The sequence below is a fragment of the Ruditapes philippinarum genome, unplaced genomic scaffold (assembly GCF_026571515.1).
Source record: "Ruditapes philippinarum isolate M1 unplaced genomic scaffold, ASM2657151v2 ctg8551_1_1_1_1, whole genome shotgun sequence".
Taxonomy (NCBI): domain Eukaryota; kingdom Metazoa; phylum Mollusca; class Bivalvia; order Venerida; family Veneridae; genus Ruditapes; species Ruditapes philippinarum.
In genome coordinates, this window is record NW_026860473.1 from 2559 (window position 1) to 74647 (window position 72089).

Here is a 72089-nt window from a genome sequence, read left to right on the forward strand (position 1 = left end):
CGCATGGACAAAAGCTATAAAAAGATTGAAACAAGAAAATTAAAGCCGTGGCAACGACACAAATAATTCTTTGTATTCATTTTACGTTTTACAATGTGACCAATTATTATGCTTCATGATTTTTTAATGCTTCATAACATAAATGATTATTAAGTAACTGATGGACCTAATAATTTCTTGATTTCACACAGTAAATTAATTATTAGCAAAAATTGAAGTTTAGCCTTTATTTTTTAACAGGCTTTTCTGCAGAAATCGAACTATTTTAAATGACTAGGTTATGCATTTCCTGTATAATTTTGATAGATGTTACACAAATATATGTATTTAAGCCAGTCTGTTGTTTTCATTTTTTCTGTATTCTGATATTTTTAATTTAATATTGATAGTTTTTAATTATAGTTTTGAAACTGAGTTTATGCCTGAGGTTAAAAATAAATTAAAGATGATTTAAAATAAATCAGTGACAATTAAGGTTGCATTGATTTGATCATATTTTTTCTTTATCAGGTAAGCATTGTATGGTATGTTCTTTGTACACTGTCTCTTGCTTGCCAACACTTGTACGTTTCTCATTATAGAACTGGCTGCACATGTCCAAACACTAGTACATAAGTATAATAATGATGATGATGATGACTTTATTTAAAGAGGCAACATGATTTGGCACATTCAGGATTCCTTTAGAGTTTCTATCAAAATGTACATATAGTATACAGTTTCAATCAAATGATTTATGTAAAGATACATATTGTTTATCTGGTACATACATGTATTAAAATAATTTTTCATATATTCAGGGAGAAGAGTGTTTAGGGTCAGTTAAATACTTAAATGGCCTTTTTATAACTTACTCTCAGAGAATTTTATAAATACAGTTTAATTCGGAAAATAACTTATCAGTGGGCCCATTGAATGCCAGTATCTGTAGCTTACTAGCCAAGATTTTTATTGTCCAATAATAATGGATCAGAGGTGTTTTGTCTGCAGAAAAGGATAGTTTATCAAAGTAAAAAACTAAATTTACAGACATAAAATATTAAGAGTAAAACCCAAAGGCATGGTCATTTTTGAGCATGTTTAGTCTCTTTTCCATGAATTTAGGTTATTAGCAGACAGCTTTCTGCCTCCAGAGATAACCTGTGGTCAGTAATGATATGCAGCGTTCTATTTTTAGTAATTTTGAAAGGGGTCTTATATACATACCGAGTAAATAAAACTTTTGACACAGGGCAAATTCTACTGGTATAATAAATAATTTCCCACTGAGAAAACGTAACTTGGACAAGATTAAACAGCTGACAAATGAAATGGGCCATATCTATGTAAAGCTATTCGTTCATATATATCGTATAGATAAAACCTAACTTTAAGATTTAATAGATTTTCACTCACAGGCACAAGTATTTTCTTATTGATCGTCATGCAGTGAATTGCAAGTAAACTTCTTCATTAAAACTGTCCTCAAAAGAAATATTCATATGTTTGCGTTTGAAAAAGTCACTGACTTCCAAACAAATGTTTTTAGTATACTTAATCTTTTATTTAATCTAGATGTAGATTTAGATTTACTAAATCTCTAATATTTTAATGGTCTTAAGCTCGACTTGGGACAATGTGTCTATATCGAATATTAGTTTTTATTACAGAATGATACACAAAATAATAAAACATTTATTGTTTTAGAGAAGTGATCCGTTATTTTGTTGATGATTAATTTACTATATCATGCACCTATATATGGATCTCTTCAGCACATATTTATTCGTTTATTTCAGTCTCTTTCTCACATTTACAAATACAGTACATAAAAAAAACATTTAAAATACATGTAAGACCAATCAACTGAGATTTATAAGAGACATAATTATGTACCTATTATCACATATAATTTATTTACATATAAAACAGATAAGAACTAGTATACTCTTGTTAATCTTATTTATTTTTAAAATCCTATCAAAGAGAAGTGAAAGAAAAGAGAATATACTCCACACTACAAAATAGTTGTAAAATAATGATAATATGTTTGATTTAATGAAACATATTTAGAAGTTAGATTAACAAGTGTATTCTAGCAGTTGAGTAAAAAACAGTGTAACCCAGGATAAAACCAAAATGACTTATAGGATTAAAAAACAAACAAAAAACCTAACTATTTTTACATCTCTTTTACTTAAAAACAACTGTCTACGTTGCAATATCAGAAAGCAGGCTCTTGCACAACATCTGATCACATCATCATTCGTAAAGAGGAAAATAAATTTATGTTCCTCTGTCAAATTATGAAAATCATTATTTAACCTAGTTGCATGTATAAATAACTCATTTCTTATATCATCAAATAATGAACACTTGAAAAGGGTATGAAACTCATCTTCAACTAAAATGACACAAAACGGACAAAGGGTAGACCCTCATACCGGCCAGTCTCGACTCTTAAAGGTGCCACTCCAGCTCTAAACTTAGCAAATGCTGCTCTATGCGACTTAGACATTATAATTTTACAATATGTTTCTGTACAATAAACTTGTTTTAGTAACTTATATTTTCTCAGCTTATTACCACCTCTTCCATTATTACTAACATCCTTATTAATATTTTCTAACCATGTTAACTTAAAATTATTCATCAGGTAAGTATGAACTTTATCATTTAAAGCTTTCTTGTTAATACCTGTATCTATATGATTCATCACAATTCATCTTCTTGAGCTGTGTAATTCTAAAATTCCAATTTCTACATCTGTAATTACTGATTGTATCCAAATATTTATACACTCTTTTGTTCAATCTATCATTATCCATATTACTAATTCTTACAATAAAATTATTAACACATTTCCACTGTCTAGCAATTGGAGGTACCCATGCCATATCACCGGTTACTGCATTATTTGGCGTGAATCGCCCTACTCCCAAGAAAATCCTCATAGCCCTGTACTGAACAGCATCAATACATGAATATGACTTGTCTCCCCAAATGGCTGGGCCATATGCAATAACCGGCCATACCACATTATCATATAATTTTGTAAATACATTATGTGGCATGCCACCCAATTTTTTAAATCTGGCAATAAGTAAACCTAGTGCCCTTCTAGCAGACTGTGCAACAACCTTTGCAGTTACTCCATAGTCTAAGTGTTCGGTTAAGGTAAGACCCAAATAAACATATCTATCTACAATATTGAGAACATTTCAACCACAATGAAAATTGAATTTACTACAAGATATACTTTTTGCCCTGAATTGAACAACTTTACTTTTACTTTCATTAACAGGCATGTTATTAGTGTCGGACCAACTACCAAGGACGCAAGGACATCAAGCAATAACTGCAAATCTGTTTCACTTTCTGCAATTAAGACAATATCGTCTGCATATAACATAATACATAATTTATCATCTCCACCTATATCTATACCAACATCTAGCAATTTAACTTTCTCAACTAAGTCATTAATAAACAAATTAAACAAAATTGGAGATAGACTACAGCCTTGACGTAGGCCTATGGAGCTCAGATGGAATTTTGACCGGCAATTTCTTTATTTTGAAACCAATCTCAATAAATGTTTCAATAAGGGTTTGTTCGCATGTGAAGCATCGTTTGGTGGTAAGATTTTGTGAAAACTCGTTCAGCGACATTTTCTTCATACGCATTGCATATTTTGGGCACACCAGAACCAACGACGGAAAAAAAATCTCGATAAAGACTTCATAAAATCCGAAAAAAATGGGGAAATATAGAGGAAAGCATCACATTTCGGTTTTCTTAAAAAAAAACTTTGAATTTTATATAAATGTGTAAAATGTTGAAAAGTTACCCTTTGATTGACCTATTTTCTCCTTCACATATCGAGTTAAAGCGCACATCTGGAGCAGCGGAAATTCAAATATATTTTTACCGATGCTAAATTTTGAGTTCAATATGCGGTTCCACTCCCGTGATATGCAAGTTAACCAGCTTTACTTCGGCCGAGTATCTTTTTTTAAAAGATATTTCTTGTTGATAATTCTTATTGGTTCGCTACATTGATATATCGTTTGTTGGCATGCCATCGGTAATTGATTTTATCTTTAAATGTTAATGACCCGTTAACAATGAATGACTTGTCTGGTTTTCCACAAATTAACGACTGACTCATGGTCAATGGCTTTCTTTCTTGTGATAATACATGTATTGGTTTGTTTAAAATGTATGCGTGTACACAATCAGTCATGGATTTTGAAAGCATGCAAGATAACATTCTTTGGGTAAATCAACGGAAAAATAATCTTGTCGTTTTTAGCTGAACACCGAATAATCAAAGATTTAACCTTATCGTGTTTTAAGGATAAAACTTTTAAACTTAAGAAACAAGAAGTTTTTCTTACTTAATAGAGTCATACAGTACGCGATGTGCAATACCCACAATGTCATATAAAACGTTCTTTTAACCAAATGGTAGTTGTTTACCACTTCATATAAATATTAGATAGCCCTCTACAAAAGTTAAATGAATAGTTCCAGTCTGATACAGATGAACTTCACAGGAACTAAAACAAGTTTGCTTCTTTAAATAGAAACATTCGAGCGGTCTTTTTTGCAGCAGCGGAAACGATTTTTTTAATTGTTCAAATGATTTCTTATTGGTTGAATTGCAACTGCGAACAATAGCATATCGGCCATTTCCGTAAAAAATCTGGAGAAAAGTTATCCCTCGGATTCGTTAATCACAACAAAATAACATGTTAATTGCCGGCTCGGTTTGATTGAGTCTGTACATGAGAAATAATGAATAAGAGCAACATACCTCACGCGCCCTAGCAACGGCTTGAGCGGTACTCAATACTCAACACTTAATAGTGCTGGCATCAATGATCCCGAAGAACATGAAAAATATAACAACACTGATGTGAAGTACGGGCAACTTTTTACAGCTGCCAACACAGCACTTGACACCTGCTGTTGTGATGTATAAAAATCTGGAAACAAAGTGATCCATCGGAAGCATTAATTACAACAAAATTACATGAAAATTGCAGACTCGGTTTGATTGGGTCTGTACATGAGGGATAATAAATAAGTGCAACATCCCTCACGCCCCTAGCACCGGCTTGAGCGGTACTCAATTCTGGCGTAAGTTTTCGAATAAGCTCCAATTATGAAATATCGGCGAGGTGTTCCGAAGGTAAAGCTGCGGCAAAAGTTCGATACACGGTTTATGATATTGTAGCTATAGTGTTTACTGTTACTATTTTTCGAAACAAAAAGTTGCAAAACGCTATCCAGAAAACAATTATCAAATTTATTATACAATTTAAAGGATTAAAAACGGAATGAACCACTGTTGTAACTTAAATGATATTTTCCGATTTTTCCTTTTACCGACTTGTTTATCTAGATGTTAATTTTTAGTTTTTGAAGCGGACCATGTGCAAAACACTTTTTGAAGACTGGTTCTAATGATTTAAGACTTTAAAGAAACTCCACTGAGGTCCAAGAACCTAAAATAAAAAAAATGAATTCATTTTGTAGATCAACTGGGACACTTAAACAAAAAGATATACAAAATAGATAAAAAAAAATACTTTAAAATAGATCAGAAATCGTATTTTTGTGCAATTCTTAGCCCAGTTTTAGTGAAAAGCGTTGCAACGCTTTTCAATTTTGGTGCATTTTTTTCAAAATTAGAATATTATTAAGGTGAAACGGAGTGAGCGAATAATCTGATAATTTTCACACAAGTTACTGGTTTAAACCTTTATCTAGTCTCGTCCAAAAAAGTGGAATCCCTTTAAATGAGATTCATTTACTTCATTTTAACACTCAAAAAATGGATGCCGCCACCTCAAAATTCTCAACACTGTGACCTCTAGACTCCAATAGACTTTAAACAATTATTCCCAATAAATTAAATGTCCAGAAGTAGGATATTAATGACTCACCACTTTTTAAGTTCTTTAAGAGAATAAATTATGTATCTGTAATGAAAACGTGATGAAAGTGAAAACTACTCGTATCGTATATTTAGAGGAAAGTAAATCTTAAAGTTTGTTTGAATTCCAACTGACAATCATAAAGATCATAAATAAATATCGTTTTATAAATAATATACTTTACGGAAATGTCAGAAGAGGCTAAGTATTACCCTGAACACTAAGTTGGTGGTAGTAAATCTAAAACAAGCCAATGGATATTTCCCTTCCGCTTTAAACGTTATAAATATGTTCAATAACACTTCAATAAATTAAGGTATTTATACTTTAGCACTAATGTTATATCAGATAGATTTTGACTGGTACTAGGGCTTTTTGCATTGTTAGTCAATTTCGTTTTTGTAACGTTCATTTTTGTATTTTCTGGTCGCAGATCAGTAAATACATAGCTAACATCCACGGTCTAACACACAATTTCCTTACAGACCTAACAACGCAAAGTAGTTCTCACTCAAAACTGTTTAAAAACCAGCAATTTAAAAGAAAGAACAATTTTTTGTTACAAGTGTCCAACAAATTACTACACATTCAAATTTTAAAAGTAGCGTTGGCTTATAGAATTGTCAATAAATGCACACTCACAAATTACGCGGATGAATATGATTTTAATCAATGAAAATGCTATTTTTAGCGATGTCGATTACCGAATACTACACAAATAAATCTGACTGCCGAGTAGTTGAATATATAGTTTCTACATGTTGGACTGTTTGGGCGAGAAGGTTTTTGCTAAATTATTTACTACAATTTTAAACAACAGGTTTACCCTGACATTACCCTAACCCGAAATGCAAGGGGAATTTTAATTTAGAATGACTTGATTTTATTCAGCCTGTGCGGCTTTAAAAACCCGAAATGCAATTTAGAATGACTTGATTTTATTCAGCCTTTGTTTTTAAAACTTCTCCGTGGCGCAGGGGTAATGCGCTCGTTTAGTGTGTGAGAGGTCTGGAGTTCAAATCCCAGTCGAGTCAACATTTTTTTAAATTCTTTTTTTTAGTGTCTTCGTTAAGGAAATAGCCACGATATGCAAGGATAAAGTGTGGCTATCATAAAAAATGAACATAAATGATTTTTTGATGCAACTCTAGTTATGCAAAATTCCGTATGTATCAAACTCTGGTGACCTGCAAGATGAATTAAAGTACATAAAAATAAACTTATACAGGAAAACACATACAGATATACAGTACAAAGATTGCAAAGATCAGAAAATATCACAGAGCTTGCAGCCCTTTGATTATTTGTTTGGGTCGTCAGACCAAACAAATAATGGTAGCGAAATTTCAGACTCTAATGCTGTTAATTGCAAGTGCCGAAAATAGTCCGCTTTTTTGAAGCGGTTACTTCCCTTTATATGTAACACTTAGGCCGAAAAATTTAGGGGAGGTCACTGCGTAAATATGGTCACATGACAGGCGGATTAAGTTTCAAGCAAAAAAAATCCCGAATGGTCGAAGATTCCTAATATTGTTTTATTATTTATAGATATACATGCTTATAGTAAGCGCCATGATTATTTACACAAATGTTAAACAACAGTTAACGTCGTTACAAACACTAACTAGAATACTATGGTTTTCTTCAGGCCGTTAACATGTAAATCCACCGTGGCCGAGGGGTTTGCGCGCTCGCTTTGGAAGCGAGAGGTCTGGACTTCAAATCCCAGTTAAGGCAAAACATTTTTTTTTCAAATAAACATTGGATCGAATATCAGTGTTGCAATTAGTCTTATAGCCAATCTACTACAATTAAAACGCTGGAAAGCATTGGTGGCAATATACAAAAACAAATTGTTTTATAATCTCACAACCTTCACTTTTCTGACATTCTGAGACCCTAACAAATTCAGCGCCTTCTGTGCTTTGATTTTTATTTTCAACAAGTAACAGAATAATAACATTTGGGATATCTTTATCGAAACTATATTTATACAAAGTTGGAGCTGTCGGATGAAATGTGAATGTATCAATCGGTGAAATTGCTCAAGTGTCAGTCGGAAGTGTAATATCTGCTATATGTCCCTGAGGGCCGAGAACCCAGTAAATAACACAGTGTATGTTTTATACGTTTATTCACTACGAGCGACTATTGTACACTACTTGGTATTTAAGAGGCTGATACAGAGTGGCTATGTAACATGATACATATATCTACGTCATCATATATTTGTATGGATACTACAGAAAGTAGCGAAATTTCTTTAAAGCTTAAAGGTTATTTTCAGAAATATTCTCTTTCTATCATCTTTATTAGTAAACATAATCATAACGTATCGAATAAAGCAAACTGTGCTGAATGGATGTATTGCATTGTTAGAGCATTATGATTGGACAAGTGTGTAGTTACCTTGTTATTGTATGTACACTTTGATACCAGTCTAACGATGTAAGTTAAGTGATGTAGTGAACAATATGTTGATCACGTTAAATATCATAAAGCGTGTAAAAAAAATAAATGACCTGGCAAACAATTTTAAATCAGTTCTAAATAAAAAAAGGAATACCGAATGTAGACATTTAAAAGGGGTGAAAAACGACCCAAAAAACGAATTTAATGAAGACCATGTAGTTGTAGCTGTTCTGTTAATATTGTTTATAGTGATTATAAATGTGGTATCAATTCTAGGATATATCGTTTATCAGGAATGGATATTTTTTGAAACAAAATTGATTGAGGATTTTTCTGTACCATGTTCATCAATGTCTTTAAGCCCAGATGAAGATTATGTAACATTTGACTTGAACAAAAGTGGTTTGAAAACTTATATTGATGATAAGGGAAACTACATTTGTAGTAAAAGGAACTTTACAGAAATTCTCCAAACGGTAAATGTTATTAAATTGAAACTTAAATCAGTCAAAATATGACATTGACATTTTTCTAATTTAGAAAAGGCACATTTAAAGTTTATTTCATAAGTCATAATAAAAATTGAGTAGGAGTTTTGGGACAATAGCACATTATATATGTTTTATAATTATGTAAATCATTAAAATATCAAGAAAATAAGTAGACAATCATTGTACAAAGGAAAGCTATGAATATTTTCTGGTTTTCTTTGTCAATAATTTAGTATCCTTTCCTTTTAAGTTCCATCTTTTTGATAATTAACATCAAATTTCCAATTTTCCTGCATTTATATACATTGTCATTGATAAATTTTGTCATAGGTTGTGGAAAGAGTATGTAGAACACAGATAGCTTTAGGTAAATATCTTTTTCTATTTCAAGTTGAATAACTACCTATATGTTAACGCATAGCCGTAATTAAAAATTATCTTTACACAAAGTATGTATTCTCTTTCCGATAATACTACATGGACAGATAACAGATAAACGGTTAAGTGTAGATTTTTCTAAGTACAAATTTACAAGCTGAAACCTTTTAGGTGTTTTAATAGTTTAAAGGCACATAAACCCTCAGATTTCCCTCTCAAGAAAAGGCGTTTTACAAGTATTAGCATTTCCAAAATGCTTGGAATCGCCGTTCAGCCATGAATATAGAAATAATATTTCCTTTCTTGCCTAATACTTAATTGTATGTGGTCAACACACACAGACACTTTGGGTTATGTGCGTGACTCCCCTTCTTGATCCGCACGTGTATACACCATGTCTATTTTTATCGTGCAAACCATTCGTCAAAATAGTTTTGCATATTATTACGACCTAGTCACATGTCTTGAACATAAAACTTTTTTCCACTATTTTAACAACGTTTAAAATAGTCCCTAAAAGATCATAGTTTCATATTTTCACGTGTTAGACACGCAACCGTCTCTCATACTAATATAAGCAAAAACTTAAAACTAATTCTTGTAATAAATAATACTTTTTCATATTCAGGGTGGAGAAGGGCGGGGTGAACACATAAAGCCAACAAAAATACTTGATTTACTCTACCATTCCGTTCTTGTCAAAGTACAGGTGATACTCAGTATTGCCCATGAGAAAAATATCACAATACCTTAATTTAATTGACTCGTAGTACAATAAGTTAGACTACATGCGCTACTTAATAAGTACGTGCATCCATCGGCAAAAAGAATTAGCTTCTTGCGTAATTAACAATAGATTAAAATTGATGTCTGTGAACATGCTATAAATTGAATTTACGTTATATACTCGGAAGTTTTTTTTTTCTGAAACGAACTATAACTGCGATAATGAATGCAATAACAACACTCATGTTATTAAACTCGCCCAGAAGAAAGCAATATAAAGTTTTTTCCTTAACATGTTAAGTGCAAGTTTTGGAAAGAAAACAAAATATTTTCTACATTCTCTAATCAGAAATGACATGTAACAAAAATATTGCAATTTGCTGTGTTTATCCTGCAAGAGACTATAAAGACTGGTACTGAGTTCGTACATTGATAATGGTATTTTTCAGTTGTGCGAATAAGTAACCCGACAAAACATGGCGGTTGGGCGAGTCTATTTAAACACCCCTCTTAATTCTATGAAATCATGAAATCCAGAAAATATGTAAAACAATAGAAAATGCCTCATTGGATGTGAAGTTCTTACATCATCTATACTAAAAAAATACAAGAAGTACTTTTTATCAAATAAAATGCGTATGAGCCATTTCTCAATAATTTTTCGGTCACTTTTTGCCATGACTTTAAATGTCTACCCAAAATTTGTATAAACTTCAAACTTTAAATTGATATAGCATGTACAATTCAGTAATGTAACACTTCTTAGACAAACAAAATACGCGATTTAACTTGAGAAGAATTATTGTATGGCTAAACAATGGTAAAATATTTATAATCTTGAACTAATCCATTATTAATATAGAGAATACACCAGCCTACACATGTACTTATACACTGCTTTTACTTGTTTTGTTTTTTTAATTCCCTGTAAGTTACGGAATACAATAAAGATATAAGTCTTCCGCATATGTTTTCTTTTTAGTTTTTAGTCACCAATGCTCTTCATGAATCCTTTATTTCTGGCCATTATACAATTAATTCAACTATTTTAGTAAAGAACTTTTCGTGAAACATACCTTTGTAAACTACGCTATTGTTATTCTCATCTAGGAATTCGAAAATGTATTTCATTTATATCGTACACATTTGCAGATTATTCATTTCCAATTCAAATTACTTCTTTTCTGTATATTTAGATATTCTAAACTCGTTTGTCATAACGGATTTATTGTCTTATCATACTGTACCTTTAGGGAAAGAAAAGCGATATCTAGCCTGTGGGAATGAAAGTCTTAGAGAACCATCCGGATATCAGACGGTATACTTCCGAGAAATATTGAAGCAACAAAATATTTCGGGTATACATATCGGTTTAAAATCATTTTTTTTTGTGTACTTAAAAAGAACTGTACATTCATCATATTCACCATTTATCTTCTCTTTGCTCTTGAGTCTATATGTAATATATTGTCCTGGAAATTTATTTCAATACATTTAATTGTTATATAGAAGCTTTTGTGTTTCGAAAGACAATGATGACATTATATTTCCTTTTTATTTTGTTTTCCTTGATAGTGATATATGAAACCTTACCTCAGTCTTTCATTCTTTTTGTTTTAAAATAATTAAAAATTACCATATTATTTTTTATTTTTTATCGTTATTATCATTGAAATCATTTTGCTTTTTATAACAGAAGATATGTTAAATAGTTTAAGAAGTATTTTCTTAAAAAGCGTAAGCATAGGTGTTCGGCGCGTTGATTGGTCACTACCCCCCCCCACCCCCTCATGCACTCTACAACCCTCATACCGCTGAAAACCCTGTATAAACAGCAGTATTTTTCATTTGGAACATGTTTTAATATTTGGTATATGCTTTTAATTCAATTTCCATCATTTCCCACAAAAAAATTTAAAAAAAATGATACATATATATTTAGTAAAGGTATGCAACTCGCCGCTCATTTTTCAGCACTCATCTTAATATGAACTCCATAACTTCAACATTTTTTTCACCAATTTTCAATATCTTGGTACCAAATAGTAGGGAATTGATTACTCTTAAAGGAAATAAAGCTGTCATTACAATCATTTCAAGTTATAAGAAGATATGCACATTGTAATCTCGAAATCACCGCAAGTGTAACTCGACAGAGACCTGACCGCTGGGTTTTTGTCAAAATTACACGACTAAACGGCAGTTTATTCGAAATGAATGAATATTTTTTGTATTGCGCAGATAAATATGATAAAATTATATTATTATATGAAAAAACTATTCAATCAAAACACCATATAAAACTATAACGAGGGTTGTAGAGTGGATGAGGGGGCCCGGGGTAGTGACCAATCAACGCGCCGAACACCTATGGACGTAAGTATCTGGTCGGTCACGTGGTTATCGCTCTAAATCCTACGTAACATTACAAGCGGCGACCGTTCGAGATAGTGGGATCGATGGTACACCGTTGATAATTTGAGATCGGAGATAAACATTTCAATTATATCTGGGAAGAATGGGATGGTCATTCACCCTCTGTGGTCCGGCAGGTATTTAGACGGTTTCCGAAGGGTATTTGCCCGATCACCTTGTGAAAACCTTTGGCATCGTCCTTCTGGACACCATTAGATATTCGTAAGGTATAATCAGCCGACTACGGCACGATAAATGTGCAATTCTCGTCAGATATCCGGCCAGTTTGAAACCATCGTGAGGTGACTGTAAGGTCTACGGACAAAAGCCGTGCGATATCTTTTTTCTTAATTTCTGGGTGAAGTTCTTGCCTTCTTCCCCTTTGAATTTTTCCCTTCCTATCTTTGCTAGCTGTTTTGGGAGGTATGTTAGATTTTAAAATCAATATTTTCTATAAAATATTGTTAATGAAACTTGAAAAGTTTAAGAAACCTCTGCAGACTGGCTAATGATAGAATGGGGGAAATGGTGGGGGGCAGTACGGTAGCAGTTGGCGGAAATTTTAAATCCTGATACCGGGGAGGGAAGCCCCCCTTGAAATTTTTTTTCAAATATCACATCGTTCCTAAGCAGGTATGACAAACAACTAAAAAGTACTAATTGCCCTTTTTTTCTTTCGCAAGAATGATGAAAAACTAAACAAGGAAATTTTCCTTCACCGTCCCAGACTTGAACACCCGGACGCCCCAATTTTACAACCCAAAGCTGGGGGGTCTCAGGGCTGTTAAAAAACCCCCACCGGGTATCCTTTTGATGTCAATCCAGGCACCCAAAAACCCTTTTGTGGGAACAAACCGGGGGGTGCCCATAACCTGCCCAGTCGCCTTTCCCGGGGAAAGCTTTTAGATACCGTTTGAAAAAACCGTTTTGATTATTTACCGCCAAGGTTGGGGGGAAAAATTTTCAACCAATTCATAAAAGCGTCCTTCTGGGTATCTTGCCACCGGAGGGCTCCCCGGTGGTATGCCTTTTAAAATTCGGCAATAGACAACGGTACCTCATCGTAAACCTAATCGGAGCGTTATGTGACGCAGACATTAGGAACGCAGGCCCCTTGGGTTCAAACATAGTACGGGGGAAGCCGTTGTTTCCCTTCAGTCAAAGAATAAGTACAGTCATAGTACATGATCGATCTCTGTCTTCTAAGACACTTTGTATTTTGAAATATTAAAAGTAGTCTCTCTTCCAACATTGTCGTTTTTTTATTGTTTTACCTGTTATGAAACACATACATGGGCGGAAGTAAAGTAGTGTTCTTTTGATTCTTTTCCCCACAGACGAGAAACTGTACTGGGATAAACACCCGAGTAAATGTTTACATGGATAAGTCGATTGAATACGATGATGGTGAGGGGTGACAATACCGGAAGGACGAGACTACTATCTGTATGCGTCGATACACTTCAATATAAGCCGGCAATAACAGTAACGACCAGAAAAGGTTTCAAAGACCACAAAGAATAACAATCAGATATGCAAATCCGTATACGGATATGAACAGACGTTGCTCAGGGAGATCAGAAGCTTTTTGATATGACAAATACTTGGTGATGTATTGGTAGCCTCAAAATAGAAACACATGTACATCTGACAAAAAAATGATAAAATATATGTCCGTGTAAACGATGTAAGTAGAATATACATAATTCAAAAGGTAATACCTTGGACTGTTCCCTTTATAAGAATGGAATATGCATGCATGTGTATTTTTTTATATTTTCAAAAACATGCTCTTAAGCTTACACCCTGATATTCTGAGCTAATACAACCATAGACAGTTGATAATGCAGTAGCTACATTATGTTGAGGCTCGATTTGGCAATTTAAGTTAAATATCGGACGATATACATGTTATGTAACCATACTATATTAAGACAAATATTTGCCCATGTCCGTCGAGCGTCCTTTTTTTAAATGTTGTGTTAGTGTAGCTCTTCAAAGTGCTTTAGCTTGGGTCAAAACAAACTTTAAAAATGTTTGAATCAGAATGTGAAGTTGTTCAACCTGGGCTTTCGCGTGTAGGTTAATTCAGTTTTTGGTCCTTGACTAAGTAAAAATTTGCAATTTTCAATTTTGTGTTGCACAAACGCTGTTAAACCTAGAGTCATGAAACTTTACAGGAAGTTAGTCAGCATCTTGAGTATGCAACCTGGAGGTTTGTGTGGTATGTTTCAAGTATTTGTAGGGTTAACAAACATATCTTTGCAGATCAAATAAATATTTCTTCAAACCTATGTCTTATGGTAAATTTAAACCCCTTCCCCCAGGAAAGGGGGCGGGGAGGGAAGTCCGTTTGTTGTCCGTCTGTCCGTGGGGGGGGGGCCCTTTTTAACTTTTCCCTTTTTTTTGGGTCTGTTTTCTTTTAAACCCCAGAAAAACTTTTGATATAAATGGGGCCCAAGGGGGATTACCATTATGAGACGAATCCAGACGCATTAATTGGGGGGTTTTACCCCACGGCAAAGGGGCCAAAAACCAAAAGGTTTTGATTTTCAAATTAATTTATTTTTCGTGTCCGCTCCAAAAAAATTTAAACGGTTTCAAAGTTTTTTTAAAATAAATTTTGGGGATAAATGGGTCACAAAAAAAATTAAAGTCCCCTACCCTCTAGGGCAGGGTCCCCATCAAAGGGGGCAAAAGTTTAAAAACATGTTTTTTTCATGTCCCCTTTTTAACATGTTTTAAAAATTTTAAAAGGGTTTTTTAAATTTCTTTTGGACAACTGATCCCTGTTTTGACACACTTCAGAGCCCCAACATCCAGGTTGGGTCCCCAAATTACATCCAGGTTTTCCCCCAAAGGGCAAGGTTTAAATTTTTCCCTAATTTTAAAGGAAAAATTTTTGTAACTTTAGGGACAAATAATCACCATCTGAGAATTTTTGCTTTTTTGATTGCACAACAATAAATTTTATGGTTTGGGTTTAAAGGTTAAAGTTCATGTCCACTGCGGAAGGGGATTTAGATGTCTCTCAGGTTCTTTGTTATACACCCTAAGTATGTTAATTTATTAATTATATGTAAAAGAAAATTGTATGAGTGTTATTTTAATATCGAAAAGAAGCGTTTGCCATAACAATCAAATAATGTTTGTTATAGGACAAATGGAATACATGTAGTTGTTATTGTTTGATGATGTTGGTTTGAGTATGTATTTTTTATATTATTTGTTTTTATGTTATTTGTTTTTATGTTATTTGTGTTTTACGATGTAGTATCTTCATGTGCTACTTTCTTTGAAGAAAGATATTATTATTATTGCCCTTGACTTATTAAAAATTTTCAGTTTGTGTCGCAGGTAGCTCAAAAAAGATTTGACCTAGAGTAATGAAACATTTCAGAAATGTTGCTCAGCATATGTAGCTCTGCATCTGGGGTTTTGCTTGTATATCTATTTGGTATTTGTAGAGGTATTGCCCTCGAGTTATTAAAAAAAAAAACCTTCCAAAATGTTGTGGCTTGTGGATGGGGTATTCATTATTTTAGAGTTATTGCTCTCTACTTAGTAAATAAATATCAATGATTAACTAGAATCGTGCGTAACTTAAAAAAATATTTCACCTAGAGTCAATGGAACCTTTTACAGGAATGTTGGTAAGAGCATGTGTAGTTGTGCTTTTGAGCTTTTGCCTGTCGAATTTGTGACAATTATTAATACGATTATATAGTTTGTTTATACTGCAATCAATGACAATATTGAATCAATTTACAGGCAATTGGGAAAAGGTGAGTTCTTAGTGCTTTTGAAGGTTTCTGTTATATCATTTCGTCATAGAACCTTCAAAACTATTTCTAAAGAGAACATATAATTAGTCTTTTCATTGTCATTCAGTTTTTAAAGTACTTTCATATTGTATTTTTCGAATATTTAGCACTGATCTTATTTCCAGTATTTGCGCTCTGATCAATTTGTGCTCGACATTGATAAATTGTCATATGAACTTTCGTCAAGAAACTTTCCATCTGCAAGCCAAAGTCACAGGAATGTACCAATTATGCATGCAGAAATGAGGAGAATAATGTTCCACAGTGTTAGAGCTGACATCTACAAACAGTATTTAAGCCCCGAGCTTTACCTAGTGCTGAATCATCGGCTGGGTCTCATGAAAATATTTTTCATAGTTGTCAACCTTATTAAATGATTTTACTTTCAATGTATATGACAGTATTAAGTGACCATATATCCAGCTGTGTCCCTATGACACATTTCAAAAATATTTTTGATTACGTTTTGTTTTTACTTTTTTATTTTTACTTTTTTTTACCAATAAAATTACCTTTTAATTATTATTGCTGTCTATGATTTCTTGACTTTCACTTGTTTTATTTTATCACATGAATATATAATATGTGTATTTTCATCACTTTTTAAGTTTTTTTTTAATAGAAAGTTGTACCCAACAATATTTAAATGGTATAGCTATACCATAAAAAACTAAAGGGGATTTTAATACACATTACAATTGTATAAAGTGTTAAAGAATGGGAGGTTTTACATGTAAAAACAAACCATGACTCAATTATCAGACATATCATCATGATTCTGCAACTTTCTTAAACGATTTAATCATCTAGCGTTATCACATATGTCATCTGTTCATTAATTATAAAGTTCTTTGAATGGGTTTGTTGTCAAACAAAACGTCATTGTTTTTTATTTCATTGTGATGCATACACCCAGGTGGTTAATGGCAATCCATTTTCATTTAAAACTTTAATCTCATAAAACGTTTTAAAAGTATGCCTTATAGAGGATATCGATCTAGGTAATAGTTTTTTTGTGAAATAAGTTATGCCGGACAGTTTTTTCGAATGTCAATTTTTTTCATTTAGGGTTAAAGAACAAATGAATGAATAAGGAATCATTTTTTAATAATGGCAGGTAGCGTTTCGCTATTTAGACCCAACATGTTTTAATTAAAAGGATACGCATATTATAAATTAAGGAATGAATTAAGACATGCCAAGTAACAGTTAAATAAAAACAAGTTATACAACTGGGACGAAACTAGTTGTTAATTTGAGTTTTATTTCATTTTTCATAAGGCTAATTCGCCCATGATGGAATAAACATACATATATACTTTGTACAATTCAAAGTGACATGATTTAATGTGCATAATACAGCGAACAAATTTAATATTAGAATATACATAAGACTTTTTCATTGGAAGAAGGTCAAGCATGACAATTAAGAAAGCTTAATATTCTTAATTAATTTCATTTCATATCATTTTTAAAGTTTACTTTACGCATAAATTTGTTAAGAACTAGTAATCTGAAAAACATTATTTTCTCCTTAAATTTCAATCAGAATTTGTATATATATATACATTGAGATACATGTAGTAATATGTTATCTTTCTCGTAAAAGAAAGATAACCCTTGCATGAATTTAGTACAAAATAACAATATTTATAATATATAGTATAAACAAGAACATACAAATTACATACCATTTTAAACTACCAGCCTTACCGGAAAAAAAAATGCAAGACGGGAATCATGGATTAAATTTAAGCATGTAACATGAAAATTGCATAAATATCAAATTTCTACATGTCCTTTTTTTTTTTTATCTAGAACGATGTTTTTAAAATTCCACATTTTACAACTATGAAATATAAGTAGCTTTACAACAAAAAATAAGTCATTATTCAACTGAACCGTATAGGCATTTCATTTCTCTTTTAAAAGATTTATATACAAAATTCCTAGTTTCTTTCTATTTGTATCATTTTCATTGTTTAACAATTCAATAAAATTTTACCATATTTGATGTTTCCAGTATTTCTTATGAATAAATTGTTTCCTTAATTCAGTATACATTGAACATTCTAATATAAAATTTTGATATTCATCTCTAAAACATTACAAATTAAAACATTTTCGTTCATTAACTGGAGGTTCTTGTAGGTCTGGACCAACGTCCTGCCTCTATTTGTAGCCTATGAGAGGAAACTCGTAATCTTACCCCATAGCCTGGCACAATTTGTTTTGCATTAAAAATATCTAGATATGATTGAAACTCAAAAATTTGCTATTGTCCTATAAAATAAAGCTCTACTAGAGTTATGTAATCTTCATGCCAGTTTTGAACAAAAATTGTCCTTTAAACGTTGTTTTTAAAAATTGCTAGAAACATAATCAATATCTTCCTACACTCTGCTGTAACCAGACATCATAAAATCCTAAAGAACATAAAAGGTTGTTTTTAATTTCGAACACCAGTTTACTATATTTGGGTTATTTTCAAAATCACTTTTCAACAATTTATAAACTCTACTAACATATTTGTTTTTCATTACTACACAATATTTTCATCCAAAATTTTACAATATTGAAAAGATGTCTACAATGAAATGGATATTCTACCAAGTTTCTCCATAAATAAAATCATTTTGTGTAGTTTTTTTAACTCCCAAAAATCTTTTTACAAAATTGTAAGTGTACCCGTTCCATTGTTTTTGGCTAACCGTAAAACCATTATCTCACCTACCGTAGTTTAATGTAGGTGTAATTAATGTATCAAAAAGATTTAGCTTATGGCCTTGGTTTTTAATATACGTAAATTTATATAAATATTTATTTAGTTTAGAAAATAGTTTTTGTGCTTGGGTCCAGCTAACATTGTTTGTGCTTTTGTATTTCTGATCCAACCACAGAAGTAAAATACAATACCAAGATATGTAAATGTATTAACAATTTCAATCAAATTACCATCATAATAAAACTGAAGATCACTTGGTAAGTCTACCACTCTTTTTAAAAAATCATAACTTTCGTTTTAGATACATTGACTTTTAACTTCCATGTATTGGCAATAAATCATACAAGGAGACATATATTGTGTTTGAAGTTCTTCTGCTGAGTTTTGCAAAAATTACGATATCGTCCGCATAATAAATAACAGGAAAATTTAAACATATTTACTATTCTATTCCTTCAACACACTTTTTAAAAAATGTATCTTCTAAAGCTTCGTTTAAGAACATAGAAAAAAGAAATGGTGACAAACACTTCACTCTTGTCTTACCCCTAGTGTAAATGTAAATTCATTATCATTACTTGAAATTATTCAAATACTTTACTTTTGATTTTAACACATTTGTACATAGATTGAAATGACATCTTAAAATGTTAAACCTCTTAACCTCAACTGAATAAGCTTGGTACAAAGATTTTTCCCTAACAACGTAATCAAATGCTTTAACTGTAAGTCAACAAATAAACAAAAAAGTTGTTTTTCCTTGATTTAAAAATGCGATATCAAAACCATTTAAAACAAAAACAAATTATCTATAGTACTCATTATTTGATCTAAAACCCGCCTGAGCTTCAATGTAGACATTAATATTTTTCCAGCCAATTTTTTTAACCTTGTAAATTAAATTACACTTGAAAATAATTTAAACCAATGTGATACCTCTATAAATTTTTTCATCTTCATTAACACTTACCTGTTCTTTATGTAACGGAATGACATATCCCTTCTGACATATCTTCAGGAAAATATCCAAGTTTTCAAAATTTTTATTAAATAAAAACACTATATAAAGGAATAAAAACATCTTTACCTGATATAAAAATTTCATTAGTAGCAAATCTGGGCCTGCAGATCGATTACGTTTTAATTGATTAATTGCTTGTTTTATCTCATATTCTGTAATTATTACATTTTAAAACTCTTGAAACATGACTTTAAATTCTTCAATCTCTATATCTAACTATTTAAACTCTAATATATCACCATCAGACAAAACAAAAATCTATCAGCTGGGTTATTTACAGCTCTTTAAAATAATGTTCAAAATTCGACAATGGAATTTTTGCAGGTTTAAGCCCTGCAAGACTTTTTAACATATTCCAGTATAAACGAGCATTCTTCAGTTTATTGTTTTTTCAAAATTTGACGGTTTTTCTGTTTATCATATTCAAATCTACATGTACGTAATAATTGTTTTATATTCTGATCTACATTTTAACCATATTAATTCTATTTTCGTCACAAGGGGTTAATTACGATAACAATTTAAAAAGTCGTAAAAAATGCATATCTTTTTTCGGCACATTATTATTATACCCAAGGGCAATCAGTCTTAACGCTATGCTCACTATTTAAATTATTAATAACTTTTATATTTTTCTTAAATAAGAGGTGATGCAACATCATCTATAATATTTTCAAATATTATTCCAGACAATCATTTAATAGTATTTGCCTTCATTACATAAAAAAATATCAATCTTTTAATCCATTAATTTTTCTTTTACGTCAGTACAATTCAAAACGATGAACAAATCTGAACATAAAATCGTTGTTCCAACGCATATTTCATTTTTAACGTATCTGATATTTTTCATCAATTTACACAAAGGAACATTTACAATTTTTATCAAACACAATATCAAACTCAATTAAACAGTGATCAGTAAAAATATTTGGTTCATGTACATGAAATTTTTTAACCATGTTTAAAAGAATTTTGTTTACATAATACATAAATCAATAAAACTAGCACCACGGTTAATTACAAAAGTTAATTACCAATATTCAAATTCGTTTCCTGATCTAGCCATTTAGTATTCGTACCCTGTTTGTTTACAAAAAATCAATTAAAAGCTAAATCCATTATTATTAACATGCCGTAAATCTTTTGATATCCTGGGTGACTCATTACAATAATATAATCATCAGGTAAAATATCTATATGTGTCAATATTATCAAATGCAACAAAATTGGTAAATTTTGAAGGTACGTGCGTTAAAAATCGCCACAAAGGAAATAATGTGAATGCGTGGAAGAATCATTTTCTATAAAAATACATGAATCAATCAAAACGATTCGAAAATATTGTCCCTTCACAGTGTTGTTTTTCTACTGTCCCCTCTTATTTACAAAATTTCCCCCAAAGTAGAGATTTCAAAGGTAATTTGCAGGTTCATATAATCCGTTTTTATTATAATGGAATAAATTAACATGTAAAATAGGTACGCTGCTGCGCTACTCCTAAAAAGGGCTATATCAAGCGATGACATAATGTCTTCAATAATTCATCGAATTCTAATAATCTATAACAGGGAACGATCTGAGATAAGCATCGTATACGTCACTGATAAGAGACCTGTTCTAAAAATAGCCACACATCGATAAGTTTCGGACAAAGAAACTGGTTAATCTACATGTAGGTTATACAACATAATGGTTACGAATTCTTTTATTCACATTTCATTCAATGGAAATGATGTTCCTGGAGTTAAACTTGCGTAAAGCATGATTGATATGGTTTAAAACCATCAGGAAAATAAAGATGATATGTTGAGAAAGAAATAACTTTCGGGGCAATACTTTCCCTGCTGCCTGCATGTCAATTTGAGAAAAATGCCGGCGCTTGGCAATTTGTTTTTGTTTCACTGTTTATCAAAATTTGAAATGGTGAGATGATATGGTATGATTTTAAGAAATTGGGACTAAAAATGAAAGTGTCTCTTTCTGTCCCAGATATACCGTACAAAATTTTGTTTCTACAGTATGTAAAATACGTTGATTGGAGATGTCATGAATCTATCCACCAAAGTGCTACGAGTATTAGATTAATGATTAATATCTTAATTAATTTTTTAATAATTTTAGAATAAGCAAAACTCTACATTTTTCCTATTTTACCTAATAAAAATGCCGATTCTAGTATTTATTTTATCAGTCTCAGAAATAATGTATGTACGTACATGCATGCTGATGTATATTTAAACTGAATTGACAATTGAGGTCCGTGATACACTGTTTACGTATAGACAATAAAATATATTTGTTTTTTATTTCCCTTAACCAGCCAGCATGACCATATCGGGCCGATATAGGACTAATGTCGGCATGTCGGCAAAATATGCCGACTATTGGCCGACGTTGGGCCGTTGCGGTGCCGACATATTGAGTATTTTGAAAAATTCTAATTGCAATGGCATTGTTTACTTAATAATGTGAATAAATTGTCCTGTGTATGATTTCAATTACTAGAACCACATTAACCACATTTTGTGTTACATCAAAATGATACATCGGGTCTGCGTCGGGCCTACATGACCTATCAATGTAACTATTTTGTATATCGGATTGACATCGGTACGATATTGCGTTTTCTGTTGAATTGAAAATCATGCAGCTAATAATTGTACATTTTGATATGAATTGCTAAAATAATCATTAATAATCATAGTTGAGTTTGGAAATAATATGTTGTTTGTTATTAAATTCAAATGTTTCGACTACATAAAAATAACTCTTTTATTATATTTAAATGAAAAGCTTGAAAATATTCACTGCAGTTCTACAATTAAAAGATTAAGTGCCAAAAAGAAAAGCTAACAAAGGAAGGTTATGAAAAGCATGTTTTTTTATTAATGTAATGATGATTCAACAAATCTGTAAACGCTGTTGATATTTTGATTTTTACACTTAAATTATTGGAAAAACACAATTTATCTGTATGTCTCTTTTTTAGATGTCGGCAAGAAATATCGGGCCTATATCGTTAAGATGTCGGCCCGATATCGTGCTGCCGATGTCGGGCCAACATCATTCCTTTTTGCAGCCGAGATTAAAGCCGACATCGGGCCGTCATAGAAAACCATGTCGGTTTGATGTCGGGCCGATATAGAATGTTGACTGGGTATAGATATCATATGTCTCACGTTAAAATCATCGCCAATTACTGGTGCATTTTTTAAACTTTTTTTTTATTAACAAGGTGTAAAGATGTATATAGAGGCCAGAGCAGATTGTGACATATGTTTAAATTTAACTTAAAAAAGTACAGTGTTTAGTTGTCCCTTTTCTTTTCACACTAAATTCCATTTCCAACTTGTTTGCTTCCTTACAATTGTATTAAATTTCTTAAAATATTGCATGTAAACAAAGTAAATATACGCTGATTAACATCATGTATAATGTGTACTTCCTAGTTAAGTGTTTATTATCACAAACCAGTTCAACTATTGCTTTATAATACACGCAAAAAGACACGGTGACTTAAGGATTTGTTTATCTTTATGAGGCATACAGACACCAATTGAGTCACATGCTCTTTAAGTGGATATATCTGTGTATTACTGCATAATCATTATTATTCGCTGAACAGTTATTTTCGTGGATAGGCCAATGCACGAATTTAAGAAACAACGAAATTTTATTTCGTATGCTGTACAAATATCTTTATTATGTTATTTGCATTTTATCTTTTTGTACAAACGGACAAACCACGAATTTAAGAAATAAACAAAAAACATCTATTTGACAAAACCACGACAATCCATGTTCACGAATTAAAGTGACTTCACAGTATACGTTAAATTATTACAATATAATGTAATAATAAATTACAGCAATGCGTCATTCGCCACGCGGGTGCAACATTCAAAAGCAAGCATTCTGTTGACCATGTGTGTAGAAATAGAATAAAAATCTCGTTTGGAAATGCACTTGTGCTAATAAAATGTTTACAAAGGAATTCATAGTTAATTGCAATATATCAAAGCACTTTATATCTTGATGTCCTTTATATACTCATAATTTAAAATATATTGAATTGTACTTATTTTTTGATATCCATACACCAGTGATTCGTCTGATAAGAACGGTAAGTCAGTTGGTGAGAAATGTCTCTAAAAGAAACGTCTATTGATTATGTAATACGAGGACTAGAATACAATCAGCTGCTCCGAGCTCTGCTTGATTTAAGAATGTCTAGCACAAAGTGCTCAGTCTGCGAATCAATCGCAACTTTTCGGCCCTTTCCGTCAGACTTCGCACACAATAGTAAGAATACAGAGAACGGATATGGTATTCGAACGGTCTAAAATAAACATGTAAACAAATAATAATTCCATGTTGGGAATTGTTGACAAGTTTTCCCTATATATCAAGTAAAAGTCCACTTAAAATAAGTAAATTCATAGATATAAAAGTAAACAGTACATAATAAAATTGAAAGTCACTTTTCCTTTGTAACCTTTTTTCAAGTAAGGAATACGTTCAAATATTTATAAGCCTAAAGCTACAGTCTCACTTACATCCCGGCAGAGCCCCGGTAGACGTCCGGGGTGATCCGGGAACGACCGGGAGCAACCGGGGTACATCCGTAACTCTGCCGGCAACGTCCTGGATGATCCGAGATGATCCGGGAACATCCGGCATTCGACCCCGGATGGAATAAAATATTTAATATCACCGGGGTGGTCCGGGATGATCCGGGAAGGTATAGCTTTGTCGGCATCATCCTTAGCTCTGCCGGGAACGACCGGGGTGATACCGGGAAAGCACCGTAGCTCAGCCGGCACAAACCGGGGATGATCCGGGGTATGATATAGCCGGTAGAGCTACGGAAGAGCCCCGGTATATGCCGGCAGAGCCCCGGTAACTACAGGCAGAGCCCCGGAGGATAAAGGTAGAGCTACGGTTGATCCCGGTAGAGCCCCGGTAGAGCCCCGGCAAAGCCCGGATCATTTAAAAAAAATAAGGACAATTTGTGATGATTGAACTTGTTTGTATTAAAAGCCTTCCCATTTCCCTTCTATCCAGTATGGCATAAGGATTTTTCAGAAAATCATCATGAATTACTACTATTCTGGAACAATAGATATAATATTAAATAAAAATTATGTATCAAAGTTATCATTTTCGGGCGTTTTCAATCCACCGGGGTTCAACCGGGGCTCTGCCTGGATCGTCCTGGGCTCTGCCGGGGCACTGCCTGGGTCAACCGGGGCTCTTCCGGCGTCATCCGGGAACGACCGGGGAAGCACCGGCATGAACCGTAGCTTCACCTGGGCTCTGCCTGGATGATCCGGAGCGCATCCTGGGTGGTTAGTAGGGAACTACCGTAGTGCTGCCGGGGTAAGTGTGACCGCAACAATAATTTCATCCCGGATCGTCCCGGATCATCCCGGTAACTTACCGGGATGGTCCTGGGCTCTGCCGGGAGTAAGTGAGACCGAGGCTGCTACAGTCTCACGTACATCCCGGCAGAGCCCCGGCAGAGCCCCGGTAGACGTACGGGGTGATCCGGGAACGACCGGGGTACGACCGGGAACAACCGGAGTGCATCCGTAACTCTGCCGGCAACGTCCTGGATGATCCGGATGATCCGGGAACATCCGGCATTCGACCCCGGATGGAATAAAATATTTAATATCACCGGGGTGGGGGTATAGCTTTGCCGGCTTCATCCTTAGCTCTGCCGGGAACGACCGTGGTTATACCGGGGAAGAACCGTAGCTCTGCCGGCACAAAGCGGGGATGATCCGGGGTATGATATAGCCGGTAGGGCTACGGTAGAGCTACGGTAGAGCCCCGGTATATGCCGGCAGAGCCCCGGTAACTACAGGCAGAACCCCGGAGGATAAAGGTAGACCTACGGTTGATCCCGGTAGAGCCCCGGCAAATCCCGGATCATTTCAAAAGAATAACGACAATTTGCGATGATTGCACTTGTTTGTATTAAATCCCTTCCCATTTCCCTTCTATCCAGTATGGCATAAGGATTTTTCAGAAAATCATCATGAATTACTATTCTGGAACAATAGATATTATATTAAATAAAAAATATGTATCAATGTTATCATTTTGGGCGTTTTCAATCCACCGGGGTTCTACCGGGGCTCTGCCTGGATCGTCCTGGGCTCTGCCGGGGCCCTGCCTGGATCGACCGGGGCTCTGCTTGGGTCAACCGGGGCTCTACCGGCGTCATTCGGGAACGACCGGGGAAGCACCGGCATGAACCGTAGCTTCACCTGGGCTCTGCCTGGATGATCCGGAGCGCATCCTGGGTGGTAAGTTGGGAACTACCGTAGTGCTGCCGGGGTAAGTCTGACCGCAACAATAATTTCATCCCGGATCATCCCGGTAACTTACCGAGATGGTCCTGGGCCCTGCCGGGAGTAAGTGAGACCGCAGCTTAAGACAGCTGTATGAATAACACATGAAAAAGATATCATTTTTCTTTTCCTCTCCAAATAATGTCAATACTTTCAAGTATATCTATTGACTATTGGCAAAAGTAGTTCATCCTTCATATCAATTATCCTTGTATGAATTCTGTTAAGCAAAGGCGGTGTTGGTGGAAGGGGGGGGGGGGCATACAACAACAAAGTTATGTTTGTTAAAATACATACGTACAAATTATATTAATATCTAGATGAAAATAATGAGCTGTTTTGAATTCAGTATATAATTAGGATAAGTATGTTTGTTTGATTGAGTTTTAAGTCACATCGACACTATATTTTGCGACGTTCTACGCTAGCTGGATAACTCCCTCATTTGAAAAAATCCAAAGTTCCTCTCGGATTTCGAACCCACAACAGTGAGGGGCAAGTGGTTTGAAGTCAACGACCTTTGTCACTCGGCCACGGACGCCCAAGGATAAATATGCCATAACCTTAAAAGTAATAGGTAAACTTTTCTATAAATCACAAATGAAATACCAATGAGCCGAATAAACGATTCCCTGGCACAGTTATCAGAGGTTGAGCATATAGCTATGAAGGTTGGCACTCAACAATAACTAAGTATACACCTGTCAATGCCGGTGTAACATTAAATTTTGACCCCGTTGAAGTTGTACCCCATTGGTCATTTTTCAACGGATTTTGATCAATTTTCAACGTTAAAAATTGACCCCTTCCCATTATTTAGTGACTCACCCACGTGCACCGTTTAAAACTGATCAACTTTACAGGCCATTTCGCCAAACATGCCTATATATGCTCGTACACATTTAACAAATAAAACAGGACCTTGAGGGCAATATGCAAGTTTACGGACTGATTGGTCAGACTGAGGAAGGTATATAGCCCGAAGCGCAGGTGAGGGACATATACCTTCCGAGGTCTGACCAACCAGTCCGTAAACTTGCATTTTGCCAGAAAGACCATGTTTTATTTGTTATATTATATCGAATCTAAATCCTTTGATCCCTTTTGTTGCTGTCATTTTTACTATAATTTGCTTTCAAATAATAATTTATTTGCTCAGTGTGTGATGAAATATCTCTAACCCTACTCGTTTCAAGCGATACAGCAAAAAAAAAAGATCATGCTCTTCTTTTGTTATTCAATTTTTCTTAATCAAATTAAACAGGCAACCCCCCCCCCCGAACTTTAATATTTTCAAACTATATAAATAAAATTTATAATCAATTTAAAGACAAATCATGACTTTTGATCAACATGTTAAAAATTTATGTGAAACAAAACAATAAATTCAGAAAAAAGAATCATTTAACGACAAAATAATATATTATACCTCATTTGCATACACCCTTCTATATTTAATATGACGTCATCCAGTCAATATAAGAAAAATGGACATAAAGAACAGAAAATTCCGTTCTTTTAAAAACTGGTCTTAATAGCGGGTGGTCTTAATTCCGGGGTGGTCTTAAGTAGGGTTTCTACTGTAAATATCTTTTTTCTTTTTTGTCCAACTCAATGTTAAATTTTCGTTGAAGTAAAGTCGTATTTGGAAGTGGAGCAGGCATGGTCTTTAGTAAAACTGTGACTGGATCTAGCACATGGTGCATTATTTTTTAATGAACAAAATGCAGGAGGGAAAAAGATCAAAAGTGAATTCATTACTAGCTACAAACATATCTACTTGGAAAGATTCTATTTTAGCGTAGTTTTTGTTAGATAGTACAGGTCTTTCACTGTCTGATATGTTGTTAAGTCATGCCCTGCCCATATACAAATGTTGTTGCAATTTTGACTAAATGAAAAACCAGGACAACACAGTGCTGGTAAGCGTGCACCAACAGTTTTAACTTCATTTATAGTGCCTACACACACACACGCACACCAACGCGCGCACACGCACGCACAGACACACACACACACACATATATATATATATGAAATAAAATACAACAACATTACTTTAGACGCTGTCGTCCACCCAGCATCTTCACCACTTCTCGCACCACCAAATGTATAAAAAGAAGCACCATTTTCAATATAAAACGCGATGCCCTTCACCTGGGTAGAATTTGCCGCTTGTCAGTTGTAATTCACTTTTCTTTCGCGTAAATTTAGTTTTATCGTTCTGACTTGAAGCTTTAAATGACAGATAAACATTTGAATCAGCTGTTGCGGCGGCCATTTTAGTTTACCCTGGAGATATCGCATGGAATGAGAGCGAGATTTCCCTGCGAGATATTCTATGAGCATGGGCGCTGACTTCCGTTCGGACGAATTGGGGCATAGCGCTATAGTAAAAAGTATGTAAGTGGCATGCGATTAATGAGATAAAACGTTTCAACTGCTTAGAGAGTATCCACTCGTTTACTTATTTGTAACGGTACTATTTCTGGTACACGGAGTACCATGTTAGTTCTAAACATACATTATTATGACTTAATTGTTCCTATAACTGAACAATATGTATATCTGTTAAAAATCATTACATTACAATGATCGATATCTCAGTGTTTAGTGGCAATATACTTGTACATATCACAAAAACTCCACCGAGGTCTACTAGCCTATATAAACTCATGAAATTTAAATCTATGCAATAGATAATACGCGGAAAGTCCGAGCGGGACCGAAGGCCCCGCGAGGGCTGTACATAGCGCTCTTAGATAACATGTATGACGCGTATCAATTCAAATGAAATCAAATTAAAAGTAAATGAAAATTTAAAAAAAAAAAATAAAAAATACATATCCTGTGAAAAAATCCTTAGTAACTGGGCGACACCATTTTGAAATCACTTCGAGCTAAATATAGATATCGGATCGTTTTAATGAGCGACTACATAATTCAGACTTTTGCTAGCAGACGCTTGCTAAATAATACTTCTAGTGAAAAATGATGTACAAAATCAAAAAATAAACATGAATTTCATTGATTAGAACTTTAGTAACGATTATAAAATTTAAAAAGTTACTTTAACATATCCTTTTTGATAAATAAGCACATTAAAAAAAAACGTTGAAACAACAACTGTGATTAGAGATAAAAAGAATGGCGGACGGGATTTTTCCAAACGCCGACGCATGCGCAGTGGTCACCGTTCAAGATCGGAGATTTTCGGAATATTCCGAGCGTTCTGATGATAGGTTGAACACCACCAATTTATTCGTTTTGTTTACGGTACAAAATACCTGCAAGATAGATCTGGTTTACATGTACACTTAACATGTTATGCTAAAATCCACGGACTTTAATTGACAATATATAAATCCGTGTAAAATCATAATTCATAAGAGCTTTCCACGCCATAGCTAGCACCTAATTTCATATTATATTATATTAGCTGCTTCCTATGGCGCGGAAAGCCTTATGATTTAATATCAAGCATAACATGTTGTAAATTGCGCGTTGTAAATATGTAAATGCAGATATTTTTAAACCGAAAACATGACACGAATTAATTAGTGGCGTTCAACCTATTATCGGAGTGCTCCGAATACTTCCGGAAATCTCTGAATGTCTCACACTGATTTGATTGGCTAAGCGAAGCAAAAGGGGACCACTGCGTCGAAGTTTGGAAAATCCCGTCCGCCATTTTGGTTAACACTAATCAAAGTTGTTGTTTTATCGTTATTTTTTAATGTGTTGATTTATCAAATGGATTTGTAAAAACCACTTTTATATTTATCATCGTTACTATAGTTCTTATCATTGAAATGTATGTTTATTTTCTTATTTTGTACATCATTCTTTTACCGGAAGTGTTAATTGGAAGGCGTCTTCTAGCAATAGTCTGAATTATGTAGACGCTCAAAAGCGCCCTGATATCTATATTTGGCACAAATAGATTTCAAAATTGCGGCGCCCAGTTAAATAAGGATTTTTCTCCAACTCGTTAGATATATATTTTTTTAATGATTTTAATGTGATTTCAGTTTAATCTATTCACGTCATACATATTATCTAAGGGCGTTTCTGACCTCGCGGGGCCTGTGGCCCCGCTCGGCCTTTCCGCGTAAGGACCTTTTTACATTACGATTTTCCCATAGCAACGTATGTTGCATTTCGCGCATGCGCATTCTGCGTAGGGCAAAAGCGCAATAACGATAGAATAAACTTTAGCCTATTTAAAGGCTTTAAAAGGCGTAATTTCAAGTTATGTCACTCAGAAAATAAGAAATTTAGGGATGAATTAAAGCGGTAAGTACTTAAACGTGATTTGATATTTATAACAGATATACAAAATTTGCGGGATAACTCAACGACCAAAAGTCCTCTGTTAAAGATATTATTAGGTGACCCTTTCATCAGTAATTTAAATTAAAACAGCATGGTGTTAAAGATCACATTTTATTACCCATGTATTACATAATATTACACAATTGGTATTCTTTTGAAAGTGGATTGCAAGGCGGTTAGTGTCAAACAGATTGACACGTGACCGGTTGTTATTTGCCAGCTAGTCTACAATATCATTCAGCCGGGTCGTTTTAGTACCTTGACATAGTTATTTACTTAAACTATGAAAATGATTAATCGTAATTTAAGTAATTTTTATTCATACCAATCTCAACAATGTTTATTGATTTTGTGAAGTGACAAATAGTGTATGTGACGTGCATTTCCATGTGTTACGAGGAACCAGATAAAATGTGTGTTATTCCACCACCCATCTTTAACTTCTCAGGAGTTTGAATAATCATTTAAATATATATGTGACTTAAAGAATTTCTGTTTGGCATCTCATTCAAGTCGGATAAAGGATAAACTTAGCTAAACTGAAAACGTTTTCCGACTTTTTTTCAGAATGATAATTAACCTCGATTTTAAAAGTTATAAAATTTATATAAATGTTTTTATATATTATATGTAATAAAAATAATTTTTAAATGGACGATTTCAACAACAATGAAATTGACTTCTTTATTTGCTGATATATATACAACAATAATCTCAATGTCAGGTCCGTGATCGTAAGGGGGGATTCTTAAATAATCGTCTTTTCTATGCCTTTTTGGGGGCAATTTTGGCCACACAGCTTTAAAGACGTCTTTTGTGTTTCTGTTAAAAGCTATTTTATATGATTTTATAATTCTTACATTAAACTAACTAGAAGTTGTCTATTAATTTCTACTACATTTCTATGTAGGGCAAGGCTCTTTTTGCCCTACGCAAAATGCGCATGTGCGAAAAAATACAAGTTCCGGTCAGTTTTACATAGCAACGGACTGCGTCGTAAAAAGGTCTGTAAATATATTCAAAATTGAATTGATAATCAACCTTTTAAGCGATTTTGGGAAAGCTTTATTTAGGGTCATTTTAAGCAATAAAATTGATCATCCCTTTGAAAAGGATTATCTGCAATTTAGTACTCCAGACATACATAAAGTTATACAAAAAAACTTGAAAAAATATTTGCGGTTTCTTAATGTAAAATAACCTAAGTGGACCTGTTTCAAATTGCTGATTCTTTTATAATAGAATTTTGCTCAAATGACTCGTAAAATAATCACTTTTGCGATAACAATCAATTCCGCAGTAAAAAAGAAATACTTTTAGTATGACTTGTCGGGATTCCACATTTATGAGTCAGTCATGGTGACATGTTATAAAAATGTATTCTTTTTTTCTCCAATACAAAATGGACGAGTTTAAATGAATTCTATCTTATTTCTATCAAATAAATATACATGTATGCATATATATTTCGTTCGGACTTGTAAGATATGTTTTTAAAATTATATTAAACAATATATTAAATAATATCATTATTATCATTGTCATTTTTAGATGGATTAAAAAAATCAAGTTTAAAATTGTGACACTAATATTATTGAAGGTGTGTCGCGCGAAAGACCCAGGTGTGTAGCTCACACTTAGCCTTCAAAGAAGTTTTTCATAAAAGCTCAACTCAATCCTCAATCAAGACCTCCAGCAAAGTTTAAATTACCTCTAAAATACATTTATGATAGGGAGTAAAGGTGAATATTGGACAGGGATGTTTAACAAGGGCCATCAGTAATGACATGTGCCGCCTCATGATAGCCATACCTCGGCAAAACTCATGCAACCTAAAAACCTGAGTAATATGCACAAGAATTTGCTATCGATCAATCCTGTAAAGTTTTATTGAAATTGCATTAGTAGTAAAACAGGAGTAGTCCGGACAAATTTCAAAATTTAAATCATGAAAGGCCCAAAAACTCTGCCAAAAATCAATGAACCGAAAAATGTTAATGAGATGCACAACTATACATGGTTATGATCATTCCCCTAAGTTTTGATGAAATTGGACCAGTAGTTCCTGACGAGTAGTTCAGACAAACCTCTGTGTAGCTGGCAACACAAAAACACATTTTTATTCAAGGGCAATTAATCAGCTAAAAATCATTAAAGCAAAAATATTGTGTATTATGCCAGGTATATATGTTAATATACGTACCTGATTATGCACAACCAATCAATCCTGTAAAGTTGCATTGAAATTGCATCAGTGATGTATGAAGATTAGTACGGAGAAACTATATGGACACCATTTTCATTTAAATGCCATAACTTGGCCAAAAATCATTCAAGCGGAAAACCCGAGTAGTATGCGAAAGTACGTGACCTACCAATCAATCCTGTAAAGTTTCATTGTAAATGTACTAGTGGTATAAGAGGAGAAGTCCGGACACGTGGATTGTTATCATTACTTTAATGACCTGTTCATTCATTATCGGGGTTTTCCTAGCGTTTCGGGTTTCATGTGAGGGCAAACAATAAAAATATTTGCTCCATTCTAGCCTTTGCTAAAGGTAAAGTATTTTTGTGTTAAATATGTACATGTAAAATATAACTTGACGAATTTGGTTTGTTCGTATCGTTTGTTTTCATTTTCTTGCATAGCAAAGTTGTTGAAGATAATGTTATTTACAACTTAACTGCTTAAGACCCAGAATTCTTTGACACAACTGAGTTAACATACATTAAATATTCAGCTACCCTTTCTATCTTTATTAAACATGTTTCTCTGCTTCGTTTATTTCCGTTCGCTGTGAATGCCTACACTTTGATACCGATTGTATTAGTTTATCTGTTACAACAGTCAATGCAGGTCAGTGTGACCATGTATTTTTTAAAGCTAATCGAGTTTTGTTTTAAGATAAAACTACATGTGAAGAGGATTATAGAGAATAAACGTTCAAATTGCACTGCTATAAAAGAAGTGTTTCAAGCATATTATTTAGTTTTAACTATTCATTCAACCCTATTGGTGATAATTATTAGTTTGATATCATTATTGGGATATATAATTCATCAAGAGTGGACATTACTTCAGTCAAACTTGGATATGATTAAAGATTTTCCTGTGCCATGCTCATTATTGTCTTTAAGTCCAGATGAAGATTACATAACATTTGACTTGAATAAAAGTGGTTTGAAAACTTTCATTGATGACAAGGGAAACTATATTTGTAGTAAAAGGAATTTAACAGAAATAGTTCAAACGGTAATTGGTATTTGCTAAATACAGTCATTGACCATGGTGCCAGTAGTAAATTTCGCATAGAATTTCTTAGGTTTATGTGAAAATACTTTCATTCAGCAATTAATAAAGAAAACATTATGCTTTTTTTCCTCTAATTCAAATATAATAACTGATTGTTTTGATTAAAAAAAAATTAATATCTACTCGTATTTTTTTAGAATAATGACCTGTCCTTAATCAACATCTTTGTCAATATAATTAACAGGTTGTGGAAAAGGAAGGTAGAATACATCTAGCTCAAGGTACATGTATATTTTAAAAATGTGATTGTTGTTGTTTTTTCCGATTGTTTGCATTCTGTTTCGGTTTTATTAAAGTCAAACGATATTTTCTAAAATATATACCAAATCATTAATTGAAGTGTTTTTGCCTCGACTACTGTCTGCCTATTATTATTGTATTTATGCATGACCCTGCATGCAAATTAATAAGATTTTGTTATGTCGAGACTTGTGTAATTTCAACCTTACTTTAATCGTTGTAAGTTTATGGTTTTGAAACTTCTTTGAATAGAACGGATCTGCAGTAACGCAGAAATGTTTAATAGTTTATAATAATTCCGACCCTTGTTATAGCAAGTTCAATATTTTAGTAATGAAATCTTCATGAAACGCATTGGTCATCAGGAATTTAAAAGATATATAAATGATTATTAAATACAATTATTCATATTCATTCCTTTATATCCTGTTTATTTTTTGCCATTTGGATGTACTGGATTCTATGTCTCTCTTTTTGATTGCCAAAATAACGTTCTTTCTACCGTGTTGAGGTTGTAATAAGTCGCATTGGTCATACGATCAGAGATGTTATATTTCTACCCTTAAAAGAACGTTTAAAACGTCATTATTGTTCAATTTGTGATACTTCTTACGCTCAATCGAACCAGCTTTAAAAAGTAGAATTAATACGGATAGTAGTATAGGAGTCACTTTGGCTCAACTTACTGCGCATGCGCGGCGGCCATTTTGGATTATAGTTTGAATGTCATTTCGCAATCTATTGTTGACTTTGTTACTTGGATACGTAACTTAATATTGTGTATCATATAATTAATGTTATCAGACGAGTTTTAAAACAAAGGTTATTAGAATACGACAAAGGTCAGATTATTTATATATAAGACGTGTATTATAAAATGACAAAAGGGATTATTTAGGAATGTTTATTCGTGTTGATTAAAAATATAGATGATGATTGTGTTTGGAGAAAAATAATTTTATACTAGCAAATTTATAAAAAAGTCATTATTGTTGAATTTGTTATTTCTTTTTGTTTTTATTTCTAGTTTGGTGGTCCCGGTATTTCTCACGGAAAAAATGTTCATGCCTGCTTTTAAAATTGTTTTTAGACAATTTGTCTATGATATGTAGGCTTCATAACCTCTGATTCAAAGTTCAATTTCATTTGGTAGTTCAATGTTTTCTCGTTTAGGGCACATACATTCTTTTCATGGAACGGAACTTACATGTCATATTGAAGATTCCAAGATAACCGTCGTATGAACACATGCGGATTTTCCCAAATTAAAAATTGCAATTTTACATGTAAATTTAAATAGTAAATAATGCAAAGAGGGAGGTAGCAGGGCAAATGATAGCCTACTTTTTCCAGTATTGTCCATGAACACGCTCTATCAAACCAACTGAGCCGGCAATATGTTCAATTTTGCCGTTTTGGACGTTCTTTAAGGATTTGATTTTTCTCCATTTAATCTTGTTTAGTAGTCCCTAACTTATCGTATCGTACATTTAGGGAAAGAAAAGCGATATCTAGCTTGTGGGAATGAAAGCCTCAGAGAAACCTCCGGATATCAGACGGCATTCTTCAGAGAAATATTGAAGCAACAAAACAACTCGGGTAAATCCGTTTTAAATGATTTATTGAAAAGCTTTTAACTATTATTTCATGACAAACACTTCCCCTGATTGCTATTGGCCGAGAGGCCGTCCAATGAAAGTAAAATTTTTTCGACTTTAGGTTGCCAAAAATATGCAACGGAATCATCTTCCACAATGGGTTTTGGAAGTCAACTTTAACGTTATGTGTACAAAAAATGCCATAAACTATTGGAAAAAAATCAACGTTATCTATTCTGAAATAGGGTCAATTTATACATGCCAATTTTCAAGACGCTACTCGAAAGTTCGCTTAGTGTCGCGTTCTTCAGTAATGTCACCGTCTTTTCTTCGAAACAAATCGTTAATGGCTATATGGGGTATAGTTACTAGCTGACCAATTACAACGTTACGTGATGTAATCATTCTATGTAAATTAAGATTTCGATAGCTTTTTTACAGTCAAAAATATAATTATGAAAAATATGCCTTTTGCTCAGCATTCTAAAACATATATGTTGGAAAACAACAACAAAATGCGCCAAAAACGTCGTACAAAGGAATCTACGGATAGAAACACAAACGATTTTGTAACAAAAAACGGCGACCGTTGCAGAGGTACAAAGGGCAAAAACAATTAAACCTTCAGTGATATGAACACTAGTCACTAGTCATTAAACGTCATAATCATATACCCCAATATCGTTCTCTTATTAAGTTCTAAATCAAATGTCGAAAAATAACTTTGATATTCATCTTCTACAATTTAGTTTACTTCTCTATCGGTTTTGTTGCTAAAAAAAGTATGAAATGCATACGCTCTAGTAAATAATTTTCATTTTAAGTTATATACCTTTCACATAAACAGATACTCAAGCTGCAGATGACAAACTGTACTGGAATATACATCCGAGTAAATGTTACATGGACAAGTCGATTCAATACGATAATGGTGAGGTGACAATACCGGAAGGACGAGGCTACTTTTTGTACACGTCGGTACACTTCAATATAAGTCACAGGCACAGTAACGACCAGAAAGGGTTTCAAAGACCACAAAGAATAACGATCAGAATATGCAAATCCATATACGGATATGAACAGACGTTGGTAGGGAGATCAGAGGTTTTTAATCCGACAAATACTGGTGATGTAGTTGGTAGCCTCAAAATAGAAACACATGTACATCTGACAAAAAATGATAAAATTTATGTCCGTGTAAACGATGCAAGTAGAATTATACATAATTCAAAAGGCAACACATTCGGACTGTTCCCTTTATAAGAATGGAATTTGCACCCATATGTATTTTAAATTTCTATACATATTTTTGACATACTTACAAACTCACATGTCGCAAGACCACTGGCAGAAAAAGCACTTACATTTACCAGTCCTTGGGTAATGTACACTTAGATATTTTTATGTTGTATATGTTTAAGTGTTGCAGATCAGCGGAATCTGTTTGTGTTATACGTGCATAACTGCAAATCGGCTCTTACTCGGCAGTAATTAGTGTAGCCTCTTTTTTCATGAAAAGACCAGTGCTGATAGTGATAATTGTGATTGGCATATTTTAATTAGCCAGGTCAGGTGTTTCTAAAAAGCCTAATAACACTGTAGCAATTTGAGAATACATTCAAATTTATTACATAGATAATACCCGCAGATCTCGCAGAGACAAATGATTACACAGTAACTTTTTGATATCCTTTTAACTCTAAGAAAAATATCAATAATAAATTGCTGACTGTTTATATCTTCTTGAAAAAGTAAGCAAAACATTATTTTGTTTCATATGACAGGAATAAATTACATTAACAATCTTAGATATTGTCTTGGGTGTTTTGACTCGAAAAATTGTTTTACATGCCATATAAAGTAATTGGACACCATCCATGTTTGTACGTGACTGCTGGGGAAAAATGTTATGTTTAATTAAAGAGGTGACACTTGCTCTATTTTTATCTGATATCGAGTTGTAAGAGCGAATTTGCAATTATATGGGTCCCTACGGTCCTCTTAATACAAACTCTAAGCTAAAACAATGGAGTAAATGAAATGCGTACATTCTTTTAAAAATTGAAAAAATGTGACAAAAATTTATTTTGATGCAAATTCTTTATTTGATGAAAGTTATTCACTAAATGAACAAGATCATTTTAAATTCATTTTGACTCTACTTGAAAAAGAGCTCTTTTTTATTTATTTTTACAATGCATTTATTTTTATTTATTTAATTTTTTTTTGCTCTTCTGTGTATCAGCGTATTGATTTGTTCCTTTGACCAATACATTGTAAACATTTACTGAAATTCAAAGGGCATGTACACTGAATCAACAACAAAAAGTCAGAAAATAATAAAATATAACAGCACTATCAAACCTCGGGCACATGTTTTGTGTCAAACTGGTGTTATCAGTGTCTTGACAGCCAAAAACTTGTAGAAAATAGAACCTGTTCTAATTTTCTTGCAAGAAATTATCTTCATGGATGTCACATAATTTCTCTTTAAAAACCATTCAAGTAGGGTGTCTACACTATCCAATACAAGAGAATATGATACTTGCATTCAAGACTTGGATAGGTGTAGACAGGGCCTAACCCATACATAGTGAAAGAACAGACAAGTCTCACGCAGCCCTTGCATCGGTTAATGCAACACTTTCAAAGTACAACATCAAAGGTTTTACTCTATGATTTTTTTTAATAATATAATCTCGATTTTTAAAGTTCTAAATATTTTCCCATCTTTGATTATTACTAAACAGGCAATGATTTTGATAATCTGTTTTTCCCCTCATTTCCAGCTTGGTCATATTGCAGCATATGCACTTTAATTAATAAAGTATCATATAATTCGTATGAATTCTCATTTAAAAGGAAACAAATAATCTAAGGGTCGAAAGAATAATACTAAAATCATCGATGTACTAGAAATACAGTTCATAATATTGAGTTTTGTTTAATAAGTCAAGATGAGACTTTATATTTCAATAAGTAAATTATTGTTACCAGACTCCACAAAAAAATAGTTCCTTTCAAAAATCCATTCATTGTTCAATCAGAGTTTAATTTGAAAGTTGACGAAGACATATTAGACTATGCTGTTCTGTAAAAGCGTTTAAAAAACGGTTTTAAAGTTTGTCATAACGACCAAAAAAAGTTACTTATCCTGTGTGCATAGCCTTAAATTGATAATTTGCTAAAGCTAATGCTTTTGGAGCCCAAGTTGTACAAATTATGCAGCATCTGTATAAGGATGTGACGCATTATCCTGACTATATAGTGGTTAATCAAAAAAGGGATTCTTGATACTTTTTAACATAATATATAATATATAACATAACATATAACATAATATTTATTATACATTGAATGTTATAACATTCAAAGCCATATCAAATTACATTTTATACAAGCATGAGACAGATATACTCCAAATGTTAAGAATATTGCGTTGTTTTAATTGAAAATGTAGAGTTTTATTCATCAGTCATAGGCATTCTATAGTCTATAATCAATTATAATGATTGGCAATGTACTTTATAACTGTTTTTGTATATTATAAATTGTAAATCTTGACGAGATTTTAAGAAAAAATATAATTATAATGATATAATTACTCATAATAAGCTCATAAAGCCTTTTTTGTATGCGTATATGAGTATTTTTGTTTTCTATACCTTCTTTACTTTCTACAATAAACTAATAACGATTGCTTTATTTTCATACATTTGGCATTGTATTGCCATTAAAAAGAAGTATTTTTCAGCTGTACACTTAAGTTAGCATTTATACAGGATTTTAAAGTTTTTTGTTAACTGTTAAATTGATATGTCACCGTGATTCTGCAATTTGTGTGAATTGCGTTTTCTTATCAAAAATCTTAAAACGTGGTTGTTTTTGACGTACACACAAGTGGTTAATCGCTAAAAATAATGCAATTAAATAATTATTTTTCATCTATCTTAATTGATATTTTTGTGCCATACACAATGAAGTTTTCAGATTATCTGAATTTTATTGCAGCTATAGTTATTGTTTTGTATTTCAGCATATTAATTAGATCAACATCATAGCAGAAATCGTAAGATTCATATTAAAGATACGTAGATTATGTGAAAGCAAACATGGTGGTAATGTTGTTCATTGGTATGACAGCAAAGCAATGATATCAATACCAGCCTAATTCACGATTGCATACAGTCAATGTGTTAGTTACTTTGATGCAATTTCTCTCCAAGAGTTCAAGTATATAAACATAATATAGTACAATGCAAAATAACAAATGCGCAAAAAAATGTATTTTAGGAAAATGTATTTTGCAGCTTCCTGTGCAAACAATAGATATATGAAAACTAATACAGCCGGACTGGACTTCGTTCAACTCGTGCATAACAGTAAGACGTATTATAAAAAATAATGAATTAGTGATTTAATTCACAAAAAGGTCCATTTTAAGTTGTGACGTAATATTTTAAATAATCTTAAAAAAAGGAACACATGGTATATAGCTGAGATAGAGAAAAAGGAAGCCCTCATGAACCTTCAGAAAACCAAAATTGATTTTGCTGCAGGCTCAGATTGGTTGAGACTGTTCGTGAACGGTACTGGAAATTGCAAGTTACCGTCCACACTTGTAGATATCTATCTGTACCTGAAATATACAAATGAAATGTAAAACTCGAATACAGAAAATAGAATTTAATAAAACGTGTTTCAAGTCGTAGAACTACAACAGTACGTTTACACAGTAACATGTTTAAAATGACAAAAGTAGATTCACAAAGTTAAACGATTTTAAGTCATGCATGACGCCCCGCCCCTCTCTGAGTATTTACTATCTTCTATTACGGAAATGTACGGACAGGTATAATACCCGTCGCCTCTCTCCTATTTCTAAATAAAGTGAAGGAAAACACGGCGTCCATTCTAACTTTTTTTATTTCTTTAAAAAGTCAAATAGTTTTAGTATCAAATGAAAGATTACTCCATAAGCTTCCCATGAGTGTGTCAGAAATAAAAATGAATTGAACAGATGTATTGAAATTTTTGTTTCAAAATTTATCTTTTTTTCCTCTTAAATTGGGAACACGGCGTTCCCTCCAAACTTTTTTTTATTTCGTAATCAATTTTGATAATTTTGGATTGAAATAAAAGTGTGCTTCATACGATTTATGATATATAATTATAAAATGCCTAAAAATAAAAATGAATTAAATCAAAATGAATTAACTTTTCGTTTTTAAGTTATCATGTTACTTTCTGTAAAATAGAGAGAATAAGAACCCTTAAAGAACGCTCAAAACAATAAAATTGAGAATGTTGCAGGCTCAGTTTGATTGAGCCTGTTCATGGACGCTAATGAAAAGTGCAAGTTACCGTCCTCGTCCCCTAGCACCGGCGAAAGAAAAATTCAACATTTAACATGAACTGGTCAATTTTGAATTTTGAAACATCCGCAGATGTGTTAATATGGCCATTATCATGGAACCTTCAATGTGACACGTAAGTGCCATTCCATGAAAAACGACATATGGTCCCCAAGTAAAAAAAAAAAAAAAAAACACACTCTGAAATTCAGTAAGAGAAACTTGGCGCCCCCTACTTTCTTCTTTTATTTCTTGGTAAATTTTGATAATTTTAGACTCAAGTAAAAGAATCCTTCATGAACTTTCTAGTGATGCCATAAAAATGAAAATTAATTACGTAGAAATATTAAAAATTTTGTTTCAAACTTATCGTTGTTTATTTTTTCTCTATTTAAACCACACTCATATATTCGGCAAGAAAATCACGTCGCTTCCTTTAGATACTTTATTAAAAAAAGAAAATGAATATTGAATGAAAGTTAATACCATAAGCTTTGAACCAGTATATTAAAAATCTGGAAACAAAGTGATCCCTCGGAAGCATTATCACAACAAAATTACATAAGAATTTGTTTGACTCGGTTTGATTGAGACTGTACGTGAGGGATAATGAACTTTAAGGGCAACATCCCTCACGCCCCCTAGCACCGGCTTGAGCGGTACTCAATTCTCAACACTTAATAGCGCTGGCATTATTGATACCGAAGGACCAGAAAAATATAACAACACTGAAGTAAAGTACTGGGCAACTTTTACAGCTGCCACACGGCACATGACACCTGCTGTTGTGAAGTATAGAAATCTTGAAACAAAGTGATCCCTCGGAAGCATTAATCACAACAAAAATACATAAGAATTGCAGACTCGGTTCGATTGAGTCTGTACATGAGGGATAATGAACAAATAAGTGCAAAAAGTTTTTATTTATTTTTGAAAAACCTTATTAAAGATTGTACATATGTGCTACGGATAAATATTTTCTTGGTTTCGGAAAGGAAATCTCGGTGGCCGCTTTAAAATCCTATTTTTGCAAATACTTGCATAGTTTTTGTTGAAAATGAAATTTGTGCCAAAATGAATACATTTTTCAATGATACCAATAAAAATATTGGATGGTTTTTAGATTATCAATAAAATAACTCCCTTGAAGTTGGTCATTGTTTCCCCTAAAAATTTCCAAGTCGCCCATGTTTCTCAGGAAAACACGATGTTAAATAATAAGTTAATGCATAAGTTATCTTCCTCATAAATGGTAAAATCAGCAATATCAAGTGATGTTGCTAGTGACAAAACTTTTGTAACAAATGTAACAAATATAATTATGTTATGACAAAATTTTCAATTTTATTTAGAAATATGGGAGAGGCGCCGTTTTATACCTGTCCGCAATAGAAGTTCGTAAATACTCCGAGACGGGCGGGGCGTTATGCTTGACTTAAAATCGTTTAACTTTGTGAATCTACTTTTGTCATTTTAAACATGTAACTGTGTCAACGTACTCTTGTAGTTCTACAACTGGTGACACATTTTCTTAAACTCAATTTTCTGTATTTAAGATTTACATTTCTTTTGTATATGTCAGATCTATAATTAGTGTTCAAACATGCATATGTATTGCATGCAATGGAAGATACGAACTTGTAAATTTGTTGCCGTTTTAGATGTAAGGTCAGTTGTTACGATCTATATGTAAACTTGTTATATAAAGGCGGGAACCTTCAATTAAAAGATTGAATTAAGAGGCATATGATATGCTATGCATGAGTACAATAAAAATGGTAGGCATACAAGTTCGCATTTTCAAAAGTCATTTTAAAAAGGAACACTTTACATGTCTGGAATTTTGGCAACGATCGCCCTCCATATATTTCTACGAATTATTACGATATTTATTTACCCGTGAATTGTCAAAGTAACATAAAAAACTTCTTATTGTTCATTGTGTGTGATATTTCCAACTGTGCCATAACAGAACTTTCTACGTGATAAATAATAGTAATTTGATAGATGTAATAAAATGACATGGCGTTAAACATGGTTTTTAAAATTTCAATCTTAATTCTCAATTGTTTCTTTTATGTGAATGAATTCCTTTGTTGCGTAACTTATTAAAACTTAATTGGATGATATAACATAAAGCGTCATTACAAAATAATTATTTTGAATTAGTTATTCATTATGTGAATGATAAAAGATAAAATGTAAATGATGTTTTGTATGCCTTTCAAAGCGACAAAAAGATAGTTAAAATGTAATACATCTAAATCAAATTACTAAATAAAATGTGCCTTAACCTCCTTTTTTTGGTCTCGTGATTCAGGTATTTAAAAAACCATTATGCCTTAGATATGCTTTTATTTCTTAAAACCTATTATTTTGATATTAATGTCGTAAAAAAAACCAAATCTTGACAACAAAGAAATTAAGGATTAAGTTTAAAGACTGCTTGATATTTGTATATATCAAAAGTATCACCTGTTGTGGTTGACAGTCTGCCAAAATAGGTTTTTTGTTGTTATTGTTTTTGTTGTTGTTGTAATATCTTCAAAATTATTTAAAATATTTTGTTTGTTATTTATTTGTATGTACATTATATATATTTTCGGGAATAATTTGTTTAAACAAAACGTCTTGTTCTTGCATAACAGACAAGATTTTCTACTGCTTATCGCATGGCTGTGAGCTTTTCTTTTGTTCTTTCTAACCCATTATACTCAGTACACTTCAATGAGCATTTCAAAACTGTATTGATATATAACAGTACAGTTTTTTCATTGATTCATATAGGAAAAAAACTCGACTGTTATATATCGGTCGAGTTTTTTTCGCACCTTGTATATATCAATACAGTTTTTTCATAGAGGCTCCAATGGGGCAGTGGTAACGACCATTCCCAGTAGCAAAAAAAAAACCCCATAAAATAATAAAAAAATGAAATCAATAAAATAAAATAAAATAAATATATAAATACAATGAAAAATATAAACAACACAACATTTTATGTTTTATATGATATCTAATTTGAATCCACCCGAAAGAGAACATAGATGGGAACCATAATAGGACAGGTAACCAAGTTATAGTTCGGACAATATGAAATTAGGCAAAGCCTATGAACGGGGAAGTCGGTTAAAATAATCATTCTTTTTTTTTTCGATTTTCCGTTTTAAAAGTGCAATTCGCTATTTCATACATTGTGGTTCCCTGTACTATTATGGTTCCCATAGAAGTGCCCAGGAGACTAGTCTACGCATCCGTTTTCAGTTAGAATTTCTCGGCTTTTATCCTTATCTTGTAAGTCGAAAATTTGCGATTGGTCAATTACCCATAATTTTGAAGTACTTCCGGCGAAAGTTTTCAAAAATGGATTCCTCGTTACCGCAAAGAAAAATAATCAACAACTTGCCGTCGTCAAAAACGTGAAACTATCGGAAACCCGAAAGAGTTTTGAAAAACAGTTAGCCTCGAACTAAAAATTCCGGCACCGGTCCGTACCGGCAGCCGATGTAAGATTCAGATATAGATAAGTGGTTTTATCTGTTCTCAAATATGTATGATGAAAAAGAATTCTGCAACTATTTTATCGCATACAAGCAGCGGATAAATATTCTTCTGTATACAAGGACTCATTTATATGTCTCAAGAGATTTCAACTAATTACTGTTTAGCAGAAAATCTGGCCAATCTTGGTCATTTTTTTAAGGATCTACATGGTCGAGAATTTCAAGACGAATTCGGTGAAGTAATTTCAGTATTTTTCAAATAACATTTAGTTCATATATGAACTACATGTTTCCAAATAATACTCCTACATCTTCTGTTGACATTAGTTTCACATCAAATCTGATTAAATAATTATACTGATTCTTAAAATATGTTTGATGTTGACATTTTTTAATCGGCACTAAGTGTAAGGCAACAAGTTTTGTTCCAACTAATGTGGGATGTAGATCATTGATTACATTGAAACCAGAGCGGTCTGATACAAAATAATTTACGATTACGTTACATGATACAAGAACATATTGTTGAATATTCCAGTCCAGCAAACACTATTAGCTTTAATTCAACGAAAATACATGGAGTGCCTCTTGTTCAATAAACCATTTAAGCTGCCGGATATCCAAAAGAGGAAATTTCAATTTTAAGGGTACAATTAACGTCATAACATGCTTGAAACAGCATTAACTTGTCAATATTAGCTTTTAATAGCCAATGTTCGTAAGCATTTTCAAAATTGAAATATAACGCTTATCTCCATGTGGTAATCTAGAATTTTTAAATGTCATAATTTATGTAGAGGTCGACCCTCTTTACTATTTTTAGGAGACGATAGAGGCGGAAATGAAGACATTTAGCTGGGTTATTTATCATCTGATCACCCACGGGAAAGGAGGGGAAATGACAAGGACACTGTACTGGTCCATGTGCTATATATAAGTCGATTAAATATAACATTTTACATTATTGACGGGTAAGTGGCAAAAGTTAAACATAAAATTTTAATAAAAAATATTTGTGAGCCAAATATACAATGTACTTAGTTTGCAAGTTTGAGTGATTGAGAACTAGCTTATATAAATAGTTTATTCATATAGCACGTGTACACAATGCATTCACGAAATCATCAAAGTTTGCATTATTTCGTAGCAAAGTGTCATACAATGATACAAATACATCTTGAAACTATTTGTCAATTTGTTTAAGAAAACAGTAACAGATTGTGCTAAACAGAAACTGTTTCGTGATATTGAGAAAAAACTAAATACATTTTTGTATTAAACCCTTGTACATCCATTTAAAACCTAGCTTACTTGATTAAGATAGCTAGATTGCACGTATCGTCGCATTATTTGTTTGAATGATATTTTAGACACATTAAGAAATGAAGTATTATACTAATTATGGTACTGACATTGAAGATGAATGTCATTTCGTAATCACATCACGCACCAAAATTTATATTAAAAACCGGAGTATGTACAAATTTATTGATTTATTAAGTCAAAAAAGGTCTTGTACTATAATATTTGGGATATTCTATATCACAAGCATTTAAATGCAGATAATTAAATTAACCGAATATGTAAATTAATGTAAATGACATGTGTGGCAATTTATACGGTACTAATAGAATTAAAAGTTTGAAATTATTTTATTGCTAAATTTTAATTTTAAATATACACAGAAGCATCACATTTGTTAATGAACAAAAAGTATAAATCAACATGTGTAAAATACTTATACATGTCATTTGAAATTGAGTTGAATTGGCCCCTTAAAATTCCGACAAGAATGAAGTATCAAAACACCTGTTTTATTGAATTGCAGACGAAAAACATATAGCAAGCGCAAAATAAACGGTTAACTTGTGCCGTAAATTACCATGATAACCGCCTTTTTAAATATTTTTTAAATCTTTCAAGTTACCATGGGTAATATCTTAAAATAGATGTAGACGCTAACGGTATCACGTTTACACTTGACATAATTTGTTTCAATACAAACGGTTCTATTTAACTCTTTTCACCCATATTAACAAAAATGAAAGCAAATATTCATTTTGCACTAAAATTATGATTTTTTTAAAAAAGATTTTAACCAAAATATTCCCCTACTATAAAGAAAACACTTCTTAACCTTAATTCATTTTTATATGTATACGAATCACTTCAATGATGACAATGATCGAGTTGCTGAAATCATTTATGGATAGCTTACCCGCAAGTTAACTCTATCAAATGTTTTTATCAACACTGTCCTGCTGCTGTTCTAGGCAAACGCCAGACAATTCCTTACCATATATTAAACCAGATCACGCCTTACTAGACCACACATCGTACCACTCCAAACCAAACCACACCACACCACACCTTACCATACTATACGGAACTCCACGTGCACCATACCATTTGACACCATACTATACCATACCATACCATACCATACCATACCATACCATACCATACCATACCATACCATACCATACCAAAACTCACATTACCATACAACATCGCACCAAAAACACCATACCAGACCATACCACGCCACACCATACCTTACTATATCACACCAATCCTCACCTTACCACAACAAACAAACAAAAAAACAACAACAGAAAAAACCAACCATTCACACCATACGATGTCATACCATATCATATAATGTTACACCATAATACACTACACTTCACTGTACCTTACCATACTATACCATTCTATTTTAAATTCTCCAAGCATAGAACTTTATAAATTATCTTACTGTCTAGCTCATACAAACTGCTTACAATTATTAAACTAAATATACAAATAATCTACAGTAAATTATTATTATTATTATTATTATTATTATTATTATTATTATTAGGAAACTTTGCTATTACTATTATTAGGAAACATTATTGTTACCAACATGTACTTTTACTGAAACTTGATTCAAACAAATCAAGGGAGACAACTGATGCTGTAGCCTTGAAACAGTAGTCCAACTCTTCTCCCTCTTATAATCGTATAACACTCATAATACCATGACGAATCTATGAAAATATATGAAACAACACTAAATATACGTATGTCAATATTTACAAAAGAAACAACATTTCACAAAATACTAAACTTAAAAAAAAGTCATATAATTTTATTAACCTTCATAATCAGTAACATAAAAGTGTTAAAAGTAAACCAGCTCCGAATCAGAAACAAAACAGTACTAGAAATCCTTACTGGACTGAATATCAAAGCTGACGCAGTGAGTCTAACCATCTCACTTAAATTAAAACTTCTTTCCGATTATGGCGAAGGATAGATGCTAAGAAGCTTTACACTTAAACCTTTCTTTTTTTAAACTCTGAGAGATATATTTCCACACTGTACACTTAACATTAAAAGAATACCGTAAATATTAAATAAAAGCATTTGAATTCCAATCTCCCATTAGCTGTGTAAGATCAGAAAAAAGGCCTGCACTAAATGCAAGTCAAACCTCTTATAAATGAATGAGAGGAATAATTAACTGGATTAAAACCAATCTGGGAAACTGTCTTTTTTAAAACAGTTTGAAACTATAAAGAAAAAATAAACGACTGAAAAAGTGGAAACTCTTTATTTCTGGTAAAAAGACATTTAACATTTGATTGTCTGATAGGACATAACACCGAATTTTCCATTTTCACTAAAGTCTTGAATTAACTTCGACACTTTTAATTTAATCAGTTAACCAAAATCTAATATGGAAACATTCTTTGAAAGTAAAACATTTGGGTTAACTATATCTTTCTAGATAGGCGGGTGTGCTCCTAGCCAACATATATTAAATACAAAACAAAAGAACCACCGATACACCGCATTATTACAATTTGACAAATCCAAAACATCAAAAGGTGTTAATAGCATGCATGATGTTATGGGTTTAGCCTTTTTAATATGATGCATCTTTTCTTGGGATTATTAATATCATATGTGCGAAAATATACGACTAATAAGAAAATACATGTTAACGCCGCATTATAATAAGATGGTCAAATATTTATTTCTCTTTTAAGCCCTAGACAAATCCTGTTTATACACTTGGCGCTTTTACCTTTTGCCATCACCAGTTTTGCCAAATCATCAATCTGAGGAAGATCTTCTAACAATCTTAGTGACCCTACTTAAATCTAAAATAACTCTCCTGTTTTCAATTGTTTGTTTCGCGACTACGTTTTCAGGTGATATAAACAAGGTTCTTCTGAAACGGACCAATAATAGCTTTTTATTCTAACTCGCTCCGTAAATAATTTGTGATTTGATATGGGAACTGCAGCACTCCTATTATTATCATATTGCCAAATGTGTTCTTTTCTTCAACTTATTCGTTAACCAAATTCTAATAAGCAATAAACAAGTAAACAATTACGCCCTTGTAGCTGAAGACTTGCCTTTAAGGGTTGAGGCATCAGAATTGAAGCAACTGTTTATCCCTGCATGATCGTAAGAGGCGACTAAATGGGTTCGAATATCTTGAGCTTATGTATCACTTAGCTCTAGCAGGTGAGGTGGTTTTAATCCCAATCTGACGGTGCAAATGTGACATATTTTGTGTTGGTGCCCCATAAAAACAAACAAATAAACACAAAATATTATATCTTTGTACTCAAAATTGTACTAAATGATACACATAATACACTTACGAGTATAATTATAATTTTATAAAATGGAATTATACAACCTTCAAAGTTATATTTTCCTGACATTTTATCGAGCTCATGTGCTCGAACCAACTCAACAATTTCCCTAGAAAAAAACTCTGTTGGATTCAAAACTGCAATTTTAATACAAGAATATGTACAAACAAAAGAACCAACAGGCTTATATTAACCTCAAACAACTTATTATTAACATTTTCATAATCAACCCCCTTTGAAAAACAAAATTCAGGCAAAAGTGTATCAACTGTATTATATTATTTTTCAAATAATAGTAACTGCGACCAACGTCAAAAATATGAACAAGAAAATGAAACTCAGGATGCTCTAAACTTTTCTTATAGTTAGTCTAACAAGCTGCATAAAATTTTTGTGTCAAACGTATTTTACAACGAAAAGTAAGAGAGTGGGGACCTTTATTGGCACAATTATTCTTTTGATAAAATGTGCAAAACGAAATCATTTTTCATCATAATTATAAGGTGTTGCTATTTAATATTAACGAGTGTTCGAAACATAGCTAGTTGCATTCATTGAAACATTAAGCTTGTTCAAGATGGCTTTTTTTAAATAATGAAAATAACCCCCATGGTTCTTTGCACAATTCAATTTCTCTCGAAACTGCTGCACATGAAACATCGTAAAATCTGACAACAAGCAAGAGCATTCAAATACACAATACGTTTTAACAAAAAAACGACCTTACTGTATTATCACTTTGGGGATCCGATTTGATATGGTTTCAAACCCTCCTGCCACAAGAAAATTAAATGTCAAATCTTTAAATGCAATGTTTTGATTGACATTCTCTAATCTTAGCTGTGAATGAAGGTATTTTTGGAAATTTCTCACAGTATCAGTTGATGTTGTTTTGATCGGAGTTATCATTGGTTTCATATGATTTATTTTCTGCTCTTACCGGATGAACTTGTATTAACAGAACCATTACTCATTTCACTTCATCCACACTACATGAAATGTTATCAGAATTTGTCAAACCTTACTTTTTCAAATGATGCTGAGCTGAAATTGCTTTTTTTCAAATCAGTCATGTGACAAAGACTATATGTAACAGGGTCATTTTTAGCATATTCCCCGTTATTAGTATTATTATTAGTATTACTTCGCTACCTGTTCCTGTAACTTGATAATTGTTTCTGTACCGTTTGTACGGGTTTTTACGTTATTTTCTTGTCACGTTATCTGTCACGTGATCACTCTATTCTATGATGTCATGGTTGTTTGTGTACACATTAAATTGTACTTTGGCGCGAGATAAGTTGGTTGTGTTTCAGCTGTTTTTCATTTCTCTTATACTTGAGAGGTTGTCGACTTATTTCTTCAATATGTACCATCTCAGTAAGGCATAGTGCAATGGCTGAATTGATGTATTGATGTTTTTCGTGTGTTGTTCAGTTTTATTATAAAAGGGAAATGCCGGTCAGACTGACCTGTTTTCCAACTTGTTATTTCACACTTGTGCATGTATCATTACATTGTTTACAGCAGTTAACATCACAGTGAGAGTGAAGAGAAATATAGTGTGTATTATCTATATTAGGGCAGCGGTTCCATAGACCAGTAAATGTTACCTTATTTTATACTTTGATTCAGATGAACCTGATAACATAGTCACTTACCATGACATGTATTTGTGTATCTTGTATTCATTTTATTCTTAAATTAATAGCTTATTATAATTGTTTATAAAGAATCTAGAGACTTATGTATAAATGGCAATGATTTACTTCTATGATATATTAAGATTATGATATATAGTTGTTTTCATTGTTCTATGCATTGTATGTATGCTATAAATTTAACCTTATAGGAAATATGTTATGATTAATTTATTTGCAGAGCCTATGTAAAGTTACAGATATGGATTTACTATGCCTCTACACCTAGATGCAATAAAGAATTCAGTGATTGAACTCCGTCTTTGTTTTTATATTAATATTATGGAACGAAGCCCGGTAACATATATAACTGTTCAAATTCTGAATCTACACTAGCCGTCCAGATTAAATTTTACCATTAGAAAAATGGGCAGAGTGATTAAAGGAAATACCACTATCGACAATGTCTACTAAACATCACTCAACTGCCCTTTTTGTAACGTTGGTACCTCTCAAAGACAAAATGCCGGAAGGATCCTGCCTAAAATTTTTTAACTAAAACAAGCTAATGTTGCAACTACACAACGAAAGTCCGAATGACCTGTTTAATAAGATTTCGCGCCCAAATAATCTATTTATAGTAAACAACCAATCAAAAACTATTACAAAAGGTCAAAGTCAATTTGATATATTTCGATATTAGTTATTTTTACGTCAAACAGATAACCATAGATCAACCATACCACGTTATTCAGTTACATACCACATACTATACAATACCGTGTTTTGTATTGTATTATAGTAAAATAATAGTAAAATATACCAGCTGAGTAGAATAACTGTCATTACATAAAGTAGCTGAATAGAGTGCTCATTTGAAAGTGTCTGAAAGATTTCAAAGTAACGGCAATGCTATGCAAACTCAGATATGGGGTGTCTACTTACTCAAGATGTTAACCGCTACTTAGATATTTACAAAACATCTTTGTTAATTGTCGTTACTGAAAATATAGTAAAAACTAGATATCCTACTAATCGGGGGTTTCCGTACATTGTTTATAATATATAAAACGCAATAGAATGAAGTAATCTTTGTAAATAATTAAAACATGTTTGGTTTAAATTAGAACGTTCAATAGTTAATTATATCAATAGTAAAACGATCTACTATTCATAGAATTTGTACAAAATAAACCTTCCTGTTTCACTTCCTGTTACGATTGAAACTTCACGCACGCTCGCACTAAAATATTTATACCTTTGTTAAATATGAATTTTGTCACTCAACCAAAATTTAACACGGTAGGGAATCACGTGACTTTTACGGTTACGCGTACATACAATATTGCGGCCTAAATTCTGGCAGGTAATTCTTTATTATATCCCTTTTACTTACATACGAGACCTGTTGCAGCCTACGCGGAATAATGAATTGTTGCCGCATATACCTTATTTTCCACCCATGTGCTCATAGCTTTTACAGACACTCAAAAATTCAACAGGAATTTTCAATGTGGACAACTATCTTGCGGGTAACATTCACGCAAAATTTGTATTTTTTATGAATTTGATTAAACTACGTCGAGTTAGCAGAGAGTAAATGTTCATAAATTCATTCATTTGTATTTTTCTTATTTTAAATTGTAAATATTAGACATGTTGAATGTTAACTGGTCATTTTCTATTCAAATACACGAGAGAAAATGATTTGGTTAAGGGAAACGCGCACTTTTATTGTTGATAACCCCCACGCAATATTTTATGTGCAGGCAATATCTATGCAGGTTATAGCCTAGATATTGATTGAACAAAGTCATGATTGATGCATTTAGCCTTAAAAGTTCATAGAATGTTGAATAATATTAAAAATACCGCCAAAAGGACCTGGATAGAATTAAGCCCCTATGGGTAGCAGAATACATACTCGCGTGAATATATTAAATGAAGTTTCGATATAGATGAATTAATCGCAGAAATTAAAATAAAAGTCTCAAATATAAGAATTTGGTCAATTCCACTTTAAGCACAATTACTGTTGATACCAGTTACTACATAATGTAAATAATGTCAAGCCCGTAGAAATTCAGCGTATTATGCCATTTTCCGTGTGAATTAAGTTTAAATGATTAAGAAAATACTTTAACTCTTCTGCAATCTCTCCCGATACGTGCACTTTGCCCCTATATACGAGGGATGGTTGGTTGAAGGGTCGTGACTAACTACGGTGAGTGTTATTCTACAGAGTTACGCTGCTATGGAGCACGAACGCCTTGCGTTTGTTGTCGTATTTCTTTAAGGACGGATGACATAACTGCACAAAAAGACGTCTCAGATGCGGCTACAAAAGCGGACCGGCAATTGCACAATGAAACAGAAAGAAATAAAGAATCCCTAAAGAAAGCCCAACAAGACAAAATTGAAAATGTTGCAGGCTCAGTTTGAATGAGCCTGTTCATGGGCGGTAATGGAAAGTGCAAGTTACCGTCCGCGCCCCCTAACACCGGCTTAAGCAGAATTCAACATTTAATCATGGTAATGCTGAAATTTTGAATTTAGAAGCATCCGCAGATTTGTTCATATAGCGGTTACCATAGAACCGTCAATGTGACACTTTCGTGACACTTCCATGAAAAGCGGCGTATGGTACCAAAGTAAAAGAATGCGTGTGTCCTAAACGAGAAAACAATGGGCGGAACTAAATAAAATGAAATTTTGAAAGGGGATCAGAGGTTATGAAGCATGCATTCACAGATATGACGTCAAAAGACAATTTTAAAAAAGCAGGCAACATACTCTAAGGGTGATTTAACATTATTCAAGTAGGACTATTGAAACCACCCAACTAGAAAAAAAGCCATAGAGTTAAAACTTAAAGGACCGCAATCACAATAATATTGTCGTGCTCTTTAAGGATCTAAAATATAACAACCCTGATTGAATGTAATGGGGCGACTTTTTACAGTCTCCACACGGCACACACAACCCTGATGTGGCGATAAAATAAATAGAAATAAAGAATCCCTAAAGAAAGCCCAACAAGACAAAACTGAAAATTGAACACTTTCCTTTAACTCGCCGGTTCGTTAATAAGTAGAAAATAGGAGAAATGAGAAGGTTGGATACATATTTTGCGTGTTTTTTTTTGAATCACTTAAACCAAAAACATTACAAATAAGTTGGTAGTTTCTAAAATACTTTTTAAATGTTTCATTGCTTGACTTTTCAATCAGTGTGAAATAGTTTTGATTTGTTTTGAAACATCGTATAATTTCTCTGTTTTGATTTATTTTGATGCAATATAACTCCAAAACGACAGACATTAAACGTCAATAGCGAAGTATAATTATACTGTTTGAGTTAAATAGCTTTAGATACTTACAGGACATAACTGCGTTATATATTTGTAAAACAGAATCATATCAAAGTTATTTATTCGACCGGTGTTTAGCCCAATTTAGGGAAGAAAAGAATTACATGACTTTCATGGGTACAATGGTATTACAGCATTTAGGGAGCCTGTTTTTATGTAAATGTTTAAATATTAAAAATCTCAATAGCTACAGTTTGTTTCTCATTTTGCATAATGTAAAGGTTACGCAACCATATTATATCATTTGATGTATTTATACTATGCATCACAAATAAAGTTTAATCATACATGTATTAAGAGGATATTTTTTTAAACATGATAAAATGCCACATATTTTCACGAGCCGGGACGGCGAGTGGAATATGTGGCATTTTATCACGTTGAGTGAAAATATATACCACATTTCACGAAAAACGAAAAAATAATCTTTTTATCAAAGAAAAATGGTTAAGAACCACCTTGCTTGCCATGCAAGTGCAAGTTATCTTGGCAACAATTTAGAACAATCAGAAATGCGGTTACCAAATAAGAAAAAGTAAAAATGAATATAAGAATAAATTAATTGAACAGATTACTCATCAAATACTTCAACGAAAAACTGGTTTAAACTGACAAAATCTTTCACACAAAAACAATCAAAACCAGCAATTCCAGTCCTCCTTGATAACGGAATTTCTGCAAATACTGACAAAGAGAAGGTAGAACTACTTAATAATTTCTTTTGTACACAATCAAACATTGACAGTCAAAACACACAACTCCCAAATCTGAATTTGCATACAAACTCATCTCTTCCTTAAATTACAATTACAGAAGAAGATGTCAAAGATAATATCTCGTTAATCGACTCGTCGAAAGCCTGTGGCCCAGATCCTTTTTATCCCCGATTACTAAGAGAAGGATCAACTGTTCTGTCTAAACCCTTGGCTGACTTTTTCAACATATTACTTTCAAAATGTACCTTTCCCACCTCCTGGAAAATAGCCAATGTCACTGCTATATTTAAAAAGAATGACCCATCTAAGCCTTCGAACTACCGACCCAATTCTCTTTTAAGCTGTATAGGTAAACTAATGGAGAGGTGTATTCATAAATACTTGCACAACTATATTTTTACCAACAACCTCCTCACGTCTTATCAATCATGTTTCATCAAAGGTGACTCCACCATTAATCAAATTCATATACAACGATATTTGCAAGGCTCTTGACGTAGGCTTGGAGGTTCGCGCTGTGTTTTGCGATATCTCTAAAAGTATTCGACCGAGTATGTAAGGGACCTCTTACATAAGCTTACCTCTATTGGAATAAACGGCTCCCTTCTTAACTGGTTCACTTCCTATCTCTCTGATCGCAAACAACGCGTTGTATACGCTAATTGTTCTTCTAACTGGTCATCAATTAATGCCGTCGTACCCCAGGGCTCGATCCCCGGACCTCTGCTTTTCTTGATATATATAAATGATATCGTTGACGATGTAAATTCGAGCATACGACTTTTTGCAGACGACACGAGCCTTTATATCATTGTAGAGAATCCCATAGACGCAGCTAAGTATTTAAATGACGACCTTCAAAAAATTCATGAATGGGCAAAGGCTTGGCTGTATACTTTTTATCCGTCCAAAACAGAATCCATGATATGTTCAAGAAAAATAAAACAACTGAACTTTCCCCCCAATTCAAATGAATGGAATTCCAATCAAACGTGTACAAAATCACACACATCTTGGTGTTACCCTTTCTGAAAATGTTAAATGGGATATCCATATATCTATAACACTGCGAAAAGCTTGGCAGAGAGTAGGCATCATGAGATCACTGAAATTTCTCCTCAATCGTTCAAGAAAGAATGTATATGTCTTTTATCCGCCCTATCCTTGAGTACGCCGACGTTACATGGGATAACTCCTCAAACATGTTAAAAATGAAATTGAAGCAGTTCAAAACGAGGCAGCAAGAATAGTAACAGGTGCAACAAAATTATGCAATATAAGTAAATTCAAACCAACTTGCCAGGCTGGATCGTAAATGTTTACATATCAGACTGGTGCTTCATTAGTTTTACCCATGCCGGAAATTTCATCTGGTATGGGTTGGCCAGATGAGTAGCGTGCTATACTATATGAATCTTACACCGGCTGCCGGAATATCAGCTCGAGCGTGACTGTTTTCGGCGGTAACGAGGCTCTGCCGAGTTTCCGCTATATAGTTACCCGAGAGCTTGATATTCCTGTTTGCACCGACAGCCGGTATTTGATTCTTTTCATATCAACAGAAACCACGAAAACTGATATTTTCATTACGCACTTTTTTCTTAAAGTAGCGTATGGACTTACAAATTAATTCAAACGGTTAAGTGACGTCATCCTAACAACGCAATTCATTCATAAAATGCGCGAGGCAAGACGTCAATTAAAGCACGCAACTTGTCTTAGATTGGGGGTGTAAGACTATAAGAATCTTACACCGGCTGCCGGTACAGACGGGAATATCTAGCTCGAGGGTAACAGTTTATGGCGGAAACGAGGCTCTGCCGAGTTTCCGCTAAACAGTTAGCCGAGAGCTAGATATTCCCGTCTGTACCGACATCCAGTGTTTGATTCTTTTTCTTGCACATTAAATGTCAGTTATCTTCGGAATAGAAATTACGAAAACTGATATTTTTATTAAGAGTAGCGTATGAACTTACAAACTTCATTCATAACGGTGAAATGACGTCATCCTTAGAACGCAATTCATACATAAAGGGTGCGCGGCAATGACGTCATTTAAAACATGCGGCTTGTCTTACATGGGGGTGTAAGGCAGGGTTTTCTCCCACCGGTGTAAACGGTAAATAATTCTGTCTGATATGCAAGAATATATGAATCTTACACCGGCTGTCGGTACTGACCGGAATATCTAGCTCGATGGTGACTGTTTACGGCGGTAACGAGGCTCTGGCGAGTTTCCGCTAAACAGTTACAAGAGAGCTAGATATTCCCGTCTGCACCAACAGTCGGTATCTGATTCTTTTTCTTGATTATTATATTTTCATTCATAACGGTTAAGTGACGTCTTCTTAAGAACGCAATCCATTCATAAAATGCGTGCGGCAATGACGTCATTTAAAGCACGCGACTTGTCGTACATGCAGGGTGTAAGATGGGATTTTCTAGCACTGGTATAAACGGTAGATTATAAGAATCTTACACCGGCTGCCGGTACAGACCGGAATATCTAGCTCGAGCGTAACTGTTTACGGCGGTAACGAGGCTCTCCCGAGTTTCTGCTAAACAGTAACCCGAGAGCCGGCGTTTGTTTCTTTTTCTTGCATATTACATGTCAATTATTTTCGGAACAAAAATTTTGAAAAGTGATATTCTCATTATGCACTTTTTTCTTATAGTAGTGTATGAACTTCAACTTCAAATCATAACGGTAAAATGACTTCATCCAAAGAACGCAATTTATTCATAAAAGGCGCGCGGCATGACGTTATTTAAAGCACGCGATTTGTCTTACATGGGGTCGTAATATAGAGTTTTCTAGCACCGATGTAAACGGTAGAAAATCCTGTCTGATATGCAAGAAAATCCTGTCTGATATGCAAGAAAATGGCGTCATTTTAGAGCATTTTAATGCATTAAAATGGCGACATTTCGGCGAATTTGATAATTAAACTGCATAATTATAAGTAGGCTGGCGTCATTTAGCCGTTATGAATTCGTCCGTTATTATGAAAAAATTGTATTGAGATAAAGAATTTAGAATATAATAGAATATGGGAGAATATGCAAGAAAAAATGGGTCAAAGACAGAAAAGGCCGGGTTGCATTTGTACACCAAATATCATGAGGCTGTGATGTTACGAAAAAAATTTTCCATTGACCCATTAATGTCGAAAATTTAATTCAGTAGGTAAACAGGAAGTGGATTAGCTACACACCTTAAATCGAATCCCACAGTATGGGACCGTGTGTCAATGCTGTATGCCAAATATCAAGAGGCTGTGATTAGTAGTTTCTGAGAAAAATGTTAAGAAAATTTCCTACCATTGACCATTAATGTGAACAGGAAGTGGATGAGCTGCAGACTTGAAATCGAATCCCACAGTATGGGACCATGTGTCAATGCTGCATGCCAAATATCAAGAGGCTGTGATAAGTAGTTGCTGAGAAAACTGTTACGAAAATTTCCTACCATTGACCATTAATGTCGAAAAATCTAACTAATTTAACTAAGTGGATAAACAGGAAGTGGATGAGCGACAGACCTGAAATCAAATCCCACAGTATGGGACCATGTATCAATGCTGTATGCCAAATATCAAGAGGCTGTGATAAGTAGTTGCTGAGAAAACTGTTACGAAAATTTCCTACCATTGACCATAAATGTTGAAAAATCTAACTAATTTAACTAAGTGGATAAACAGGAAGTGGATGAGCGACAGACCTGAAATCAAATCCCACGGTATGGGACCATGTGTCAATGCTGTATGCCAAATATCAAGAGGCTGTGATAAGTAGTTGCTGAGAAAACTGTTACGAAAATTTCCTACCATTGACCATTAATGTCAAAAAATCTAACTAATTTAACTTAGTGGATAAACAGGAAGTGGATGAGCGACAGACCTGAAATCGAATCCCATGGTATGGGACCATGTGTCAATGCTGTATGCCAAATATCAAGAGGCTGTGATAAGTAGTTGCTGAGAAAACTGTTACGAAATTTCCTACCATTGACCATTAATGTCAAAAAATCTAACTAATTTAACTAAGTGGATAAACAGGAAGTGGATGAGCGACAGACCTGAAATCGAATCCCACAGTATGGGACCATGTATCAATGCTGTATGCTAAATATCAAGAGGCTGTGATAAGTAGTTGCTGAGAAAACTGTTACGAAAATTTCCTACCATTGATGTTAAAAAAAATAAAACTAATTTAACTAAGTGGATAAACAGGAAGTTGATGAGCGACAGACCTGAAATCAAGTCCCACGGTATGGGACCATGTGTCAATGCTGTATGCCAAATATCAAGAGGCTGTGATAAGTAGTTGCTGAGAAAACTGTTACGAAAATGTCCTACCATTGACCATTAATGTAAAAAAATCTTACTAATTTAACTAAGTGGATAAACAGGAAGTGGATGAGCGACAGACCTGAAATCCAATCCCACCGTATGGGACCATGTGTCAATGCTGTATGCCAAATATCAAGAGGCTGTGTTAAGTAGTTGCTGAGAAAACTGTTACGAAAATTTCCTACCATTGACCATTAATGTCGAAAAATCTAACTAATTTAACTAAGTGAATAAACAGGAAGTGGATGAGCGACAGACCTGAAATCGAATCCCACGGTATGGGACCATGTGTTAATGCTGTATACCAAATATCAAGAGGCTGTGATACGTAGTTGTTGAGAAAACTGTTACGAAATTTTTTTCCCCGAACGCCCGCCGCCCACCGCCCGCCGCCCGACATTCACCATACTATAACCCGGGTTTGCACCTGTGCAACCCGGCCAAAAATATATGCCATTTGTTTATTCAGAACGGAATATCCGTCCCTCTGAGATCCGCTCAATGCCTCGGTACGGGTATTCCGATCATGACAGATATTATTAGTCTTTACATCGATTCCAGCGGCTTTTATAATGTTTTGCATACTAGATTACGTCATTGCGCTGCATATGTTTTATTTATCAACTTATACGAATTAAGATAAAAACAGCAGACCAGTGTACACGTGATATCACCCAAATAACTCTCATAATAAATATGATATTAACAAATTACAAACTTGATATTTGTCGCTAAATATAGATTTCTAAGTTTCTACTATCAACTAAGTGGGTTATTTATTTAATTTACTTCCTAATAGTTTCGTGGACTGGGCATATGATATAACTTGCACTTTGCTTTGGTTTTTGATATTATAATAAATTTAAGCAATGTTATAATTTTTTTTTGTCAAAGCTTCAATGATTTCCGATTTTAAAAAAGTGTCTCCGCACACAGTTAAAACAATACTTTTAGTGCTGACAGCTTTGTTTTGTTTAATTGGATTACTAAATGTATTAGTTGTAAAATTTCTAATCGAGGAAGAGGCAGCCTTTAGAGAAGTCAGTCTTCTATCCGACTGTTCGGTACTTTGCGAGGATTTGTCGCTCAGTCCATACGAAGATTACGATACATTTAATGTAAGAAATAAACAATTTCAGACCTCTTTTCACAACGATAGATACGTTTGCAGTACCAAGAATTTTACCAAGATCATAAGTAAGGTAATTACATTGTATTATTATAATTTTTTTAATTTTCGAAACCGAAATAAAAAACGCTTCAAAGTTACTATATCGCAACATCTATAGACTTTTTTTCCATGACTGAATGTAAAAGAAAAATCACCAAAAAAAACCAATAGTTTTTCTTTATGCTTTTTTGTAAGGTTATTTTCTTGTTTTTCCTCCACTTATTATTTGTACACCTGTTTTACGTGTAAATCTTTTTCTTCGTTGATATTGCACCTTTGAAACCTAATATAGGGAATTTAATTTCTCATTCATATCACGGGACTTTATCGTCAAGAATTACCATTCTTTATCAAATTCTTCGAAAAACTAAGGAAGTAATCCATATATTTAATATAACGTTAAAGAGGGGTTATTTACGTGAATCCCTTCTTTAACGTTTTAAACTACATTGTACTAGATTATTGTAACCTTGTTAGTTTGACAAATCATATAAATTCTTCTACATTTAGCCAACTGTCGTTAAAGTCGTTGTATAAAAGAAATAGCATATACAATTCAGTCCAAATCTTATTTTATGAATTTACTTCCTTGTTAAATGTGTCAAACACAACGAATTAAAGGATAAATTCGATCGGTCGATCGTAAAATACGTCACCATGAAGTAATAAGTGTGATACAGAAAACTTAAATTTGATATAAAAACACCTAATGAAAAATACCTCTTGAACATTACAAATATCCTGGTTTAACGAAGACTGAATTAATCCATTACTTTTAAACAAGCATGAAAAAGGTTTGATTGGTTTTAGAATATATCAATTTCTGTATTTTATATTTTTATTTGTAGATTGTTGAACGAACAGGAAGGCTTAGATTGTCCAAAGGTACATATCTGACTTATTTCATAATTGTCTATTGATCAAAGTTGAATATGATGATAACATATACATGTTTATGTCTGTAACAAAGTTCAAAAGGTTTTAGAGGATCAAAGTCTGTATTATTATCATTAAAAGCGTCTACTTACATCGTACGGTCACAGAAGTTGAAATCGCTGTAAAAATAGCACAAACATAACAATAAGTTGTATTTATAAATTAAATGTTAACACATGTGTAATGTTATGGGATATTGATAATCCAGCATTATGTCGACGTAAGATTTACATAGAAAATAATTTCATTCTTTGTGTCCATTTATCAGTAAATTATTGTTTGCATCTTGTTTCTTTTATTATTTTCTTACGAAAGAGTCATTTAAAAAGAGTTATTTTAAATATCCGAACCTGTGTTTTATAAATGATGTAGAATTAATTTGTTAAGGCTGATTTTGTTTTTGCAGGTGAAGTGTCAAAGCCCTACTTGCAATGTGGGAACGAAAATCTCAGAGAAAATTCGAACAGTCAGGTTGCTTCCTTTCGAAGAATAGATCATCATCTCAAATTCAAAAGTAAACATTTTTAAATTAAGATAAATTGTAAGATTATAGATTCTTGCATACCAGACAGGATTATTTTCCGTTTCGACGATGCTATACACCCCCATGTAAGACAAGTCGCGTGCTATAATTAAGTGCCGTCATTGCCGCGCGCATTTTATGAATGACTAATGTTCTAAGGATGACGTCATTTTTCCGTTATGAGTTCATACGCTACTTTAAGAAGAAAGTGCGTAATGAAAATATCAGTTTTCGTAATTTCTGTTCCGAGATTAAATGACATTTAATATGCAAGAAAAAGAATCAAACACTGGCTGTCGGTACAGACGGGAATATCTAGCTCTCGGCTAACTGTTAAGCGGAAACTCGGCATGGCCTCGTTTCCGCCGTAAACAGTTACCCTCGAGCTAGATATTCCGGTCTGTACCGGCAGCCGGTGTAAGATTCTTATATCATAACATGGAATTTCAACTATTTGAAATGGTATTTATAACGTTCAGACTTGTATTATTTATAACTTATGCAAGAGATATATAACTTATAATTTTATAAGAATCCAAGATAGCATGGTGTCAATAAACTAAATGATCTTGCTATTTTATCTCTTTAATAGGTTTTGAAACTCGGTTGCATTTTGAAATACGTGTACAAATAAATAGATGAAATGTTTTTTTTGCATATTTTATTGATTTTATTATGTAAAATACATGTGTATTTCAAAGCAAACGAGAGAGATCAAGTAATATATTGGCAAAAGCATGCAGTCAGCACCTTCATATCAGAAGAGCTACATTACCAAAATGGCGAATTAAAAGTACCAGAAACACGTGTTTATTTTGTTTACACGTCGGTTTTAATAAACGGAAGTTGCGCAGACAATCGGCGCGGCGATGTTTGCAACTACTATGTACGGATTTGTGCCAGAGGCCGATGGAGCGAGCGAATTCTTCTTCAGAAAATGGGAGTTTACAATTCAACAGACGAGAGTTTCATAACTTCTCTACATATCGGTACTCATGTCTTACTCCAAAGACATGACGCTGTTTTTGTAAGAATATCTGACGCAAGCCGATTGATTCCGGAATCTGCCGGAAATGTATTTGGAATTATGCCAATGCGATAGCTGAACTTGAACTTTATCATTAACAAGTAATAAGACATAATCATCTAAAATACAGCATAAGATATTATTTCATTAAACATGTTACTCGAGAGAAATTAAATTCATTTACAAAAAGTTTCTTTTCTTAATAATAATGTAACGAGAATCATTTATATTACGACTGTTAACATGTAAATAAAAAAAATCTTTATAATGTTTGTGATACTTTACCTTAAAATAAGTATTTTTATCATTCGGAATGGTTCTATTTCTGTGTGTGTGTGCGTGTGTGTGTGTGCGTGCGTGCGTGCGTTGATGTGGGTGTGTGTTTGGCAAGTTAGACAAACATGATTGTGTCAAATTCATCTATTGATATCTAAATCTGTATAACAATAGAATATATCTAGTAAATCAAAGCACGTGTAATTGACTTCTTTAAAGACTTTACACTATCATTTCAACATATCATTGTGTTTGAATGTCGTTTTGGAAATAAACCATAATAAATCTTTGACACAAACTTTGAAGATAAAAAGCCGTTACATTTTGTTTTTGGGCAAATACATTGAGTGGTTTACAAGGAGATGCTATTTAAATATATTATTGATTACGACAAACGACGGACACCTTGTCATCACAAAGGTCACCTCTTAGCGATCTGTGATGAGGTGAGCTATAAACTAAACACTGAAAAGCAATAAAACAAACATGCTTAAACATCTCTTAGTATGAGAGTTGTGGTAACGTCTAAATACATACATGGCTTTTAGCCTTGGCATTTCCATAGTATTCTTAAGGTAAGGTATGAATACACTGGAATATTGAAGAATCGAGGTGTCTGGGCTATAAATATTTTTGATCTGAAAGGTAATTTTTAGCTTTAGAAACAAAAAGAGGCACAATGGGCAAGGTAAGGTGAATAGGAGGCTGGGGAGCACAGTCACATTTTCTGCTTAAGACAATCTTGTGTCATGACGGGTTGCCATGCAGCAATCTGACATAGACCAAACATGTTGCGGATCTTCATTTTTAAAGTATTTGAATAAGTGTCAGAAGAAATTTTGTCTTGTAAATTTCGCATGTACAGATTCGCCTTTAGAAACAGTGACTTGAATGGCGGGAACCTGAGTTGTAAAAAAAGAAACAGTGACTTGAATGGCGGGAACCTGAGTTGTGAAAAAAAGAAACAGTGACTTGAATGGCGGGAACCTAAGTTGTAAAAAAAAAAAGAAACAGTGACTTGAATGGCGGGAATCTGAGTTGTAAAAAAAGAAACAGTGACTTGAATGGCGGGAACCTAAGTTGTAAAAAAAAGAAACAGTGACTTGAATGGCGGGAATCTGAGTTGTAAAAAAAGAAACAGTGACTTGAATGGCGGGAATCTGAGTTGTAAAAAAAAGAAACAGTGACTTGAATGGCGTGAACTTGAGTTGTAAAAAAAGAAACAGTGACTTGAATGGCGGGAACCTGAGTTGTAAAAAAAAGAAACAGTGACTTGAATGGCGGGAACCTGAGTTGTGAAAAAGAAACAGTGACTTGAATGGCAGGAACCTGAGTTGAAAAAAAAGAAACAGTGACTTGAATGGCGGGAACCTGAGTTGTGAAAAAAAGAAACAGTGACTTGAATGGCGGGAACCTGAGTTGAAAGAAAGAAACAGTGACTTGAATGGCGGGAACCTGAGTTGAAAAAAAAGAAACAGTAACTTGAATGGCGGGAACCTGAGTTGAAAAAAAAAGAAACAGTGACTTGAATGGCGGGAACCTGAGTTGTGAAAAAAATGGCTTACATTATCTTTTTATAATGAAAGTTTTTTTTGCAATGCATTGCCAGAATGTGTAACTTAAATCTTGTTTTGATGTTTTTGTTTTTGCTCATAAAAATGAACCCATGTTTCGTCACCAGTGACAACATTTATAAGGGACCGTACATTGTAACTTGGAACTTTTCTTATTTATCTGCCAGCAAATGGGGAATCCATTAAGCATAGATTTTGTCATTTTCAAATCTCGTTTGAGAGTGGTATAAGCTGCTCCTTATCATATGCCAACAATACTAACAACTTGCCTTGCGATGTATCTTGCATCAGTAATAACAATATCTTTCAATTTACAACCATCTTGATAGACATTGCTGTGTCGACGGCCAAGTGGTGCATCTTCAGTCGAAATTAATTCACATTTTAAATGATTTAAACCAACGAATAACTTGAAATGAACATTTCATTTTGTCTGTATATAGAACAGATTTCATATAAAAATGTTGATAGACGTTGCTGTTTAGGCCGACGGGGATGAGATGCATCTTCAGCGAAATTATATATCAAGAAAAAAATGATCTATCAGAAACATTAAAATCAGCAAATTTACATGAACATTGCAGACTCGGTTTGATTAAGTCTGTAAATGAAGTATATACTGAAAAGGTGCAATATTCCTCAAGACACCTACTACCGACTTGAGCAGTTGTCAAGTTTTAACACTTGATGTGCTTGAATCAAGAAGTATCAGAAAAATATATCAATATTGAAGTGAAGCACAACTTCTCACGACTGTGACATGGTACCTGACACCTGCTTTTGTGATGTATAATTTTCTGGGAAAAGGTAATCCCTTACAAAAATCAAAATCAGCAAAATTACATTCAAATTGATTAAGTCTGTACATGAGGGATAATGAAAACGTTTAACAGTAAGGAAGCTGAGATGTCGGTGACATTCTTATTGTAGTAAGAATATATATAACAAGAATTTGTACCAGAGTTACCAACGTCCCCCGCCTCGGGAAGTTTCATATGAAGCATAAAAAAAAATTGTGCTATTTCAAAAAATTGAGGTATGGATCTCAAGACTTTCAGTCCAAAATTATGATTAATGCTAGATCTGCAAATGCAACAATAATTTTTTTAAAGAAATAAAATGAAACACGGAATTTAAAAATCTATCATGTTAAGCTTTGACCTCTAAGAGTGACCTTGACCTTGGAGGTAAGGGGTGCAGGTGTTGCGCATGACATATCATCTTATTATTGTAACTATTTGTGTCAAGTATTTTCAAAATCCCTTGAACTATGAAGAAGTTATAGATCAGACACAAAATATACCCTGTAACAGACTATGTTAATCTTTAACCTTTAAGTGTGACCTTGGAGGTAGGGACCTATGTTTTGCGCCTGACATATCGTCTTATTATTGTTATCATTTGAGCAAAGGCTTGAAATGGCTTCAACAAAGTAAACCACGAGGAAGAGATAATATGTTTTTTACAAATTACAAAGCGGCAAAACGCATATTCATAATGCGGGATAATGCGGGATAATGTCTACTTGGAGCTACCTACTCTTTATTGATGAACCTTTACAAAATCTTGAAACTTGCAAACATGGAATTATAAACGGTAATATTGCATATGGCAATCCAACGCTTTCCGATGATTTGACGGTGTTAAGTCCGTCGTTAACATCACTAGAGAATCAGCTTGCTATTGTTAAGACATACGCAAATACATGGGGATAGGAATTTAACTATAGCAAATGTTGTGTATTGAAGTTTGGCGGAAAAATGTCTGACAATATATTCAAGCAAACTTTGGTCATTCTGAAATATCATCACGTAATACCATAGTACATGTTGGAATTAAACTCAATAAGACATTAAGTGTAACAGATACAATCGATCAACGTATACATAAAGGACAATCGTCACTTTTTTCAATATTATCTCTTGAAAACAATGTTAGTGATATAAATCCACTGACCCTAGCATCATTTGTAAAAAAATACTCATTTTCACCTTTCTCTATTGGGATGAACTATGGCATAACATTTCAAATACTGACATTGTAAATATCCAACGATTTGAACGATTAGCAGCGAAACAAATACAACATCTCTCACAGTCAACTAGAACGGACATGGCTTTGAGCACAGTAGAATTGTTTACTATCGGAGCAGACATAGACCAGAGAAAGCTAACTTTCATACAAAAACTGTGCACTATACCAACACACTATCTGTCAAGAAAACTATTTAATTACAGACTTAACTTATTTGTTATGAAAGGTTATTGTAATCAACGCGGCTTTATTCCAGAAATATACAGACTATTGTACAAATACGGATTATTAAATTTCATTTCTGACTCGATGAAACATGCACATTTTCCATGCAAATACTCTCGGAAAAATACTATTAAAAAGGCAATTACACATACACAAAACAACATGTGGCAACAAAGAATTAACAGTGACAGAGATTTTGACAGATTTATATCAGTTCATCAATCAGTAACGCCTTTACATTTATGGCTGTTTTCTAATACAAACAGTGAGATTAAACATGCTATAAGTGCAAGGAAAATACTTCTTTATCGACAGTTTTCTACAAGTTATTCCTGTACAAAATATCTACAAGAAACTAGTGATATAAACAGACATATCTAAGCTGAATGTGATACATATACACGTGAACACATTCAATTGATCAGAAATTTAGCTCTGAAGTTTGCAGCTATTTTCTTAGAATTAACTCGGAAGCATTCTTGCGAGGACTCTTTGATTCCAATTTATTTGCTGTCTTTGGTATTAATCCAGAACTCCAAAAAGGCTTTACCAACCTATGTTGTAAATACGTTCACGACCTAACGATGGAATATAAAAAAGTAATATCTAGAACATTCTAATAACATTCTCCATGAGAGGATGTTTACTTCTAAGGTTAAATGCAATATAATAAATCCATACTAAATGTTCCTATACATGACACTTATATTTCGTGTTTTCGATAAGTTATAAATGTAATCGGGAAAATATTTAGTAAAAGTGCATTAAAAATATTCAGTAAATACCATTATGTCGAACATTGACAATATATCATGTGCTTATTAATAAGTTAAGATTGTGTATGCACGTTGTTATAATTCTGTATAAAATGTAACTCTATATTTAATGTATGACATTGTGTATGACGTATTTTTCGTGTATATAATCAGTAATCGTATGTTATTATATTCCGTTCTCATGTAAATGTGTTAATTAATTGTTATATCAGTCACTGAAAAGTGGAATAGAAGATTATATAAGTAGTATAATTTCTAAATTATATACTGCCCTTGACACTGATTTTCATATATTTAGATCTAATCATTATTATTATTACTCTCTCCTGTACTGTTAATTTTATGCATTGTTTTATTATGTAATAGATAGCTAACTATATTTTATAATGTTTACCGTATATAATCTCAAGATTTAAGTTGTCCTCTGAGATATTGCATGCTGTTCATCATTGTGACTTTGTATGTTCTATTTATATAATGACTTTGCAATAATATTAAACAACCGATATAGTGAAGTACTTAATGCCTGAAGCGTTTGGATAAAACTACGGAACCCTATTAGTGATATAACTTATTGAATGATTCTCATACACAGCGTAAGGACCAGTAGTAAATGAAGAATGCGACGGGCCTTTAAGCTGCTGCAGAAGACCTGGCAGATAAGAAGACATCTAATATACATGTATAGCAAACCAATTTTGGTTTATTTGTGATGGACTGCACCGGTCGAAATATAATGAAAGTATTGACTGTAAAATTCCTTACATAACTGATCATGACACATTTAGATACTAACCTAACTGATTATAAATGTTGTTTTTCTGGTAAAAGAATAATTTCAATAAAACAGTTGTCTTATCATTATTATAAAGTAATAACTGTAGTTCTAGTCTATTAGAATACTCTTCAAAGCCGGGGTAATGCATTTAGGATGGTCATACCTTAAATACCATGTTCTTTTGCAAAAGAATATAAAATTGTATGGTGTGATTACATAGAAATGAAAGTTTTACTGGAATAACATTGTTTTGTCTCTGACAGTCAATTAAATGTTTAATGGTTTGTATTATAATTAAATCATCAAGAACTTCAGATTGCACCTGTCTTGCCAAATGCATATCCTATTGCACCAAGAAAATATTAATTTCACCAAAATACAATTCTTCATGATATCATAACTGCCCAAAACGTTCCGTTCAACATTATTTATTTGAAGATCATTAAGAACAGAATAGAACATTCTTTTTTATTAACGTTTTCAATATAGCCCGGGTCTCGACGATACCGGTGTTAATAATTTATACAAGGTGTTTTTTCAGATAAAATTTTACTGACTTGACAAAAAGAAGGAATAAACAACTTCATTAACATTTAATCCTCTTAAAAATACATTACCGAGTTCTGTTACTCTGAAATTCTCGCTCATTACGAATGTAAATAATGGTCGACCATTTTGTATGACGTAGTTAAACAGACTTCATGCTAAATTGACTAAATGAGGAATAGGATGGTAAAATAAAAATAAATTAAGGTATGATATGTGAAATATTTTCTTCAGAAACTCATCAAAATGTTTAAAAACTTTGAGATAGCAAATATTACTAGAGCATGTTAATATAAACAGTCGGTAGGTGGCGTTGACAATAATATCGCGAGGTATGTGAATACACCGGTACAGTGGAACCACCGGTATCATGGGGTTCGAGTTTACATGTATACTGTGCTCCTCTTAGTTCACTGTACTTAACGATTTGAAACATGAAATCAAATAACAAATGTAACTTATGGTACAAAAAAATTGCCACACGCTGTAACATATAGGTATTTTCTGCTGCATGACACAAGGAAACAACAATATATTTAGTCAAAATCAGTTTTATTGGTCATATGTCGGCCATTTTGAAAACAGTATGTCATCATTTAAATCGCGGTAATGGTGTTACACTTCAGTTTTTTCATGTTCCAATTAAAATTTCTAAATGTTATTTTGTTAACTTTTAATAAACTATCTTAACAATGTAACTCAATTTTTTTAATATTAATATCATATATGAATGTATAATTTGAGATTTAATTGATATCCTAAGCCATTTCTGCCGACACTCTGGACAGTCTTCCTTCTTATTATAAAATCTGATTAAGACACTTCACCCCCAACCGCCAGTAACTCGCCCTTATTTATTTTGTGTTTAAAACCCCTGTCACACTAGGGCGGTGTTCTCACGGCGTCAAAAGAAAATTCAGAACGCCGAGGTGAGCGCAGTAAAATCGCAAACATCGCCGCAGCAACGCAGTGGCATCGCATAGAACGCCAACCGACGTTCCAATGATTGGCAAATTGTATAAAGGTGAGAAAATAAGCTTCAGATTGGTTAAATGTTACTTTCTGCACATGTATTTTGTGAAGAATTTATTTCTTAATTAATACGTGAATTATGTACATGAAACAAGACCTATGAAAATTTAATCTGTTTATTAAATATCTTCAGACTAATGTTCTAATTAGGATTAAATATTGTAACATTAGTTTATACTAATATTTGAAGGTTATGATATAATTGTTTAAATATTTTTATGCACTTTAGTCAAGTCCCTTTGGTGGCCTTAATAGAGGGGTCTCACTGTATATATAGAACGTGTTTGCAAGTAAATGTCCTTTATACCATGGATGATGAACGGCAGCAAGATAAAAAACTGCTTACTTGCATGCAGGTGCAGGAGGAACACGACTATTCAGAATGAAAAATCGCTGGTATATGAAGCACGATTTCGGCGCAGTGTGAGCGCAGCGAGAGCGTCGTTTGAGCGCTGTGTAAGAGCAGTGGAAGCGCAAAGAACTCAGTAGAAGCACAGTCCGAACGCAGACAATTGCCAATTAAAACGCCGTGAGAACGCATTGCAACGCGGTGCAACACCGTAGCTCCGTAGCAACGTCATGATCGCCGTGCGGACGCCGTGAAGACGCCGTGCAGTCTCCATGTCATCACAAATATCAGATTTTTCCTGCGATCGTGCGGCGCTTTGTTAAAGTTTACAACGCCGTGCAAACGCAGTAAAAGTGCAGTCTAGTGTGACAGGGCCTTTACAAATGAAGGTGTAATACTTGTGAGATGTTATCAAAGGCGATACGAAGTATTCATTATTTTAACCTGTTTTACAAATATTTCCTGTATTATGATACCATTTAATCATATCCATTGAAAATAGTTAGAGGTAGGTGAACAATAAGTTTTCAAAGTAAAGCTGGCTCTTCAATCATGTAGAGGTAGAACAAATCTCTGTTGATTGGTTGTTATATAATAGATTGATACATTTTGTCTCATATAATGACAGGTATATTTTGGATTTGCACGGCATGGTTTTATAATGACTGAAGTTAGGTAATACAATGTACAAACATTCTGTACTAAAACGAGTGCAGGGAAATGGAAAAACAACATTTTCCTTATCATCTAAGTACAAGTGAACGAGACGGTTAAAAGTGATTAGAACTTTAACCGATAAAAATGTCCTTTCTGGCTGGTAGAAAATCCAGTTTAAGTTAAGTAAAAATAGATAATAAATTAATCATAGTAAACATTGCAGAGCCTGTTCAATTGAGTGTTCATCAAGTTGCAAGTTATTGTCTACGTCTTGTCTTGTGACATTGTCGTTTATAAAATGCAACTTTTCAAAAGAAGGAGTATATGCTCATCACTACATTACATATACAAAAACAACATATAAAACATAAATGACACATGACATGAACATATATAACTGGAAAATATATGGTTCATGAAATGTGGGTATTTTAAGTGTGTCTGGACATTATACTTAAAGCAACACGCCTCCAGATTCATGTTAAATTTTCATAAAAATTTTGGAAAATTTAATGTACTTAAAAGTAAAATAATGTGAGGTGAACGAATAAAGTAATTTGCATATTGCAATCGGCACTTACAATCAATGAAATTACCAAAAAGTGGTCAACATATGCAAAAACAGCCTTTACTGCGTTAGTAACGCAGTAGAAATATGGTGATAAAATACTGCAAAATCAGTCTAAAACCGCACATAACATGTAAAATATAACTTGGATCTTCAATGTTTTTACCTTCCTTAAAAGTTTAGCGCTTTTTTTTTAAATAATGATTTTCTTGAAATATTTGGCTCACCTGGAGGCGTGCAGCTTTAAAACGCATTTGAAT

General features: G+C 33.2%; 2 protein-coding genes across 4 annotated transcripts; both read left to right on the forward strand.

Annotated features, from left to right (window-relative positions):
• The first annotated feature begins 8179 nt into the window (after nt 1–8179).
• Nucleotides 8180–37574, forward strand: LOC132760206 (uncharacterized). Of its 3 annotated transcripts, none has more exons than XM_060752121.1 (4): nt 8180–8812; nt 9158–9194; nt 35661–35765; nt 36612–37574. In XM_060752121.1, the coding sequence occupies exons 1-4, from the start codon at nt 8399–8401 to the stop codon at nt 37025–37027; spliced, it is 972 nt and encodes a 323-aa protein (XP_060608104.1). In that variant the 5' UTR covers nt 8180–8398; the 3' UTR covers nt 37028–37574. The 3 variants fall into 3 exon arrangements, 2 of the variants coding, with proteins under 2 accessions (XP_060608104.1, XP_060608105.1); XR_009629827.1 differs by lacking the exons at nt 8180–8812; nt 9158–9194 and adding exons at nt 33030–33171; nt 34111–34147; XM_060752122.1 differs by lacking the exons at nt 8180–8812; nt 9158–9194 and adding exons at nt 33377–33866; nt 34111–34147.
• A 22584-nt stretch (nt 37575–60158) lies between these two features.
• On the forward strand, nt 60159–63603 carry LOC132760207 (CD40 ligand-like). The gene is made up of 4 exons (XM_060752124.1): nt 60159–60559; nt 61377–61413; nt 61871–61978; nt 62689–63603. The coding sequence occupies exons 1-4, from the start codon at nt 60257–60259 to the stop codon at nt 63087–63089; spliced, it is 849 nt and encodes a 282-aa protein (XP_060608107.1). The 5' UTR covers nt 60159–60256; the 3' UTR covers nt 63090–63603.
• Nucleotides 63604–72089: the final 8486 nt, after the last annotated feature.

What these genes read in the sequence shown, in the direction of transcription:
- LOC132760206 (XM_060752121.1), top strand. Translation starts at nt 8,399, where the DNA reads ATGTTGATCACGTTAAATATCATAAAGCGTGTAAAAAAAATAAATGAC. An exon ending in TTACAGAAATTCTCCAAACG is followed by an intron (nt 8,813 to 9,157) that starts GTAAATGTTATT and finishes ATTTTGTCATAG; the next exon opens with GTTGTGGAAAGAGTATGTAG. An exon ending in GAAGCAACAAAACAACTCGG is followed by an intron (nt 35,766 to 36,611) that starts GTAAATCCGTTT and finishes TCACATAAACAG; the next exon opens with ATACTCAAGCTGCAGATGAC.
- LOC132760207 (XM_060752124.1), top strand. Translation starts at nt 60,257, where the DNA reads ATGATTTCCGATTTTAAAAAAGTGTCTCCGCACACAGTTAAAACAATA. An exon ending in TTACCAAGATCATAAGTAAG is followed by an intron (nt 60,560 to 61,376) that starts GTAATTACATTG and finishes TTTTATTTGTAG; the next exon opens with ATTGTTGAACGAACAGGAAG. An exon ending in TCATCATCTCAAATTCAAAA is followed by an intron (nt 61,979 to 62,688) that starts GTAAACATTTTT and finishes TGTATTTCAAAG; the next exon opens with CAAACGAGAGAGATCAAGTA.